We start from the raw sequence: 72089 nt of genomic DNA on the forward strand, positions 1-72089 counted from the left end.
GCCCATCCATTTCAAGGTTCGATGTGTTATGCATTCAGCGATGCTCTTTTGCACACCACTGTTGTAACGCATGGTTACCTGAGTTACTGTCCCCTTCCTGTCAGCTTGAACCATTCTCCTCTGACCTCTCTCATTAACAAACTGTTTTCTCCAATAGAACAACCGCTCACTGGATATCTTTTGGCTTTTCGCATCATTTTCTGTAAACTCTAGAGACTGCTGTGCTTGAAAATCCCAGGAAATCATCAGTTTCTGAGATACTCGAACCACCCTGTCTGGCACCAATACTAACAAAGCAACAAAACACATTTTTAGATCACAGTTTTTGCCCATTCTGATGCTTTGTCTGCACCACAACAGAACCTCCTGATGATGTCTCCTTGCTTTTATGCATTTGTGTTGCTGCCACATTGTTGTGGCTGATTAGATATTTGCATTAACGAGCAGGTGTACAGGTGTACCTAATAAAGTGGCGACTGAGTGTATAAAGTCCAAGTAACAACAGGGTAGTAAAATCTGTGATGATAACCACTGTATATAAACATTGATGTATAATTAACATGGAGAATTATAAAAGACAATATTGGAAACTCTTTATGTAGCTTACATAATAAGAGAGGTGAGTTTGAGTCATGAGTCACAAAAGCAGGCCCTTTGGACTGTCATGTCCATATTGATCATGAGGAACCTATTAATTTCATTCCGTTTACCGACACTTAATCTGTAGCATGAAGACAGAGTGGCACTAATAGAATCAGATTTAATATCACCAGCATGTCATGAAATTTGTTGTCTTTGCGGCATCAGCACAATGCATAATAGAAAAACACTGAACTACAGTAAAAAATATATAATGTAGTTAAATGAAACAGGTATGTAACAATAGAAATTTATTGTTTTGTGGCAGCAATACATTGCAAACATAATAATAAAAAATGTAAATTACAGTAAGTATACTGTATATACGTAATAGTTAAATATAAGAGTTGACGTGGATAGGCTTTTTCCATTGAGAGTGGGGGAGATTCAAACAAGAGGACATGAGTTCAGAGTTAAAGGGCAAAAGTTTAGGGGTAACATGAGGGGGAACTTCTTTAGTCAGAGAGTGGTAGTTGTGTGGAACGAGCTTCCAGTAGAAGTGGTTGAGGCAGGTTCGATGTTGTCATTTAAAGTTAAATTGGATAGATATATGGACAGGAAAGGAATGGAGGGTTATGGGCTGAGTGCAGGTCGGTGGGACTAGGTTAGAGTAAGAGTTCGGCACGGACTAGAAGGGCCGAGATGGCCTGTTTCCGTGCTGTAATTGTTATATGGTTAAATTAAATAAGTAGTGCAAAAACAGAAATAAAAAAGCAGTGAGGTAGTGGTCAGGGGTTCAATGTGCACAATGCCTATTCAGAAATCAGATGGCAGAGGGGAAGAAGCTGTCCCTGAATCATTGAGTGTGGGCCTTCAGGCTTCTGTACCTCCTTCCTGATGGTAGCGATGAGAAGAGGGCATGACCTGGGTGATGGGGTCCTTAATGATGGATGAGGGAGAAAGGATGGAAACTTAGAATCATGGAACGCTACAGCACAGGCCCTTTGTTGCAAAAAGTCTTTGCAAAGCTGTTTTTATGCCCAGACTCATCTACACCTCCCAGACCACAGAGCTTCCTACCTCTTCATCCAAACTTCTCTTAAATGTTGCCATTGAACCCACACTTCTGCTGACAGCTCATCGCACACTCGCACCAGCCACTGATAGAAGTTCCTCATCAAGTTGCCCTTACCTCTCATGCCAAACCGATAATCTCTAGTTTTTGTCTCACCAAACCTCGGAAAAATGCATACATGTATTTACCTGATGTTTATCCCGTTCAACTTTGTACAGTACTGCGCAAAAGTCTCAGGCACATACATATAGCTAGAGTGCTTAAGACTTTTGCACCGTACTGTCAGAATTTTATGCATTGCACTGTACTGCTGCCACAGAAAAAATCAAGTTGTATGACCCATGTGAGTGATGATAAACTTGATTCTGATATGGGTCTCTAATGTGGACTGGGAGTAGAAAAGGGGAAGGGGAGGGAGCTGGAAGCACCAGAGAGTCATTCTGTAATGACTAATAAACTAATTGTTTGGAATCAAATTACCTTGCCTGGTGTCTCAGGGCTGTATGTGTCCGCAGCCACACCACCCCTTGACCCTGACATTCCTTCTCTGCCACCTGTCCCACACCCTTCCTGCGGTGCTCCACCATCACCATTCCCAACATCCTTTGCTCTTGCAAGATTTACAAACTCACTCTTCGCTCCACATTGAAAAATAGAACACTGTGCAAAAGTCTTAGGCATCCTAGCTATGCATTTAGCCTAAGAGCTTTGCACAGTACTACATACCTCTTTAATATCCACCTTGATTCTCCCATGCTCCAGGAAATAGTCCTAATCTGTTCAACTCTCACCATAACTCAGGTCATCAAGTTCCGGCAACATCCTTGTAAATTTTCTCTGCACTCTTCCAATCTTATTGATATCTTTCCTGTGGGGAAGTGAGCAGAACTGCACAAAATATTCAAATTAGACCCTGCCAATACATTATGAAACTTCAACATAACGTCCCAACTCCTGTACTCAATACTTTGATTTATGAAGGTGAAAGTACCAAAGCTCCCTTTATGATATTAACTACTTATGATGCTACTTTCAAGTAATTATGGATCTGTACACCCAGATCTCTCTGTTCTATCGCAAACCTCAGTGCACAACTGTTCGCTGTGTAAGTCCTAGGTTGGTATGATTTCCCAAAGTGTATCAGCTCACACTTGCCTGCATCAACATCCATCCACTGTTTCTCAGCCCATTTTTCCAGCTGGTCCAGATCTTCTCTCAGAAAACCAAGAATTAAAATTAGATGAAACTAAAACATAGCACGGCACAGAGAACCTTGATACGAGTTGTCTATCAATCCTTAAACAGCAGCAGCGGTACAGGTCAAGTAGAAATAAGTAAATCAGCATTGTGTATAAAAAGATCAATACAAAATCGAATGAGGCTTTCGTACACTTTCGTAATCAAGTTAACGGTAATAATAAGACCATAAGATATAGTAGCAGAGTTAGACCATTTGGCCCATCGAGTTTGCTCCATCATTTCATCATGGTCCAATCTCCTGCCTTCTCCCCATATCCCTCCATGCCCTGACCAATCAAGAAGCTGTCAAACTCTGCCTTAAATATACATAAAGACTTAGACTCCACAGCTACCTGTGGCAATGAATTTCACAGATTCACCTTTCTCTGGCAAAAGAAATTCCTCTTCACCTCCATTCTAAATGGATGTCCTTCTGTTCTGAGGTTATGACGGACGGATGCATTGCTGGAGTGTCTTCTTCATGGATTGTCACCTTGTCGCGGTGGAGAAGCTTGTGTGGTCCTGTGATCCTGACAGCAATGCCGTCTGGAGCTATGCTCCTGGTAGGGTCACCCATGGCGGTAAGGTCAAGGGTGAGGTCCCTGACAAAGAACAATCCAACTAAGACCTCAACGGTGGAACAGGTGGATGAAGTTACTTCGAACTCAACGGCTGTGAAGGCGGATGAAGTTGCAACAAATCCATCAGCTCCAATCATCGTGGTTTCCATGCCATAGGAATCAGTTGGTTGATTTGTGAAGAATTGTGTGCTTCTTGGAGTGCAACATCAAGTACACGTTAAACAAATACACGCACTGGCGTCTTCGTCTTCACTGGAGTGTATTTGAGATGGTTCTTTAGGACAACATGTTAAGGAAGTAGTGAGGCAATTTTAAAATTAGTACATATTCTTAATAAAAAGCAAGTAATTTAGTTAATAATGTTTGACAGATTGGATGCAGAAATGACATTTTTCTTGGGGCTGTGGTTTTAAGAATCAGGGGTCACAGTTTCAAAATAAGAAGTTGCCTCTCAGAACTAACATGCAAGGTCAAAGACAAAGTAAATTTATTGTTAAACTATGTATATGTCATCACATACTACCTTGAGATTCACTTTCTTGCAGGCATTTGCAGGAAAATAAAAATGCGAATGATCCTTTGGAATACTCTATTCAAATAAGTGATGGTATCTCAGTCCCTGAGCATATTCAAGATCACCAGTTGCATTCTAATTGGCTGCATTGCCATCTGGTATCTCCATACACGGTACAGGATCGGAAAGAGCAGCAGCTCTTTCTCTCTCGGCTAGTTCCATCTTGGGCACTAGCCTCCCCAGCACTGAGAACACCTTCAAAGAGCAATGCCTCAAAAAGGTGGCATCCGTCATTAGGGATCCCCATCACTAAGGACATGCCCTCTTCTCATCGCTACCATCAAGGAGGGGGTACTGGAGTGTGAAGACACACACTCAACGATTCAAGAACAGCTTCTTCCCCTCCGCTGTCAGACTTCTGAATGGACACTGAACCCATGTGCACCATCTCAGTCTTAGTTTTTCCTCTCTTTTCACACTACTTATTTAATTTAATTTTCTTTTTTAATATTTACTTATCAGAATTAATAGTTTTAATTATTTTATTAGGTATTAATTATTATTACTTTTTATTTTAATTATTAAATTGTATTGCAATGTACTGCTGCCACAAGACGACAAATTTCACGACATATACAAATGATAGTAAGCCTGATTCTGATTCTCTAGAGAGGGAGAGAATTTTTTTTCGACATTAAGGAGATGAAGGAATACATCGTGAGTGCAGGGAAGTAGTACAAAGATCAAGTTTAATCTTATTGAATGCTGGAGAAGGCAGGGGAAAGCAGAACGGCCAGCTTCAGCTCCTGTTTCTTTTGTTCGCTCGTTCTAATGGTACCACAAGCTAGGGTACAAGCTCTTTCTGCAAGAGCTACAGAAAGCACATCGTCTTCATTCATCCCGCTGCTGACAGATCACTGGAACTTGAGCAGGTATGACTGCTGAAAATGATGTGCAAATTATATGTCATTTGAAATGTTGTAACCATTGGTAACTGTTCCATCTCACAGATTTCTCTCCGGTTTTAAGTGCAGGAAGTAATTCTTTATTATATTGTATTGGCTTCTGTCTATCTTTTATGGAAAAGACAGAAAAAGCAATGCAAGTTTGAAACTGGAACTAGCTTTTTCTTTGATGTGATTTTTCACGAGTGCAAGAAATCTGCTGAAATCCCACCCACAGGCACAATATTCATTATCAATTCTTGGCTTGCAAGCTTTTCATTTCTATTGGGCAAAATCATATTCTTTCAAATAACAAGATCGTTATTAAGACCTCAGAGAAACTGCATTTCATTACAAATTTGAAAGCATAAGGGGATATGTTATGATGCACACTGTGTTGGACTTTGAATTAAATATTCAGAAATCATTCAATGTTTGTGGCGTTTACGAGCTGCTAACTTTTTTATTCCATGCTGAAGGGAGGCAGTCACTTGGAATGCACGTATGTGACTGATGCCAGGTAATTTTAAACAGGAGATGGGTAGAATTTTGTTAACTGCGAAGAACATGAGGCACAGGTGGGTGTGTCAGAACCAGGAAGGTATCATCTGTTGGCACCTCAAGGCTGTTATGTAGATTACAAGAATCATGGCAATCATTTGCTGGCTGTTTGTCCATCCTTGCCATGCACTGCACTAACTTCATGGCCATTGTCTGGGTACCTGCCGCATGAATGAAGAACACTGGAAGAGCTACAATTACTGCTCATATTCCCACATTAGTGAAGAATTCAAGAACTGGACAGGAGATGGTAGAGGAAGAGGAATATAGATTTATTCAAGAAAAGAAAATTATTTGGTGAAATATGATGTGACTGCATTAAGTGAATATAGACTGGCAAAATCATTTTATGAATCTGCCTTTATTAGTTGCATATTCATAGGCAGATCTCAATAAGCTATTCTCATCTCCTTGCTCCCGATTCTCCCTAGTTTCGTCAGTTCATCCTGTTCCTCCTCCAGCTCAAGACAGGAAGCTGATGAAGTAATGCTCTTAGGAGCTGACCTCGAAGAGGATCACAGCTTTGCCGTAGTTTGGACGGTTGTGTGCCTCAATGACCCAGAGAGCTGTGTTGGGTGGAGTCAGGGCTTTACGCTCTTGCTCTTGGTTGGGTCACCCATGCCAGACAGGTCAAAGGGTGAAGGCCAGACTAAGGGTGGTCCACCGGTCCTCCAGGTTCAGGGGTCCATCTGAGGGCTAACAACCCTGATTAGTCAAAAAAATTGTTGCAGAAACACCATTAAAGAATCCTTCTATATAGACAGAGACAGAAGACCTTCATCACTGCCCTAAATGCCAGTGGTGTACAGGCAGTAAGTAAGTATGTAAGGAACTGAAGAGAATCGTGAACGTTATGTATCACATAATGCAACGTTGGCATCTGGGGTAGGAGAACATAAGAAGTGAACTTTATAGAATGCTGACATACATTTCAAGTTTGAATTTCATTAGGATCACTTCATTAGCAATATGTATCAAGGACATGAGATGAAAAGTCCTTGAAAGTGAGTCCGCAGGTTTTTGGAACAGTTCAAAGGTGGGACAGGTAAAGGTGTCCCCTCTGGTCCAATTGTTTTATTACATAATATGGAGTAATAAGTTCCTAGGAAGAAATATGAGCATGATATCTGCAGATTGTTCTAAAAACATTAATGGTCATTAATGTTCTTCAGTGCTGGAAAACTGCCATCCTTACTGGAACAACAAATAGTCTACTGGAGGATCTTAGCATGGTCTAGAGGTGGACAGGAATGGTTGATGTTTTGGGCTGAAACCCTGCATCAGTCCCGTGTTCCTCCAGCAGATTGTTTGTTGCTCCAGATTCCAGCATTTGCAGTCTCTTGTTTCTGCCATCCTTACTGGTCTGGCACAGACGTAACCAGGGCCACAGCACTGTGGATGCTAACTCCTTCCTGCCTTCTGAGCAGGCATAGCAAACCAATAATAATACCTTATTAATAATCGACACACAGGGGCAATTAGAGATGCCCAATAAATGCAGGCTTTGCCAGCACCACACACCTTGAATTCAAAAATTGATCCCCTCTAATTACTCTTGAACTACAGGGATCACTGTGTCACTTCAATGGCTACCATATTGTTATGCAAATGGAGTTGCACTTAGTTATGACTAAGTATATCCTGATCTAAACATATGGCTAAGAAAGCTCACCAGCATCTCTACTTAAAGAAATTTGGCATTTTGCTTTGATCCTTATTGAGTTTTATTGATGCCCTTAGTCTCCCCTCCACAGTCTCCCCTCTGTGGACTTTATCTACACTTCTCACTGCCTCAGTAAAACACCCAAGGAAGACTTTAACCACCCTGGGCATTCTCTTTTCTCCCCTCTCCATTGGGCAGAAGATACAGAAGTCTGAAAGCATGTGCCACCAAGCTTAAGGACAGCTTTGATCCTGCTGTTATAAGACGATTGTATGGTTTCCTAATACATTAAGATGGACCATTGACCTCACAATCATGATGACCTTGCCCTTCATTGTCTGCCTGCATTGCACTTTCTCTGTAACTGTAACACCTTACTGTGTTCTCTGAAATTGTTTTCCCTTTCACCGCCTCAATGAAATGTAGTAATTAATTGACCTGTATGGATGGTACGCAAGACAAAACTTTTCACTGTACCTCAGTACACATGACAATAATACACCAATTTGCCAAATTATCAAGCTTAACTTCTCTAATGGAGGTCAGAAAACCATATGGGTGCCTACAAATTTCAGGTAGTTAAATGTTACCCATCATTGAATGCCCTGAAGATAAATTCCTTGGTTACCATGGTGGAAGCTGATCATTCAACTGTACATCGGGATTACTAGTCTGGTGTCTTAACCACAGTCCTACTGGGTTATATTATTTATTTTTTATACAGTATGGAATAAGCCCCTCTGGCCCAACAAGCCATGCCGCTGATCAACCCACCTATTTATCTACAGCCTAATTACAGGACTATTTGTAATGACCAATTAACCTACTTTTAGATTGTAATATCCTTTGTCTAGACTGTGTTATTTTTCACAAGAAGAAATGTTGAAATTAATCCATATTTTACACATACTTATATAGATCTTTATATGGACATATTTTTATAATCACTCTAATGTTGAATCTTTTCAAAATAAATGAACCTAAAAATCACAACAGCATGATTTGTCCATCATTATATTGAATGTTAATGAGTCTGACTGCTTTGTTGGCAGCAGTGCTCCCATGACATTGATTTTTTTGTGAATACCAAATAATCCTGCTACTTGTGTGATCTTCAAATTATAGCATAATCATATGGAAACACGATGGAGTAGAAGGACTTTTAAAGTAATTTCTTTTGCATTGATCTAGGGGCGATTAAAGTGGTGTTTGAAACAGGGCATTCAGCTGACAATTGAATCGGCTAATGGGTACTGATCGTACTACCTGCTTTGAATCACCATACCAGTTTAACTGGTATAGATGCACTCTGACTCCAGCCATGTGTTCTGAATGATGGCTGGGCATCCTACAGAATGATGAAGAGATCCTGATTGTGAAGAGTTCTGACAGCCTTTAACAGCTGGTAAAGCTTAGCTATCAGCATTATTGGCTTATAAGACCATAAGACATAGGAGCCGAATTAGGCTATTTGGCCTATCGAGTTTGCTCTGCTTTTCGATCATGGCTGATCCTTTTTTTCCCCTCAGCCCCACTCCTTGGCCTTCTCCCCATAACCTTTGATGCCATGGCCAATCAAGAACCTATCAATCTCTGCCTTAAATACACATAGCACATAGGACATAGAATAGTACAGCACAGTACAGGCCCTTTGGCCCACAATGTTGTGCCGACCCTCAAACCCTGCCTCCCATATAAGCCCCCACCTTAAATTCCTCCATATACCTGTCTAGTAGTCTCTTAAACTTCACTAGTGCATCTGCCTCCACCACTGACTCAGGCAGTGCATTCTACGCACCAACTACTCTCTGAGTAAAAAACCTTCCTCTAATATCCCCCTTGAACTTCCCACCCCTTACCTTAAAGCCATGTCCTCTTGTATTAAGCAGTTGTATTAAGAGGCGCTGGCTATTCACTCTATCTATTCCTCTTATTATCTTGTACACCTCTATCATGTCTCCTCTCATCCTCCTTCTCTCCAAAAAGTAAAGCCCTACCTCCCTTAATCTCTGATCAAAATGCATACTCTCTAAACCAGGCAGCATCCTGGTAAATCTCCGCTGTACCCTTTCCAATGCTTCCACATCCTTACTATAGTGAGGCGACCAGAACTGGACACAGTACTCCAAGTGTGGCCTAACCAGAGTTTTATAGAGCTGCATCCAACACCCAACAACCTGGCCTCCACAGCTGCCTGTGGTAAGAAATTCCAAAAATTCACCACTCTCTGGCTAAAGAAATCTCTTTGCATCTCTGTTTTAAATGCATCCCCCACTATCGTGAGGCTGTACCCTTTTGTCCTAGACTCCCCCACCACGGGAAACATCCTTTCCACATCTACTCTGTCTAGGCCTTTCAACATTTGAAAGGTTTCAATGAGATCACCCCTTATCCTTCTAATTTCCAGCAGGTACAGACCCAGAGCCATTAAATGTTCCTCATATGATAACCCTTTCATTTCCTGAATCATCCATGTGAACCTATTCTGAACCCTCTCCAATGCCAGCACATCTTTTCTTAGGTGAGGAGCCCAAAATGGTTCACAATACTCAAGATGAGGCCTTTTTCAGTGCCTTACAAAGCCGTGACATCACATTCCTGCTCTTGTATTCTAGACCTCTTGAAAGGGATGCTAACATTGCATTTGCCTTCCTCACCACCGACTTAACCTGCAGGTTAACCTTTAGGGTGCTCTGCATAAGGACTCCCAAATCCCTTTGCATCTCAGATTTTTGGGTTTTTCTCCACGTTTAGAAAATAGACTGCACAGTTATTTCTTCGACTAAAGTGCATGACCATGCATTTTCGAAAATTGTATTTCATTTATTATTTTCTTGCCCTTTCTCCTAATCTGTCTAAGTCCTTCTACACCCTTCAAGTTTCCTCAACACTGCCTGCCCCTCCATGAATCTTCGTATCATCTGCAAACTTAAAAGCCATCTATTCCATCATCTAAATCAATGATATACAGCATAAAAAGAAGAGGTTCCGACATCAGCCCTGTGGAACACCACTAGTCTCTGGCAGCCAACCAGAAAAAGATCCTTTTATTCCCATTCACTGTCCCCTGCTAATCAACCAATGCTCTAAACATGCTCGTAACTTTCCTGTAATACCATGGGCTCGTGACTTGGTAAGCAACCTCATGTGTGGCACCTTGTCAAATGTTTTCTGAAAATCCAAATATACAACATCCACTGCATCCCCTTATCTATCCTACTTGTAATCTTTTCAAAGAATCCCAACAGGTTCTTCAAGCAAGATTTTGCCTTAAGGAAACCATGCTGACTTTTCCTATCTTGTCTTGTGTCACCAAGTAGTCCATAACCTCATCTTTAACAATTGACTCCAACATTTTCCCAACCACTGAGGTCAAGCTAAATGGTCTATAATTTCCTTTCTGTTGCCTCCCTCCTTTCTTAAAGAGTGGAGTGACATTTGCAATTTTCCAGTCCTCCAGAACCATGCCAGAGTCCAATGATTCTTGAAAGATCATTACTAATGCCTCCACAAATTCTTCCGCTACCTCTTTCAGAACCCTATGGCGCAGTTCATCTCATCTGGGTGACTTTCATACCTTCAGGTCTTTCAACTTTTAGAGCACCCTCTCTCTTGTAATAGTAACCGCACTCACTTCTCTTCCCTCACACCCTTCAAAAGTTGGCACACTGCTAGTGTCTTCCCAAGTGAAAACTGATGCGAGATACTCATTTAGTTCTTCTGTCATCTCCTTGTCCCCTGTTATTGTCTTACCAATCTCACTTTCTAGCGGTCCTATGTCCATTCTCATCCCTCTTTCTTTATATATATTTATAAAAGCTTTTTCTATCTACCTTGATATTGTTTGCTAACTTGCTATCATATTTCATCTTTTCTTTTCAAAAGCCTCCCAATCCTCTGAGTTCTAAGTTGGGAGGGATTTTAACTGTATTTACATGACTAATAATCAAGAGTTATTTAAAAAATGCTAAATGCTAACAAAATGCATAAAATATTTACAAATAGTTACGCTAATTTGAAATAATTAAGAAAGAGATCATAGCACCCTCTTCCAAAGACCTACAGTCTCCATTAGTGTCAATGGGATCTTGGATTCCATGCCTAGTCATAGAGTCATAGAGCACTACCACACAGAAACAAGACCTTTAGCCCATCTAGTCCATGCTAAACCATTATTCTGTCTCGTTCCATCGACTTGCACTTGGACCATAGACCTCCATACCTCTCCCATCCATGTGCTTATCCGAACATCTCTTAAATGTTGAAATCGAACCAGCATCCACCACTTCCACTGGCAGCTCATTCCACACTCTCACCACCCTCAGAGTGAAGAAATTCCCTCTTATGTTCCCCTTAGACACTTCATCTTTTACCCTTAAACCATGACCTCTAGTTCTAGTCTCACCCAACATCTGTGGAAAAAGCTCTCTTTCTTGCATTTACCCTATCTATATCACTCATAATTTTATATACTTCTATCAAATCTTCCATCATGCTTCTATGCTCCAGGGAATAAACTAACCTATCTGACCTTTCTATAACTCAAGTGTAAAATTTCTCTGAACTCTTTCAATCTTATTGATATCCTTCCTGTATGTAGATGACCGGAACTGCATACAATACTCCAAATTAGACCTCACCAATATCTTATGCAACTTTAACATAACATTTCAACTCCTGTACTCAGTTCTTTGATTTATGAAGGCCAATGTGCCATTAAGTGCCTGCCACATTCCGAGTGGGAATTTCTCAACACTGCAGCATAATCACACAGAGGAACAAATGAAAAGAAGGATTTTAAAAGTTGCAGCAACACACATAAAAGTTGCTGGTGAACGCAGCAGGCCAGGCAGCGTCTCTAGGAAGAGGTGCAGTCGACGTTTCAGGCCGAGACCCTTCATCAGGACTAACTGAAGGAAGAGTGAGTAAGGGATTTGAAAGTTGGAGGGGGAGGGGTAGATCCAAAATGATAGGAGAAGACAGGAGGGGGAGGGATGGAGCCAAGAGCTGGACAGGTGATAGGCAAAAGGAATACGAGACGATCATGGGACAGGAGGTCCGGGAAGAAAGACAAGGGCGGGGGGACCCAGAGGGTGGGCAAGGGGTATATTCAAGGGACAGAGGGAGAAAAAGGAGAGTGAGAGAAAGAATGCGTGTATAAAAATAAGTAACAGATGGGGTACGAGGGGCAGGTGGGGCATTAGCGGAAGTTAGAGAAGTCGATGTTCATGCCATAAGGTTGGAGGCTACCCAGACGGAATAAAAATTGATTCACTTTGCTTTGATCCAGAAGATTTTACTTTGTTACATGACTGTTAAGTCAATACAGTGATGTGTAGCTGAATCACGTAAGGAGACAGATCATGAGCAACACACACAAAAAGCTGGAGGAACTTGGCAGGCCAGATAGCATCTATGGAAATGAATAGATTGTCAATGTTTCAGGCTAAGACCCTTCATCAGCACTGGATAAGAAGGGGGTAAATGCCTGAATAAGAAGGTGGGGGGGCTGGGGTGGGGAAGGTGTACAAGCTAGAAGCTGATAGGTGAAGCCAGAATGGTGGGGGATGGAGTACGAAATCAAAAGCTGGGAGGTGATAGGAGGAAAAGATAAAGGGCTGAAGAAGAAGAAATCTGATTGGAGAGGAGGATGACCTTGGGAGAAAGGAAGGAGGATGGGCACCAATGTGAGGTGATAGGCAGGTGAGAAGAGAAGAGGTAAGTGGGGACCAGAGTGGGGGGCCATATTGGAGAAGAGGGAGGTGGAAGGCAAACAATTACTGGAAGTTGGAGCAATTGATGTTCATACCTTCATGTTGCGCCCTCCCCAGGTGGAACATGATGTGTTGCTCCTCCAATCCGAGAGCGGCCTTGTCGTGGCGGTAGAGCAGGCTACTCTCAGGAATGGGAATGGGGATAGGAATTAAAATGGTTGGCCACGGGGAAATGTTGCTTTTGTGGATGGAACCAACGTGCCTGACAGATCTTGCTGTTGAATCTCAGCAAACCTACACTCCACAGAAAATGCAACAGCACAACATCCGGTATGCCAGCAAGTTATGAATTCTGCATTTGATAGTGTGTTCAGGGATGTCAGGGATTTAGTGCAGTTTAAACAGCTGTGGATCCATTCTTCATTGCTACCAATTGAGATCCATCTCGTAGACCTCATTTAGTAGAGGTGGGAGGTTCGCCTAATTAAATGTAATCAGAAAATTGGTTGGATTTTTATGATTTGTTCTTGCGATTTGTTAATTGAAGTTGTCAGCCTCTACACTACCCACCTCAGAAATTCTCTCATCTCCTTCCTCCCAATAGGAAGAAGATACAAAAACCTGAAAGCACATACAACCAGGCTCACGGAAAGCTTCTATTCATTCCACTGTTATCAGATTTGTACCATAGATGGAGTTCTGGCCTCACAAACTTACCTCATTATAATCTTGCAGATTATCATTTGCCACCACTGCATTCTCTTGGTAGCTCTTACCCATTATTCAAAGGTTCAAAGGTCGAATTTAATGTCAGAGACATGTATACAGTATACATCCTGAAATGCTTTTTCTTCGCAAACATCCACGAAAACAGAGAAGTGCCCCAAAGAATGAACAACAGTTAAATGTGAGAACCCCAAAGTACCCCCCCCCAGTTCCCCCTCCCACGTGTAAGCAGCAGCAACCAACGATCCCTTCTCCCCCTCACCAGCAAAAGAAAGGCACATCGGTACCGTCTCTGAGCCCAAGCCTGTGCTAAGCAATAGCAAAGACACAGATCAAAGTTACCCCAAAGGCTTCGCATTTCATCCAACATTCGACAAACCATAGGTTCTCTCTCCCCCTGGCAAGAGAGAGGGAGATGTCCCCCATTTTCACAGCGGGCAGGAGACATAACAACAACCCACTGGTTTACAATGTTATAAGTCCGCTTCATCGCTTTTTCCGAGCTCTGTGTCCGAAGATCACAAAGACCTCGTGTCTTCGGGCCCACAGCAAAAGATTTTCCGGCCTCCCCGACACAAGTCTCCTGCCGTGACACCGACCCTCGATCCGCCCGTCTCCAGAGCCCTGAGATCTCAGGCTTCCAAACATGATCGAGACTTTCAGACCAAACCCTTGGCATGTCGAATAACGGCCAGTCTTGGAACCCTGAGAACAGGTCCCATTCCCATCCCCGCTAAGAACAGAAGCCTGCGTGTAACTCCAGGTCAGGGTCTTCAAAAGAACACTGAAAGGGAAAAATAAGGATATTAAAGGTGGATATAGAGCTGTTTCCGAAGATGCAAGGAAAGGAGTACATGTTTGACTTTATTCTGCATTGTTATTGTTTTAGCTTGTTCTAGTTCAATGCACTGTGTAATGATTTGATCTGTACAATAAAACCATAAGATATAAGAGCAGAATTAGGCCATTCGGCCCGTCGAGTCTACTCCAACATTTCATCATGGCTGATCCATTTCCCTCTCAGCCTCAATCTCCTGTCTTCTCCCCGTATCCCTTTATGCCATGACTAAGCAAGAATCTATCAACCTCTGCCTTAAATAAAACAACAACTTGGCCACCAGTATGCAAGCTAAGTTTTGCACTGTATTTGGTAGGTGTGACCAAACCAAAGGGGACAGAAGGGGAGTTCGGAATCATGATAGGTTTAGATTTAGGGACAGGGATGTGGAGGGGTTAAAGGTCAAGTATTCAAAATTCAGTGACGTGGATGCATTGACGAGGACATTAGGAGCTTTGGCTTAAGCTTCATGTTCGAAGGCCAGCAAAGTGAATGGCTGGTGAAGATCACCTCTCATCCTCCTTGGAGTGACAGAGATTGAGAGGTGTCCTGACAGAGATTGAAAGGTGTCCTGATAAAAGATGATGAGAGGCATTGACTGTGTGGATAATCAGAGGCTTTTTCCCAGGGCTGAAATGACTAACATGAGAGGGCATAGTTTTAAGGTGCTTGGAAGTAGGTACAGAGGAGATGTCAGGGGTAAGTTTTTTACACATAGTGGTGAGTGCGTGGAATGGGCTGCTGGTGACTGTGGTGGAGGCAGATACAATAGGGTCTTTTAAGGGGCTCCTGGATTGATACATGGAGCTCAGAAAAATAGAAGGCTATGGCTAACCCAGGGTAATTTCTAAAGTAAGTACATGTCCGACACAGCATTGTGAGCCGAAAGGCCTGTTTCGTGCTGTAGGTTTCTATGTTTCTATGATATCTCTGGATATCAGACTATCCCAGTTTGATGCGTCCTGGGATCGGATATTCCTGCGAACAGGGAGCATGAGGGCTGGCCTGGTGTCCGAGTGTGGAGCTTCGGGTCCTGTCATCAGCTGGTCCAAGGGATAAGATAGATCGATGGATAGTCCAAAATTTGAAGCCCGATGGCCAAAGCCTGGAGACTGGAGACTGGAGACTGGAGTCCTGGAGTTGAAGGATTGTCCATGTGTGTGGATGGGTAAGTGGGAGGGAGGAAAGGGGTTTGATTTTGCTGTTGACTTTTTGTTGCTTGTTGTGTTCCGTTTTGTTATGTTCTGCGCTATTTGCCGGGCAGTGTGGGCATGCTGTGTGAGGCGACACTTGTGGACTGCCCCAGCACATCACAAGCTGGCTTGGTTGTTAACACAAATGACTCACCTCACTGTAGGTTTGCATCTACTTTATTAATAAACCTGAATCTGAATCAATGGCTTAATTAATGATTTGGCTCCGATATGCTTTGAAGATTCCATTTATTAATAGAGCCACTGAAGAACATTCAACCATCAAATGCTGTATTTTTTCCTACTTAGCCTTTCTCTGACTGAATTCACAAAACCACTTATTAAGAGTATGACCTCTTTTATTATCATCCTGTAAAATATTTTATTAAGACAGTGCTTCAAGATCTAAGCATAACTACACTTCTAACCATTCAGACTGTTTGTCTTTCACTAATCTGAGGCCTGGATAGGAGGTTTGGCCTGAGTAAAGACATTACGTTAATTGGGACAACATTCTTTTGAGTTTAGAAGAATGGAACATGGAAAGTTCATGCCCGGAGTGCTCAGAATGACAAATGGTTGTCTCAGGATAAAGGGTTGGCCCTTCCTAACTGAGATGAAAAGAAATCTCTCCATCCGTATGGATGATTCATGTATGAAATTCTCTACTCAAAATGGCTGCTGTTGCTCAATAGCCAATTTAATTGAAATCTGAGAGTCAAAGAATTTTAGATCTTAAAGGAAGCAAGGGACATGGGGATAGAGAAGGAGAGAGATGCTGAGGTACAAGATCAACCATGATCTTACTGAATTGAGGTGTGAGGACAGTGAGAGAAATGACCCACTGTGACCCTCCTTCCTTTGAGATAATAATTTCTGCTTTGAATATAAGTAGACAAGTTGTAGGAACAGGAAGATTGTGAGGTCCAAGTCCATGGATCCCTCAAAATCGCCGAACAAAGTGGTTAAGATGGTGTATGCTGAGTTAGCCTTCATTAGACAGGGGATTGTGTTCAAGAGCTACAAGGATATATTGCAGCTCTGTAATACTCTGGTTAGATCACACTTGGAGTATTGTGTTCACCTCATTACAGGATGGATGTGGAAGCTTTAGTGAGAGTGCAGAGGAGATTTACCAGGATGCTTCCTGGAATAGAGAACATATCTTACAAAGAAAGTTTAAGCAAACTTGGGCTTTTCTCTTTGAAGCAACAGAGGATAACAGACAACTTGACAGAGGGGTATATGGTTATGAGAGGCATTGACAGAAGGAAGAACTTGTACATTTTCTTCTTAGAAGCAATTGCCAGTACTAGAGGACATACATTTAATATGAGTAGAAGAAAGTTTAGGGGTGATGTCAGAAATAGGGTTTTTTACACAAAGAATGGTTAGTGCATGGAATGAACTGCTAGGGGAGCTAGTAAAGGATGATACATCAGGGACATTTAAGAGACTCTTAGATAGGCACATTATTGTAAGAAAAATGAAGGTTTATTGGCTGTGTAGGAAGGAAGAGTTAGATCAGGGGTTCCCAAGCATTTTATGTCATAGACCCATACCATTAACTAAGGGGTCCATGGACTCCAGGTTGGAAATCCCTGGGTTAGATTGATTGTGGAGTAGGTTTATATATGTCAGTACAATAACATGGGCGGAGGGGTCCATAGTTTGCTGTGATGTTCTATGTTCTAAGTTAAACTGGCTAGAAAAATAGAGTATGAATGGAGATGTTCTCTGATCTTGGCAATTTACTTGCAAATGTTTTGTCACCATACGAGGAGACATCATCAGTGCGCTGTTAATTGTGGTGCATCCTCCGAATGCTTGGCCTGGAATACTTATCAATCAGCTGATTGGGTGTCATTTCAGAAACTCAGTTTTGACATAGGGAGGAAATCTTGTCGCTCATTGGATGGGTGGTGAACTTTGCACATTATAGTCTGGAATCTTGTCCGCATTGGCTCACAAATAGGATTGCGCTCTACATGTTTGTTTACAGAATTGTTCATTGAAAACCATACTTCTAGGGATTCTCTTGCATGCTGCATATTTTCTTGTACCATGACTTTCACTGATGCCCAGTTGAATTTGTGCCCCTCTCGGTCTTCATGGGTAGAACCTTGGGAGAGTTGGTCATGCTGCTATTCAGCCAATTGATCCTTGTGGATAGTTTCCTTCCAGTCTGGCCAACTCAATATTTGCTGAAGTCCCCACTTTGGATTTTGTGGACTGCATTGGTCTTGACCAATAGCTTGGTTCGTTCTTCTGGTCTGGACAGTACTCTCCTCAACGTTGCTGTTGGCTTATGCACAACCAAAATTCTATGTTTTTGAAGCAGTCAGGCCAGCATTTCCAAGATATTCATAAAGGCCAAGCATTCGGGAGACACACCACAATTAACAGCGCACTGATGGTGTCTCCTCGTATGGTGATGAAACCTTTGCAAGGAAATTGCCAAGGTCGGAGAACAATTCAACTTAACCATCAAACACCTGAGCTACACATATTCCAAGATATTTGCAGTAGTGTATAAGCTTAATAATAGCGAAGAAAATCAGAAAAAAAGAGGAAATTAAGAAGACCAGATTAGAAGTAATACAGGAAATGGACCTGGTACAAATAATGCTAGATGATCATGACCTCGGTGGGCTGAAGGGCTGGTACTGTATTCCACTATTGTTTGACCTTACAGAGATACAGTATGTAAAATGTGAGGACGGTCACAGTGCTTTCCCCAGAGTAGGGCAGTCTAAAACTGGACGGCATAGATTTTAGATGCGAGGGGAAAGATTTTAAAGGGGACCCAAGGGGTAACCATCTCATGCAGGTGGCGATGAATATATGGAATAAGCCGCAAGAGGTAGATGTGGAATAGAATGACAATGTTTAAGAGACATCTAGACAGGTACCTGGTTAGTAAAGGCTGAACAGGATACAGACTAAATGCAGGGAAATGGGACTAACTCAGACAGATGCTTGACAAACAAAAGAAAGTCTACAGAAGCTGGAAATCAAATCAATACATGGATGCTCAATAATCAGACAGATGCTTGGTTGTCATGGGTAGCTCTGATAGACATCTTAGTTGGCATAGACAAGTTGGGCAGAAGAGACTGTCTCTGTGCAGTATAACTAAATGAAACCTGAACTTTATGCTTAACTGTAATGATCAGGCACAGTCAGCATGGTTTAATGCACTCAATTGCATACAAAGTGGCTTAATCACAAGCTAGGAAATGCCAACCCAATATACCAAAGTAGTGGCTTTTCATTCCTTGCCTTGTGAGTGAGGTTGATACCATGCGAAATTGGAGAGTATCTTCATTCATGGTACTGAATGTAGGAAAAGAATTGAGCCCAATTAAAATGTAGTTATTTTCATTTATCAGGGTGCTTGATTGTTATAAGAAGGGGGAAGTAATTATTTGGGTAGAAGAGGGAGTTGGACACTGCAATGAAGCATGTCAAGTTTCATTTCTTAACCCACGGTCTTTCTCTTTCATACTACCTGAACTGAGCAGTCCGAATCAATTCTGCTTTATCACAATTCTGCTTTTGTAACAAATAGCCTGCCTGTAATTCTCACCGCAAACACTCTAATATATGTAAGTCATTTCCCAAAGGACATTTTTACATCAACTTGAATGTTCTTATTTTTAAGTAAATAATGGCTGGCACCTGAAGGCTCTCCTATTAACTTGCTTTTCCTATTAATTTCATACTATTTTTCTGCCCATTAGGATAGCTTATATGTGTCCCAGCTTGCTCTTCTAGGCAACAACTTGTATTTGTACGATAGATTTAAGGAAAGAATTGTAGAGCTTAAGGCATCCTAAACTAGATCTTCAGCACATTTTTCCAGGCTGGATAGCCACGGAGTTTCGCAACCCAAAAAGACATTATTTGGCCCGCAGAGTTTTCACCAACTGTCAATCACCTATTTACACCAATCCCATTTTATTCTTCACACATTCCCATCGACTCCCTACAGATTCCACCATTTACCAAGGCACCAGCTCTGATTAACCTCCCAAACAGAGATCCTTAGCACGTGGGAGGGAACAGGAAGACCCCGAGGAAATTGACGCACTTACAGACAGATGAGTGTGAGGTGTTGCACTTTGGTAGGACTAGCCAGGGTCGGTCTTACACAGTAGGAGACTGAGGTACAAAGGGATTTGGGAATATAGGTCAACAATTCATTGAAAACAGCGTCACAGGTAGATAGGGTCGAAAAGAAAGCTTTTGGCACACTGGCTTTCATAAGTCGAAGCACTGAGTACAGGAGACACACACAAAATGCGGGAGGAACTCAGCAGGTCAGGCAGCATCTATTGAAAGGAATAAAGAGTTGATGTTACTGGCTGGGACTCAGGACTGGGTTTCGGCTGGAAATGTTGACTCTTTACTCCTTACCATAGGTGCTGCCTGACCTGCTGAATTTCTCCAGCATTTTGTGTGTGTTGCTCTGGATTTCAGCATCTGCAGAAACTCTTGTGTTTAAGATATTTAGGGGCAAAACATTGCACAGATATAATTTAACAGCACAGTTTATATGTCTTTAAAAAAGCCTGTAAAGTAGTAGTTTTAAGCTATAGTTCTCAGCAGGAATGAATTTGCTGACTGATTTTCTTTTCAAATTACTCTAATAATAAATGCAAGTATTAACTTTTCGACAATGTTTTCTGAATTGTCAGTCAATATTTTTGAAACTTGTCCCACTGTCTACAGAGACCAGTAATTTGGAGAATTCAGTGCTTCTCGGATCCTGTCTGACTTTTTTGCCGAACCCATTCAGCTGTTACATATTGCATTTACTGAGTGCAGCATTATGTGTCTTATGTATTAGAGAATTTAGTGGAAATACTGTATGTTCATTTTAACAGTACCTTCCACATTTTTATGGTGTGACGTGTTTAAGCCTGTTTACTTCAACATCATTGCTTTTTAATCGGAAGTCCATAAAATTTTAAAAGCTAGAAATCCATCAGCAAAACAAAATATGGTTTTGGAGCATAGAAATTTGCATTAAGACAAGTAATGTACTTTCAAGCAAGAGCCATTAACTTTGCCTGTACACTTTAGGTGAGGTTCTCATACCTGTTTGGGCATGATTGTATTGGGTTTGCTGACTGCGAAGGTTCTAAACTCAAACAATGACCTGAAGCCCTATCGGATACAAATAGCCATGAGTACTCTGACTAAAGGGAGATCATACTGTAACTACTGAATCTTCAAAGACTAGTTCACTTCCCTGTTTACTCTGCACAGTGAGTTTTAGCTGCCATTATTTGAATGGTGGGTCCCTCATCCCTACTGATGAGAAGATAATTTCCGCAAATAAAGTAGTTTAAAATACTGTTCATTTATTTACAATGATACACATTTGAATCCACAATTTTTAAACACATTAAAAACTCAGAAGATTTGTATCTTAAAAGTTTATTTCTGAATTGCAAACCGTTTCTAAAATACAAAGCATAGGATTTCCAAAATACTGGTACAATTCCTATCAGCTAAAAAGGCATAGCATGATGTGGATGAGCAAGAAGTCCATCACAGAAACTGAAGCTAGAGGAATAGATTCTATTCATCCTGTCTTCCTATCATTCTTCTTGATGTTCTTCAAATACTCCTAATAAGAGAACTGCTCTCTATTTTATACTCTTTTTTACCACTTGGATGACTTCACAAACATATGATACTTCCTCAGATTCACTCTTAACATCAACTGTCTAAAAGCATTCTTTGGAGATATAGGTCGTAGCTAGCTACCATTAACGCTGTAAAGCTGCAAAGCTAACTTCCTTGAGCACATAAAAACTTCCAAATGTAAACATGTCATAGTTATCAATAAGCTAAATAATGTTATCCATCCATTCTGCAAGATTCCTTAAACCAAGCAAGTTAAGAGTCAGCTTATCTGTTTGAAACAACTCAAAGCAAACAACCCATTGTCTTATACTGCATCTTGAGCAGTAATAAAGCAGGTGTGGTGAGATAAATCTTTCTTCTCTCAGATGGAATGCCTACTATCCACAAGGCTTATTTGCAAATCTGGTATTTAGACAATACTTGTTTTAAACTCAAGATGTTTGTGCTTGCCATTTACATTTCATGAACTGAAGACTAACTTCCCTTTATAACCAGAAATCAAACAACTGTTAGATGGAAGTTTTCTTACATCTGTTTGTGATCTTATACGTGGTAGGTGCTGTGTTTAGAAAGTAAAATTAACAAACAACCAAAAAAGAGAAAGAGGCCTGCAGGCCAAGAAGTGAATATCCATCACATAACTGTTTCTCTGGCAATAAGCTGTCCTTAAAAATGCTCTGCCCAAAGTTTGCCATCAGTGAGATTTTGCATTACACTGGTCTGCATAGTGGCAGTGGCTGTTCATTCACAAAAGAACCAGCTGATGCCCAAGAAAGGTCTTGAAAAGGGCCAGTGATGCTAACTCTGCATTCATGGCCAGACAGTTACACACAAGTTCAGAGTCAGTTTATTCTGTGTACTGCTCACAATGAAGACTGGTCCTTCTTTGGCTTAAATAGCCCGAAACAGACTTATAATGTCCATTTGTCTCAACCTAGCTCTCTTCTTATACTATGGCTACAGGCCCTTGGGCCTACTCTCTCCATACTGACCAAGTTACCTCCCTGAGATGGTCCCATTTGCCTGAACCTGGCACATAAATTTCTCCCATCCAAATATCTATTTAAGTGCAACATCAGAACCACGCATTGCTGGTCTCCATTTCTCATTGTTGAAGGAGCGGTCTTTTTCCCCTTTCTGGAGAGACTGAATCTCTCTGAGATACCAAAGTCTGGGTTACAGACCGTAGCTTTTGATGGATTCTAGGTCAAGGTCTCTTTGAGGGGTTTTTGTTATTGCTTGCATGGCGGGGGGTGGGGGGAGGGTTCGGTGCTTCTGTTGGCACAAGTGGGGGTAGGGGGAGGGTTGATGCTGCTGCTGTTTTTGCGTGGAGGATGGAGGGCTTTGGGCTTTTGATGTTTCTGCCATTTTGTTTCGTGGATGTCTGCAAAGAGTAAGAATGTCAGGTTGTGTACTGTGCATCCTCTGAAAATTGAACCATTTGAAATGTTGTAATTGTAAGACTATTAGACAGGTACGTGAATCAGAAAGTTTTCTTGAGAATGCTAATTTGTAAAATAGTTCTTCAAAAGTTAGCTCATATTTTTAAAGGTTTTAAAGACAGAATTATGGAGAACAAAAGTGTTTACTAATGAAAATTGCCACAAACAGATATTTAGCCCTCAATTCATAATTTTACCCTTTCCACCCATAATTCAGTGAACAGAAATGTAGAACAGTACAGCACAGCAACAGGCCATTCAGCCCACTATGTTGTGCTAAACCAATTCAATTAGTTATCTTTTATATATAGGCATCCGTTAGTCTCGTGAGACCATGGATATGCACCTTGGAAAGTTCCCAGGGTGCAGGCCTGGGCAAGGTTGTATGGAAGACCAGCAGTTGCCCATGCTGTAAGTCTCCCCTCTCCACACCACCGATGTTGTCCAAGGGATGGGCATTAGGACCCATACAGCTTGGCACCGGTGTCGTCGCAGAGCAATGTGTGGTTAAGTACCTTGCTCAAGGACACACACGCTGCCTAAGCCAAGGCTCGAACCAGCGACCTTTAAATCACCAGACGAATGCCTTAAACACTTGGCCAAGCGCCACACCATTAGATTAGTCATCAAATGGCCAACTATACTAATCTCTTCGACCTACACAATGTCCTTATCTTCCCATTTTCTTCACATTCACATACTAATCTAAACATCTCTTAAAAGCCCCTCTATGTTTCTGGTATTAGCCATCTGGTAGTAGAATGTCCTAGATAATGAACTTTAATTCGAGCAGTCTCATCTCTGTCTGCCTTACTCCAGAGACTGGAGAGCAAAGGCACAGTGAGGGAAGAAGACCTGTCAGATCAGATGTTAAATCAAGCCTGTTTCTGCCTTTTTAGTGGATGCAGAAGATTCCACAGCACTCTTAAAAATGAGCAGGGTTGGTCAGAATATGATGATCAACAATTGTCCCAAAACAAAATCATATACAAACGATCTTGGCAATTTTTCCATAATGTTTGCTGGGTTTACCACAACAATGCATTATGTTCAGAACCAGAATCAGGTTTGATATCACTGGCATATTCTTTGTTGTTACGTGGCAGCAGTACATTGCAATACATAATAAAAACTGTGAATTACCATAAATATATATAAATAAAAAAGTTACATTAAATAAATCGTCTGATGGCAGAGGGGAAGAAGCTGTTCCCGAAACATTGAGTGTGTGCCTTTAGGCTTCTGCACCTCCTCCCTGATGATAACAATGAGAACAAGGCATGTCCTGTGTGATAGGGTCCTTAATAATGGATGCAGCCTTTTTGTGACATCGCTCACTGAAGATTCTGTGGTTGCTGGGGAGGCTAATGGCCACGATGGAGCTGACTGAGTTCACAACTTCCTCTAGCTTATTTCAATCCTGTGCAGTAGCTGCCCCCCAACCCTGACCCTGTACCAGATAGTGATGCAGCCAGTTAGAATGGTCTCTACAATACATCCATAAAATAGTGCTATTGTCTTTGGTGACGTACTAATTCTCCTGAAACTCCAAATGAGATATAGCCCCTGTTGTGCCTTCTTGCTATCAATATGCTGGGTCCAGGAAAGCTCCTCAGAGATGTTGACACCCAGGAACTTGAAATTGCTCACTCTTTTCACTACTGGTCCCTTGATGAGGACTGGAGTGTGTATCCTTGTCCTACCTTTTTTGAGTCCACAATTCTTTGGTCTTACTGACATTGAGTGCTCGGTTGTTGCTGCAGTACTACTCAACCAGCTGAGATATCTTGTTCCTGTATGCCATCTCGTCTCTCGTCACCATCTGAAATTTTGCTAATAATAGCCGTGTCATCAGGAAATTTATAGATGGCGTTTGAACTGCACGTAACCACACAGTCACGGGCGTAGAGAGAGTAGAGCAGTGGGTTAAACACACATCCTTGAGGTGTGCCTTCAAAAGAACCTCACTGCTTGCAAAGCGCATTGGGACTTGATAATGTACTAATCAATGCGAATTCTTCCACAGGTTCTAATCTGTAATGTGTACTAAAACTGAGGCTAGCACAGCTGCTGTAGAAGAGAATATTTTGAGAAATTATAAAAGACATGTTTGAAAGCAGGGCCATCATCTCTCGTGTCTGTGACTGTAGTCTTTCATTTTGTGGCGCCTGACTCTTTCAGGCTGATGTAAATGGCCATTGTTGTCAGTGGTTACATGATCCTTGTTCTGCAAAAGGATTACATTGAAAAGATTCAGTTAATCAATGGAGATTTCTAAAAGATTAACCATCATCAACAAATTCCTGGCTGGAACAAACAGGCTTTTCAATCAAAGCAATGTTGGAAAGTAAAATTTTCTTCTAACAATTGTGAGGAGCTCAGTTGAAGGGTCTTGACCTGAAATGTCAAGTGTTCATTTTCCACCACAGATGTTGCCTGACCTGCTGGGTCCCTCCAGCACTTTGTGATGTAATGAGAGAGCTATGCATGATGCTGGGCAAGGTCTAGACTTGACTCAGACTCAAAATAAACAGGATGACACAAATGAAATCCAAAGACAAAATCACAAACAGTAGTACTCCTGAAGCATGCTGTCAGATCTGCGTGCAGTTGCTCCCTGGATCACAGGCATTCATTCTCCGCTGGGCTCGTGATGGCTCAACTGTGATGTAATGCGAGAGCTACAGATGGTGGTGAACCCGTGTAAAGTCTAAGGTCTAGAATTAACTCAGGCTCAAAATAAACAAGATAACACAAACAAAATCAGAAAGCAAAATCACAAACAGCAATTCCAGAAATGAAACATCTATGAGTGAGCAAACATGAGGAATTCTGCAGATGCTGGAAATTCAAACAACACACATCAAAGTTGTCGGTGAACGCAGCAGGCCAGGCAGCATCTCTAGGAAGAGGTACAGTCGACGTTTCGGGCCGAGACTCTCCCTCAGGACTAACAAGGAAGAGCTAGTAAAAGATTTGAAAGTGGGAGGGGGAGGGGGAGAGGGAGATCCAAAATGATAGGAGAAGACAGGAGGGGGAGGGATGGAGCCAAGAGCTGGACAGGTGATTGGCAAAAGGGATACGAGAGGATCATGGGACAGAAGGTCCAGGGAGAAGGAAAGGGGGGGGGAACCCAGAGGATGGGCAAGGGGTATAGTGAGAGGGACAGAGGGAGAAAAAGGAGAGAGAGAGAAAAAGAATGTGTGTATATAAATAAATAATGGATGGGGTACAAGGGGGAGGTGGGGCATTAGCAGAAGTTTGAGAAGTCAATGTTCATGCCATCAGGTTGGAGGCTACCCAGACAGAATATAAGGTGCATGCCATCAGGTTGGAGGCTACCCAGACGGAGTATAAGGTGATCTATGAGTGAGCACTAGGTACTCAGCACGAGCCCTTTAAGTACAGACTCACCATGAAGGAATGTGGCAGGCAATGATTGGCAGTCTGAGTCTTAAAGGGACAGCTGGGGAACTGAAGTGCCAAAAATTGGATGGCTGCCGCTCTGCTGCTCCGTCAGGACCACGACAGTGTGTTGCTGATGTCATACGTGCTTGATATGCAGGAAGGAAGATTTAATTAGAGGTAGTCATTGGACAAATGGTCAAACGGCTCAGAGTAGGTGAGGAAGGGAATGTTTTAGATTGGAAATGTGTGTTCAACGTGGATATGGATTTACTTTGGAGCTATTAGTATCATTATATGCACATATAAATGACTTAAATGGGCTTGCAGGAAGAATAATGGCTATTTCCAGTGTGGGCGAATTGGTAGACACACTAATTGTGATGTGGATTTTGAAGGATGGCAGGCTGGGTGGCCAAATGGATGGCAAATTTAGATTAATGTGGAAATGTGTGACTTTAATACTCTTCAGAACTAAAAGCAAAAGGAATGAAATCTGAAAGTTAGGAAAACGCAAATTATAAATAGCTGAGTTTGCATGTGAAGATAAGCATATCATTAAAAGTAAGTACACGAAACTCAAAAACTTCTACAATGCACTGTGGCGAGAATTCTGACTGCCTGCATCACTGTCTGGTATTGGGGAGGGGGCGGCTACTGTTGGAGATCAAAGTAAGTGGCAAAAACTTGTAAAATTAGTTGGGTACTAACCCACGTAGCATTCAAGACATCTTTAAGGAATAGTGCTTTAGGAAGACGGCGTCCATCATTAAGGATCCTCACCAACCAGGACATGCCCTCTTCTCATTGTTACCATTAGGGAGGAGGTACAGAAGTCAGAAGGCACACACTCAATGATTCAGGAACAGCTTCTTCCCCTCTGCCGTCAGATTTCTGAATGGACATTGAACCCATGAACACCACCTCATTTTTTATTTCTATCTTTTTTGTACTACTTATTTTAAATTAACCATTTTAGAGTTACAAAATACACATGGACTAAGATGTTAACTGTCCTGTGCTATCACCAGTGGGATCATCAGTTGATCTGCCACCTGTCTTCAGGAGTTTCGGCCCGCTTGTGATCAAGACTCCCTCGAGGTGGTGGGCCAGCAGTGCTAAAGCACCACCTCCCACTGGTGAGCTTAAAAACTTGGCACCTGCCTCTATCAGAGTTGTTGGTCACTTCCACCCAACAGATAGCCTGCTCTTCAGGTGTCTATGCAACTACTGAAGGGTTTGCAAGATATGTATACACTGTCTGACTATCTGCCCCTCTGGACATACTTGGTCCACACCCATGCTGATCCTTTCTCTGCTGCCTCAGCTACAGCCCTGCTGGTTGACTTGATCTCCCTTCTAGTGAAGCCAAGGTCATGCAGCCACTTCTGGAGAGTGAACGCAATAAACCCACGGCAGCCTACTTCGAATGGATAGCATGAGACCTTCCACCCTCTGTCTCTGCACTCTGATCTTAATTCTGCATACTTGGTTAACTTGCACTCATGGGCTTCATCGATGCTGTCTTCCCAGGGGACTGTGAGTTCACCAATAACCACTTCTCTACTGGTGTCAGACCATACGATTATATTTGGACGCAATGTGGTGAAAGTTATTTGCTCCGGGAAACTACCTTTCCCGTCCAGGTCAGCCTTGACACACCAATCATTGGCTGAAGAAAGTATGCTTGAACGTGAGCCTGTGCTGTACACCCTTGACTTGGAGCCTTCTTTTTATATATACTTAATGTAACTCAGCAGTTTTTTCTCTATATTTATTTATCATGCATTTCATTGTATTGCTGCTGTAAAGTTTCACAACATTTGCCAGTGATATTAACTCTGGTTCTTATTCTGAGATAAGGCCATTAAAAATAAGGCTAAAGAAATGATTTTTTTGAAAACCTAGAGCCTGGGCTTTCTACAGAGGGAGATTATATTGGACTTCTGTAAGATTTATACCAGGCGATTTGCATGCATGATTATCGATTATATAAGCAGTTATAAATTTGCACTATTCATACATTTGGATTATATAGTGCATATCGATGGTGGTTGGTAGTTGCTTGATTATTGCCACATGTACCGAGATGTAGCGAAAGACTTTGTTTTGCATGCCATCTAGCCCAGTCGTTCAAAGCGTAAGTAGACCAAGCTTGCATGAAAGGAAAAACAATAGCAGAAGACCGAATATATTATTACATTTACAGAGGAAGTGTAGCACTGGTAATCGAATAAAATCCAGGAGTTACGATAAGGCAGAATACAAGAGCTCATCTTTATTCTAGTAGAGGTCCATTCAAAAGTCTTATAACAGGAAGATAGGTGATGTCCTTGAGCCTGGTGGTACCTGTTTTCAAGCTTTGGTATCAAAGTTCAAAGTTCAAATTATATTTATTATTAAGGTATGAATACTATATACAATCTTGAGATTTGTCCCCTTACAAGCAGCCACAGAACAAAGAACCCTAATGGAACCCATTTAAAAAAGACTATCAAACACCCAATCTGCAGAAAGAATAAAACAAATCTTGCAAACAATAAAAGTAAGCAAATGACATTTGGAACTGAAGTTCACGGAAGTCAGTCCACAGCCACGAAGCCACCAGCGGACAACAGCTGCAGTTCAGCACAGAGACAAGTGAATCTCACGGAGTATCGAGCTGAACTGGCCAGTCCCTCACCTCTGGCCTCAACACACTAAACTTTTCAATATGGTCCGGCCCTTAAATCATCCAAACCCCGGGTCGTTCCTCGCCCTCGGACCTGGGTCCTGCAGCTTCGATACACTCCCGGGCCCAGGCCCCGCCATTTTGATTTGGCCTGTAACCAACCTTCTTAATTCAGTGTGGCACTTAAATCGATCAAACTTCAGGTCTTTTCTCACTCCTGGACCCGCGATTTTCTTCTGTCTGATGGAATTTTAAAAGACGCTTGAAAGTTTAGGGCAGAGAACGTTAAGGGGACCTTCAAGGTTTTGAATGTCTGATCTCATATTTTGGAACTAAGTTTTCTCCCTGTAATGAGAATATCTCAACATCTACCCTGTCACACCACCTTGGAAGTTTGTACCTTTCAACAAGAATAGGAAAGATACAAATAATCAGAAGTTAACCAGCAGATTATAACTCGGAATCTTGCAGCCTTCAACCTATTGTATTGTGTCCTGTGTTGATAACACAGAGCTCCCATCTTCTACTGATACTACATCGCATAATCAGCAAAAGAAATCATCAGGGCACACCTGTACCAACAAAGACCGCTGTCAATTAGCATGGCAGCTGTACAATGTTTACATAGACCACAACTTCTTGTCGTAATCAGTTCTTAGAACTAACCACAAAACTTAGACAGATTCCAGCTGATGTTCCAACGAAAGAAATCCCAATCTTCATCTTATTTGTGTATATCAGAATGCATTAACTCAGGATTGGTGAAAACAGCAAAAGTGAGAAGGACTTTAAGTCAGGGAACATTGCCGGGCATGTTGGGATATCTAAGTTAACAGGGACCTACATTAACATTTTAAGAGATGTGTCAAAGCTCCAAGCAAGGACATACAGATGTGATAGGATAAAGGGGTCAATGATTGGGTCTACTGGAAATAGTTGTGAAATGCACTATAATAAAAATAGAAAACTCTGGAAAAACTCAACACCTCAAATTTTGGTCAGATGCAGGGAGTTAAAATCATAATTAGACAAGTTCAATTTCATTTCCAGTTTATTGTCTTTGCAACCATATACATATACACTGCCAAATGAAACAATGTTCCTCCGGACCAAAGTGTAACTCACACACAGCCCACAAAGTAATATTACCTCAAATAACTTAACACATAATAAACACGAGGAAATCTGCAGATGCTGGAATTTCAAGCAACACATATAAAAGTTGCTGGCGAACGCAGCAGGTCAAGCAGCATCTCTAGGAAGAGGTACAGTCGATGTTTCGGGCCGAGACCCTTCGTCAGGACTAACAGAAGAGCTAGTAAGAGATTTCTCCCTTTCAAATCTCTTACTAGCTCTTCTTTTAGTTAGTTCTGACGAAGGGTCTCGGCCTGAAACGTTGACTGTACCTCTTCCTAGAGATGCTGCTTGACCTGCTGCGTTCACCAGCAACTTTTATGTGTGTTGCTTAACAAATAGTAAGCTGCATTTATGTCACAAGTTAAAAGTAATCAGAATAATACTACTGGCGCTTCTTATGTGCTGAGATCAGGGTGGTGGCAGGATGTTTCGTAGTTTCACAGCCCAAGGGGAAGAAACTACACCTGTAGGACCATAAGACATAGGAGCAGAACTAGGCCATTCAGCCCATCAAGTCTGCTCCTCCATTTGATCATAGCTGATCCATTTCCCTCTCAACCCCGTTCACCTGGCTTCTCTGTGTGACTTTTCATGCCCTGACTTATCAAGAATCTATCAACCTCCACTTTAAATGCACCCAGTGACCTGGCCTCCACAGCTGCCTGTGACAATTTCCCATCCAGACAGTCCTTGTCCTCATGCTATGGTACACCCTGCCTGATGACAGGGGGTCACAGAGCTTGCTGGACAGGTGGGAGGGATCATTGACAATGCTAAAGGCCCCGTGAACACGTGCTCCTGGTAAGTATCTCAGATGGGTGGAAGAGAGACCCTAATTGATCCTCTCAGCAGTCTTCACAAATGTATTGTCACAGAGCTGAAGGATTTGCTCAGATTGTTTGTGAAATCTGGGAGTCTAGCCTAAGCGAGCAGACACCGTGTAAGTAGGTAGAGATATGCAGATTTGAACATATGCAAAGCCAGACTAGAAATGTCAGATGGCCAACATTAGGAAGTGAATGTGGTGGTGAGGCAGAAGTTGCAAGTACTGTGAGCGACAAGGTGAAAAGCTGAGAGAAAATGCTCCATGTTGTGAGAAAGGTGCTCCAGGAAAATCTCAGAATCGGAATCAGGTTTATTATCCCTGGCATATGTTGTGAAATTCTAGCTTTGTGTCAGCATTACAGTGCAAGACTTAAAAAAAATACTATAACTGCAAATAAATAAATAGTGCAAATGAAAAAAATAGCAAGCTAATGCTGGTAGTTAATGAACCATTCAGAAATATGACTGCAGAGAGGAGGAAGGTGTTTCTAAAACAATCAGTGCTGGTCTCCAGGCTCCTGTACTTGAATGGGCATTGAATCCATGAACACCACCTCACTACTATTTTTGCACGACTTACGATTGGAACAGGCTGAGACTACCACCATTTGTAGCCTCTTTCAGTCCTAAAGAATCAACACTTCCCTACCAGGAAGAATACACAGCTATAGAAATTTTCTTGAGATTTTGGGACATACTAAATACAGTATTTGCTGTAAATAGCCTGCTGCTGCAAAACAGCCTATAAAACAGTGATAATAAACCAGATTCTGATTCTAATTCCAAAAAGGAAGTTTAAAGTGCATGGAGAGTGCAAATGTGTCAAGCAGGACTGACAGAGACAGAGCCAGCTTCAGAGCACCAGTTGTAAATAAAGTATCTAAGAATAACCAAGGCCAATTGTGCCAGGACTACTTGTCACATCTATCTCCACCATAATACCGTTACAAAGTCAACCATAACATTTCAAACTGAGTCAGGAGCAAGGTGTAATGGCCCTCCAGTGCAAGATATTAACCTTGAGATTGCACAGATAAATGTAATGGGTCAAGTCCTAGTGACAAACAATAAGACCACACTGGGTGGTCTTCTCAGAAGGTAGGAACTTTGAAGCATCAGTAGAGTGATAATTCAGATTTTATCATAGTAGAAAGGTGTCATATCCTTCCTTGGAAGTAGTACAGCAAAGCAGATGGGACTGGTAAGGACACATCATGACAGGATCACGAAGTCCATTTCAAAACAGGCACTCACATCAACCATACTACTGACAGATGCAGGTACAGATGTTCTTTTACGGAACAGGGAAACTGGAAGGCAAAATTGCTCACAGACCACGTAGCCTTGGACTACATCCAACAAGATCATGTTCCAGTGCCTCTCAACGAGAAGCTTAAGGCAGGGTGGAAGAGGTTAACCAAGGAAATAATAGTATCTCCAGAAGAGATATCAAGTGGCTGAGAACCCAGCCTGATATGGATTGAGGAATCTCAAGCAATTCTTTGCCTGGATCTGAATGGAGCTCAGAAGAGGAACCACAACTCCATGAACAGAATAGATATCTTCATGTTCTCCCAGTGACCATATGGATTTAGTTTGGACTCTGCTTTTTCTCCTATGTTGCAAAGATGGTTGTTCACTAGGTCAATTGACCTAGCATAACTTAGTCTGGACTATGGTTGCCAACTGTCCCGTATTAGCCGGGACATCCCGTATATTGGGCTAAATTGGTTTGTCCCATACAGGACCGCCCTTGTCCCATATTCCCCCTGCTAAGGTAGAGCGTTCCTATGAAACCGTTCGTAAGCCGAAATGGCGTAATGCAAAGAAGCAATTACCATTAATTTATATGGGAAAAAATTTTGAGCGTTCCCAGACCAAAAAATAACCTGCCAAATCATACCAAATAACACATAAAACCTAAAATAACACTAACATCTAGTAAAAGTGGGTATGATATGATAAATACACAGCCTATATAATGTAGAAATAATGTATGTACAGTGTAGTTTCACTTAATAGAATCGGGAAGATTAGGCCAAAACCGATTTGTAGAAAAAAATAGGCAAGTACACGCATGCGCACGTCACGTATGTGCACGTCACACATGCGCACACAGGTGCCCACGCAAGGCTTCATGGTCATGGTAGTCTTTCTCGGATTAAACACAAGTGTCCTGTATTTGACTGCTACTTTTGTCCCTTATTTGGGAGTGAGAATGTTGGCAACCCTAGTCTGGACTCAGTGGGCCAAAAAGGCCTATTTCCACACGCTCTGGTTTAATGACCAGCATGTCACTTTGAGATCATCTGTGGAGTAGTTGCTCTGCCCTCGCTGGTTGCTATGTTAGAGACTGGTGTTAATGTTTGCTTTGCCACTCTGGATTCAGGCCTGTGAGTAATACCCTCATGCCATGCGAGCTGGCTGAACCCAGAGCTTTGGCACAGTAGATGTAGCCTGGTAAAATATGCAAAGGAAGTGGAGGATTCTGCAGAACTAGCACTGGTGGCCCCTCCCTAGTAGGTTTGCTGAGCTTTCTGTTGGTAATCCATATCTCTGAATCGTACAGGAGAACAGGGCTTACAGGCCACGGGGCCTTACCTTCAGTTGGTTGAAAATTATGTTAGTGCAGTGGGGGCCAGTGGCAAATTTCATCACTGATGTTTGACATCCTTTATGCCAACATTCTCGACACACTCTCTCTCTATCTCTTATCTCACATATCCATTCACAGTCACACTCATATAAGCTTCAAGCAGCTAAGCAGGGGCCTAGAAACATGCCTACTCAAATGCAACCAGAAATCACCTGCTCCCGTGTGTGCGCGCGCGCGCACACACACACACACACACACACACACACACACACACACACACTCACACTTTCACACTTGTGCACGAAACAGCCATAGCTACACATGTTCCCGCACACACCCAGACACAGACTCTCACAGGAGAATAACAAACCAGTCCCATGAAGTTTGCCAAACACAAGAGATTCTGCAGATGTTGGAAATCCAGAGCAAAACACTTTAAATGTTAGAGGAGCTCAGCAGGTCAGGCAGCAGTTATAGGAAATGGATAAACAGTTGACGTTTCAGGCAGAGGCCTTTCCTCAGGATCCTTCACCATATAGTTTGTTGCTACTTTAATTCTTGTTTTTTTTATTTCGCTTATTTTTTATTGATGGTATTTTTATTATGAGCGATAGCATAGGGAAGGAAAGACATAAAGAGAGTCAGAATAATTCTGGAAGAACGCGCAAGATGCTGCTCAGCTCATAGAGAAACAGCTTTAAATGCACACACAGCATATAAAGTAAATGGATACATTTATATGCCTGCACTAAAAATGCGCCTGACGTGGTCATTCTGTCAGAAACCTCCAAGCAGGTGGTCATGGTGGAACTGACTGTTCCTTGGGAAGGCCGGATTGAAGAGGAGTTTGAGTGTAAGAAAGCCAAATACCAGGAGTTGGTGCCAGAGACTGAGGTGAAGGGCACGATGCGAGCCTATAGAGGTGGTGTGTAGAGGTTCTTCCAGCTTCTCATTGTGCAGACATACCCTCTCCTTGGCATTGCAGGGACTGCAAAGAAAAGAGCCATCAGGACCACAACAGTGGCTGCTGAGCGAGCCTCCAGACGGCTATGGATCGAGAGATGTCATCTGTGGATCAATACTGATGGGACACAAGCCAGGGCCTGATCAGTCCTTTCTGGGTCACCTGGGTGAGAGCTTATGGTGCCGAAAGACCCAAAACCACCCAATGGCCCCAGTTACATTACTGATGATGTGTCCCAGGGCATCCTAGGATGTTGCACAGCATCAAGGATGGAATTGTATTTTCCCTTTATTTACAAATGGACCACAAGAGCAACTATAAATTGAAATGCAGGGGGAAAAAAGGAGAATTAATTGGATTATCACTGACAAGCATTGGATGCCCTGGTTCCTCTTGCAAAACAATTTATTCCAGCTTTGATGAGGGGAGCCTTGTGCCAGCAGCCAGTATACCGATGAATCTGTCAACTTTGCTGGGTGGCTGTCAGTCAAATGCGGAGCTTGCTGTGGTTTGTGGTGCAGTCTGCATTAGCTCCCTGCTGAGATAATCCCTTTCTATCTTCTAGCCACTGAGAGGGCTTGCCACTACACTGCTATACTTTATGCTGTTAATTGAGTCGTTTTAGTTTAAATGTACTCTCCTTCGGTGTTCTGCTCAAAATACTTTTACGATAATTATTTGCTAGAGTTGTTTTTTTCTTCTGCAAACTGATGCAGAAAGTGTTGAGTCTTTTTTTACTAAGGTAATGAACCGTGCTGTGTTTTGATCGCTGTGGTTTTCCTGTTTGCGACTGTGGTTGCTATGCAGCCTGTTCTTTAACTCCACCTAATAAAGAGAAAGAAAAAAAAGGAAGATATCCTTTCTTTTACACTGTTTTAGAATGACGAAACTGCTTCTGAAGTTGAACCCAATGCAGTTTCTGCATGGTTTAAATGTCTAGATTGTTCAAGGATGTGTCTTCTACGTAGAAGAGACTTCACTCACAGAGAGCGCTTCAGAGACTTAGTTTTTAATGGGAATTTTTTCTTGTCCTGTGTGTCTTCCTCTACCTTACCTCCTTTCGAACATGGCTAGGCATCGGCAGCCTCACTGTTCTGAGGCTCATCCCAAATGGCTTGCAAGATGCTCCCTCTTTAGACTAGTTAAGGTAGCCAGGCTGTTTCCCCAGCAACCCCCACCTCTCCACACTTCAGTCAAACCTCTCCACCCTTGTTGTTCTTCACTGATTGAAGAAAGTAGAAACTGATCGAGGAAGACGCCAAGCGCTTCACCACGAAGGCATATGAAACAAGAGGAAGTGGCCATCAGATGGGTTCCTGCACCATTTCATTAATGTCTGCCTCAGCATCTTCTTGCTGTTCTGTCCTTTGGTTCCAAAAAAGCAAATAACACATAATCAAGGGCATCCGCCCACAACTAAGCCAAAACCAATAGCACATCACTGACCGATGGAGACGGTCATAGAGCAGCCCAGCAGACTCCAGCAGAGATCAGCATGCCACAGGCATTGTCCAGTGGAGACCTGCATGGACCAACGTAAAAGAGGACCTCATGATACAGAGCAAGTTAGCAGAGACTGATTGGTATTGCTCAACAGAGCCAGCATGTTTCAAGATTATTTAATGTTCTTTTCCAGTACATAAGTGTAAAGGAGAACAAAATAATTGTTACTCCAGATCCAATTATCCACAATACGATAAAGAACACAATAATAATCAAAAATATAATAATACAACCCCAATAAATATAAATAAACAGACAACCTGTTTGTCTATAAAGTGACACCGGGCAGATGAGGGTCTGCACATAGAAACATTGAAACATAGAAAATAGGTGCAGGAGTAGGCCATTCGGCCCTTCGAGCCTGCACTGCCATTCAGTATGATCATGGCTGATCATCCAACTCAGAACCCTGTACCAGCCTTCCCTCCATACCCCCTGATCCCTTTAGCCCCAAGGGCCATATCTAACTCCCTCTTAAATATAGCCAATGAACTTCCCTCAACTGTTTCCTGTGGCAGAGAATTCCACAGATTCACCACTCTCTGTGTGAAGAAGTTTTTCCTAATCTCGGTCCTAAAAGACTTCCCCTTTATTCTCAAACTGTGACCCCTCGTTCTGGACTTCCCCAACATCAGGAACAATCTTCCTGCATCTAGCCTGTCCAATCCCTTTAGGATTTTATACGTTTCAATCAGATCCCCCCTCAATTTTCTAAATTCCAACGAATATAAGCCCAGTTCATTCAGTTTTTCATCATATGGAGGACATAGCCTCAGAAAAGAGGGACGCCCATTTAGAACAGAGATTAGGGAGAATTTCTTTAGCTGGAGAGTGGCAAACTGTGGAATTTGTTCCACAGGCAGCTGTGCAGGCCAAGTCATTTGGTGTATTTATGGCAGAAGTTGATGGGTTCTTAATTGATCAGGGCCAGGAGAAGGCAAGAAAATGAATCAGCCACGATGAAACGGCAGAGCAGACTCAATGGGCCGAATGACCTAATTCTGCTTCCATAACTCATGACCTATAGTCTTATAAGGTGACTAGCAAGAATGATCATGTAGCGGTGGAGGCACTCTGGAGTGGTGGGTTAGTGGGTGGGGGTGTTGATCAGCCTTACTGTTTGGGGGAAGTAACTCACTGGGACCATCATGATAGAAAAACTAACGGGATAAACATTCAACTACAAGTCAATGGATGCCATGTGGCATATGGATCAAAGAAAAGTGGAGGGCTATGTGGGAGGGAAGGTTTAGATAGATAGATAGATAGATACTTTATTGATCCCAAAGGAAATTACAGTGTCACAATAGCATTACAAGTGCAAAGATATACAAATATACAAATACTAGAAATGAAGTTAGAAAGAATAAAAAAATAAGTTACCACAAGGGGGTCATGACTTCCCCGGCTATAGGTTAACTCATTATAGAGCCTAATGGCCGAGGGTAAGAATGATCTCATGTAGCACTCTTTGGAGCAGCACAGTTGTCTTAGTCTATTACTAAAAGTGTTCCTCTGTTCAGCCAAGGTGGGTTGCAGAGGGTGAGAAACATTGTCCAGAATTGCCAGGATTTTCCGTAGGGTCCTTTGGTTTGCCACAGCCTCCACAGTGTCCATGTTGACTCCTATAACAGATCAGGGGTTACCAAACTTATTTTATGCCATGGGGCCTTACCATTAACTGAGAGGTCCGTGGAGCCCAGACTGGGAACTCCTGGTTTGGATTGATCTCGGTGTAGGTTGAAGGGCCAGTAGAACAAGATAGGCTGAAGGGCCTGTACCGTGTTGCAATGTTCTAGGTTCTATGTTCAATGCTTGCTTGTGGTACATGCATAATCCCTGCGTTTTCCACTTTAAGTGCATATAGTCTACCTGTAAATGTGCATCATCAAGATGAAGACAAACATTAGAGTTAATGAACAGTAATCAGTGTAATCAACATTCATTTACTTTGTGGACTTAAATAAATGGCTGATTTAGGTGATAACCTGCAGCAATTCTAAAGTTAATGAGTATGCAAACCAACTCTTTAGCATTTTAACTGCCTATTTTTGTGGGGAGACTGAAGAACAAGACAATAGAAACAGTGTTCTGACTGGGAGAAGAGGATGCCATTTAAAACATGGGATTATAATTCAGACCAAGCACTACTGTCAAAATCACACGAATCCAGAGAACACTCATTGCTTGAGTGTACTGACTGATAGTTTAGACGGATACTTATGCCTATCAGTCCAGTACCGACATTAATAAGATTCTTTGTAAGTTGGAAGGAAGGAAAATCTCCCCTCTCACCAGAGTCTTCTGTTCCTTCCTTTTCTACATGATAGAAAGGAAAATGTCACTTTAGCTGGGAGACTGCATCATTGAGCACCTCCATTCTATTCACCAACACTGAAAATTACCAGTGTCTGAACATTTTATTTCCGATTCCCATTTCCTTTCTGACATGTCGTTCAATGGCCTTTTCTTGGCCACGATGAGGCCATCCTCAGGGTGGAGGAGCAACACCTTATATTCTGTTCGGCTAGCCTCCAAGCTGATGGCTTGAATATTGATTTCTCCTTCTGGTAAAAAAAAGTGTTTCCTTCCCCCTCCCCTCATCCTCTATTCTCCACTCTGGCCCCTTACCTCTTCTCACCAGCCTATCACCTTCTCCTGGGTTCCCTCTTCCTACCCTTTCTTCTCTGGTCCACTCTCCTTTCCTGTCAGATTCCTTCTTCTCCAGCCTTTTACCTTTCCTGCCCACCTTGCTTCCGTTATTACCTTTCAGCTGTTCTCCTTCCTCTTCTGCCACATTTTTATTCCAGCATCTTCCATAAGACCATAAGACATTGGAGCAGAATTGGGCCATTCAGCCCATTGAGTCTGCTCCGCCATTCCATCATGGCTGATCCTGGATCCCAGTCAATCCCATACACCTGCCTTCTCACCATATCCTTTGATGCCCTGAGGAACCATGAAACTAGCAATTTTCACTTTAAATATACCTACGGTCTTGGTCCCCACAGCTGAGCATTCCACAGATTCACTACTCTCTGCCTAAAAAAAATTCCTCCTTACTCTGTTCTAGAGGCTGTGCCTTCTAGTTCAGGATACCCCACCATAAGAAACACCCTCTCCACATCCACCTTATCTAGTCCTTACAACATTTGGTATCTTTCAATGAAAGTCACACACATTCTTCTAAATTCCAGTGAGTAGAGACCCAAAGCTGCCAAATGCTCCTCATACATTAACCCCTTCATTCCCAGAATCATCCTCGTGAACCACCTCTGAACTCTCTCCAATGCCACCATATCCTTTCTGAGATATGGGGCCCAAAACTGTTGACAATGTGAGGCCTGACCAGTGTCTTATAAAGCCTCAGTATTATCTCCTTGTTTTTATGTTCTATTCCCCTTGAAATAAATGCCAACATTACATTTGTCTTCTTTACCACAGACGGAACCTGCAAATTAACCTTTTCTTTAAAGATTAGATTAGATTATGAGGACACTCAGTCCTCGTTTATTGTCATTTAGAAATGCATGCATTAAAAAATGATACAATGTTCCTCCGGTATGATATCACAGAAACACAAGACAGACCAAGACTAAAACTGACGAAAACCACATAATTATAACATATAGTTACAACAGTGCAAAGCAATACAGTAATTTGATAAAAGCAGACCATGGCACAGTTAAAAAAAAGTCTCAAAGTCCCAATAGCCCATCATCTCACACGGACGGTAGAAGGAAGAAACTCTCCCTGCCATGAGCTTCCAGCGCCGCAAACTTGCCGATGCAGCATCCTGGAAGCACCCGACCACGCTAGAATCTTGACGAGGACTCCTAAGTCCCCTTGCATCTATGATGTTTGAATTTTCTCTCCATTTAGATAATACTCTGCACTATTGTTCCTTTTACCAAAATGCATTATCATACATTTCCCAACACTGTATTCCATCTGCCACTTTTTACCTATGCTTCCAATTTGTCTAAGTCCTTTGCAATCACATTGCTTCCTCAGCCCTACCTTCCCCTCCACCTATCTTCCTATCTTCTGCAAACTTTGTCACAATGCCATCAATTCCATTATCCAGATCATTGACAAGTAGCGGTCCCAATACTGACCCCTGAGGAGCGCCACTAGTCACTGGCAGCCAACCAGAAAAGGCCCCTTTTATTCCCACTCACTGCCTCCTGCACTGACGAACCAATGCTGACAGCATTTACTAAACTGGGATATGTGCCAGTGGAGATCACACAGCTATCCTGTTGGCTGGGACCTAGTGAAGACTAGCAAACAGTATCTGCAGATTCTCTCGTGTTGATGATTTGAACCACTTGTTACCCTAAGCAAGTTTTGTGCATTGACTTTTTCTGTTCCCATAACTGACCTTGAAAGCTCCTATTACGTCCATTTACAAATCTTTTTCTTCTAATCACACAGCTCTTCCTAGCTATTTTTTCCCATTCTATACCTCTAATTATTTCTAATGTCTTGTATCCTATGGGATGAAGTCTCTTTATAAGTCTTATCATGTTCAAAGGTTTAAAAGGTTTCAAAGGTATATTTAATGTCAGAGAAATCTATACAATATACATCCCAAAATGCTTTATCTTCGCAACCATCCACAAAAACAGGGGAGTGCCCCAAAGAATGAATGACCATTAAATGTTAGAACCCCAAAGCCCCCCTCAGCTCCCCCACGCGTAAGCAGCAGCAAAGCAACGATCTCCTTCCCCCACCAGCAAAAAGCATCAGCATCTTCCACTAAGCACTCATGCACGCAGCAAAGCACCATTAAAGACAAAGACTTGCAGTACCCCAAAGACTACTCGTTCACCCAGTAATTCGACATACCACAGTCTCTCTCTCTCCCTAATAAGGGGAAAAGAGGTGTCTCTGTTTCACTATGAGAGGGGAGACATAAACAACTCACTGATTTACGATGTTAAAAGTCTGTAGCGTTGCTTTTTCCGAGCTCTGTAACCAAAGAACTCGGGTCTTTGGGCACACAGCCAGCAGCCAGCTCGTTGCTTTCGACCTTCCATCACCCATGACACACCAGTTTCCTGCAGAGGCACCGACCTCAAGTCTGCCCATCTCCAGAGCCAAGATATCCTGAAACTCCGAGGACGTGCTAATCTTCTAGGCTGCGTCCTTGGTATAAAGAACAAAGATCAGTCGTGAGATCCCGGGAGTGGGTCCCATTCCCGCAAAGAACCGAAGTCAGCACATAACTTCAGCTCAGGGTCTTCAGAAAAACCCTGAAAGGGAAAAATAGAGATACTAAAAATAGAAATGAAGCTGTTTCTGAAGATGTAAGCAAAGGAGTCGCCGTTAGGTGCCATTGTCGCCTAAACTCTGTAGGGTTGTTTGCCGAGCCTAGAGTTTAGTTTGCAAATATTTCATCACCAGTCAAGGTGACATTATCAGTACGCAGTTGAGTGTTGTTTCTGCTAATGCCTGCATTTATATTGGTCTGACTCATTGTTCTGATTGGTGAGCTGTCGCGCTGGTTGCTAGTCTTCACTCGGTCCCAGCCAACCGGATAGCTCAGTGCCCACAGCTCACCCCTCGGCCCCAATCCCCAGGGGCATAGGGTTGAAAATTGCGCTCAGTTCAACATGCCTGTTATTGAAATTGAGCTTGCGTGCACCACATGTGCTGGCAGCTCGTTCCACACTCTCACCTCTCTCTGAGTGAGGGAGTTTCCCCTCATGTTCCCCTTAAACATTTCACCTTTCACCCTTAACCAATGACCTCTGGTTGTCATCCCATCTAACCTCAGTGAAAAAAAACCTGCCTGCATTTACCCTATCTATAACTCCTCATAATTTTGTATACATCTATTAAATCTCCTCTCAATCCTCTATGTTCCAAGGAAAGGGAAAGGAAAAGGGAGATAATGTTTCGGGATGATGGTATACTATGTTGGCATCACTTGCAGACTGCCCTCACCCCGGCACATCCCAAACACAAATGATGCACTTCACTGTATGTTTTGATGTTTCGACGTACATGTGACAAATAAATCTAATCTCATTTAATTTTATTCCGGAAATGCTGTGTGGATCAGACCCTCCTGGCCCAATAAACTGCACCACCCATCAATCGACCTGTTTAACCCTAGCTTAATCACAGGACAGTTTACATTGACCAATTCAACTATTAACTAGTACATCTTTGGACTGTGGGATGAAACCAGAGTACCCAGGGAAAACCCACACGGTCACGGAGGGAACATACAACTCCTTACAGATGGCACTGGAATTTGAACCCTAAACTCTGGAAATCTCTGATCGGTATGTAACGCGCTGTAAGGTTTCACTGCCAATGTGATAGCTTCCCTGTAGCAGCAATGTTTGGATTATGACTAGAGATAACGGGGGTTTGGAATGTGCGCCCTCCAATGAGAGGCATGTTGTTCTTTCTTGTGGGTCTGAGAGCAGGGATTTCGTGGCCTTTTGTTGGCAAGAGATGAAGAGAGAAAATGCAAAAGGAAAGGGTTGGTAGACCGGTGGACAGAGTAGGCTTGGAGCAAGGGTCCTACAGTCAGCGATGCCCGAAGGAGGAACTCAATGGGGAATGAGTGGACAGAACCGTGAGCTCTAACATGGCTGTTTCATAAAAACAGGCTCTTTTTCTTATTATTTTCTTTACTAACCCTATAGCCAGATTAAGATTTATGAAGTTCAATCGTTTAATTGCATACATTGTACTGTCTGATATTTTGCAGTTCAGATTTGTAACCGGGCAACACATCACGCAGCATCCACACAAACGAGATTTCTCCGTTTGGCTGGGCCAGAGGCTGTCTTCCCCTAGACAAATACATGCAGGCCGAACCTGAGGGTTACATGTAATAGTGTTGCCCTAACCACTGCGCTACTGTGGCATGGAGCTCCTCTGGATTTCTTGCCTCCCAGTGCTGCATCATCTGCTGCTTTACTGCCAATTCCTTCGACGTATCAACAACAGCCTACATCTTTCTCCGGCCTTTACACCAATAGACAATAGACAATCGGTGCAGGAGTAGGCCATTCGGCCCTTCAAGCCAGCACCATCATACGCTGTGATCATGGCCGATCATCCACAATCAGTACCCCTTTCCTGCCTTCTCCCCATATCCCTTGACTCCACTATCATTAAAAGCTCTATCTAACTCTTTCTTGAAAGCATCCAGAGAATTGGCCTCCACTGCCTTCTGAGGCATCAAACCAAATGGCATCACACCCTATTTGGAGACACAAGAGACTGTGGATGCAAAAAAGAAAAGATAAACTGCTGAAGGAACTCAATGGATCTGGCAGCATCTGTGGAGGGAAGAGAATGGCGGTCATTTTGGGTGTGGCCCTGCATCAGGGCTAAGGGCATTAGGTAGAATAGCTGGTATAAACGGGAGAGCAGGAAGGTAAGGAACGAAAACCAATTTCCCCTGGGATCAATAAAGTATGACTATGACTATGTAAGTGAGTAGCAGAGGTGACTGCTAGATTGTCTCCTAGTTTGATATTGTCTTAATATCATACTTCAAATTTCATTCACTGTATTAAAACTGCAATTTCAGTTCACTATAGTGTTTACTGTTTACCCATTCTGCACACAACTTGCATTCTGAATTATATTTTATTCACTTATTTGAGGTCATATTTTGTTTTATGTGCTGTATATGATATATGTTTTGTGACTGCACTGTTATCTGCAGGAACGTTGTTTCGTTTGGTTGGATACATGCACAGTCAGATGACAATGAACTTGAACTTCAATGCAAATGATCAATAAACACTGACAACTAAAGCAAAGCCGAAAGAAAATCCTGTGGGCCTCTGCCACCCTTTTTCAAACAGTCCCAGTCCAATCCATGTGAGAACACAGTCACTGCTTGTGCAGGAGCCATTTCACAGCCAGCCAAGTCCTGTTTCCCAGTGGAGGCACAAGACATTGCAGATGTTGGAACTGGATGCTACTCATAAATACAGTGAAATTGATGACCACTGCTGTATTGCATATTTGCATGCATTAGTTATTAAAGGCAGCCAGGTGGAGAATGAGGGGAGGTTTGATAGAGGTATACAAAATCATGAGGCCTCTAGATAGAGTAAATGCAAGCAGGTGTTTTCTACTGAGGTTGGGTGAGACTGGAACTAGAGGTCATAGGTTAAAGGTGAAAAGTGAACTGTTCAAGTGGGAGCTGAGGGGGAGCTTCTTCACTCAGAGGGTGATGAGAGTGTGGAGCAAGCTGCCAGAAGAAGTGGTGGATGCAGGTTTGATTGCAACAGTTAAGAGAAGTTTGGATAGGTATACGGATGGGGAGGATGTGGAGGACTATTGTCCAGGTTCTGGTTGATGGGACGAGGTAGAATAACGGTTTGGTGTGAACAAGATGGCCAAAGGTCCTGCTTCTGTGCTACAGCGCTCTACGACTCTAAAAATATTTCTCCTGCTCTCTTTCAGATTCAATTACTCAAGCCCACAAGAAACTACAATCAAAATGTTTCTTTAGAAACTCTTTTGAATGATTGGAATACGGGTGTTGGAGTGGAGATACTCTCAACCAAAGTCTTTGCTTTCCTACACCAGCCTGTAGGTCACCCTTGGGCAAGGTGTAGCACCGGCTTAGCCCCTTCGACCAGGATCATGCGAAGCCATGGGAGCAGGTGGTGGATGGTCGCGTGAGCAGCTGATGCATATCACAAGTCCTGGTTATGTGACCACCATCGCCAGGCGGACAGTCTCTGAAGAGTATTGATAATGAATGGGGTCATCTCTCTTGTAAAGACACTGTCCAGAAGAAGGCAATGGCAAACCGGATGTCATGGCACATAATTTCTATGATGATTATTGAAATAGCGGGAGATTGTAATCATAAATTCAGACAGTTGTCATGTTAAGATTTACTAAGTAGTATGAGTAAGACCGAGCTCATAGCCTTGGCATGACAATGAGATTCAGTAAATATTATGGTCCCTGGTCATAGGTTAATGTTCAGTAAAGTGGAGGGCTTCCATTACAAACCAACATTCAATGCAATCTCTAACATACAGTAGCTCCAGTCTATACCCGCTGCCTCCCTTTAGAGCGGCCCCAAATACTAACAATATATTCTGCATTATTAGTAACATTAATTTCAGAAGGTGAAATATGCCCACTGATGCCATTATTTCTTTTTGCAAAGTTGGAATATGAATTTAAAGAGGCAGAGGTTTGTTCAGGAGCACCTTATACAGCAAGCCAACTATTACTTTTGAGAATAGCACACCATTTTAAGCCTATTTATCTCGGATATGAATGACACGAATTGCACCATTTGCATCATTCTGTCTACCACAATCCAAGTGCGAAGAATAACAGAATATCATTTACATACAGCTTAATAGAAGCTGTAAAATTCTGAGTGATTTTTCTTTGATAAAACTCATTAGTACTGAGCATAAAATTGTTACAGCCGAATCAGTAAATTGAAATTGGTACAAGTTTCTTTTCCTCTTCTTGCTGCTGCTTATTAAGGTGAGGGATGATGCTGAACACATTTTATTGCTGCTTTTACTGAAGACCGGTCTGATAGCCCGTTTACACAGCAAATCACTAACGCACTCCAGGCAGCTGAACCAAATGAGATTAGCTGCAGCGATGTGAACACAGTGAATGTGCCTAGTATGATTTTGTGAGATCAGTTTAATAACTTCCGCTTTCAGGATGTAGCTTTAATTTGTGTGGGTGTGTGTGTGTGCGTGTGTGTGTGCATGTGTGCGTGTGTGTGTGCGCGCGTATGTGTAGGTGCATATAGCATTATTTGTGCAAATGTGTCTGCAAGCGTTTCCATGTCTATGTGGCTATATTAGAATCAGAATCAGAATCAGGTTTAAAATCACTGGCATATGTCGTGAAATTTGCTGTTATGCGGCTGCAATACATTGCAATAAATAATAATAAAAACTCTCAATTACAGTAAGAAGTATCTCTCTCTCTCTCTTTCTCTCTCTCTCTCTCTCTCTCCCTCTCTCTCTCTATATATATAAGTTTTAACTCAGTAGATCAGTTAGTCTACATTTCTACATTTCGGGTCGAATCGCTTCACCTGGACTGATCAAGCAGATGAAGAGTCTCCACCCAGAAACAGTGAATGTCCTTTTCCCTCTGCAGATGCTCCTGATCTGCTGAGATCTTCAGCTTACCGAGTATTGCCTCTGAAGCAATTATAACCAGTTCTGGAGATAATCAGAACCAGGATCAGAATCAGGTTTAATATCACTGGTGTATGTCGCAAAATTTGTTGTTATGCGGTAGCAGTACATTGCAATACATAATAATAAAAGTTGTGTATTACAGTATAAATATGTGTTAAATTAAATAAGTAGTGCAAAAAAAGTTACGAGGTAGTGTTCATGGGATCATTGTCCATTCAGGAACCTGATGGTGGAGGGAAAGAATCTGTTCCTGAATGGTAGAGTGTGTGCCTTTACATTCCTCTGTCTCCTCTCTGATGATGGTAATGAAAAGACGGCATGTCCCAGGTAGCGGGAATCCTTAATGATGGATACTGCCTTTTTGAGCTATCCCTGTGTGTATGTGTGATTGTGTATTTGTGAGAAAGACCCTCCCTCTTCTGCAGTAAACTTAAAGGGGATCTCTAATTTTGCGAGCAGGCTGGTGTCACAGAATTGCCAGCCTCCTCAGATACTTACACCTCCAAATCTCACAAAGTAAATGATTGCAGGGTTCTTTTATTTTAAAAAAAACTTGGATTTAAAGCTGACGACAGACTGACAAGGCTAACTAAATCAGCTTTCACCCAAATTAGAGATCGATTTCACATTCGTCAATTTGGTAAGAGAAGTTGTGCGGTACTCTCTTATTTTGAATGGCAGGTCTCATAAAACGGAGTCCCTTTTAATCACCTACATAAACTTCCTTTAAAAGGAGTTATTAGTGCTGGGGGGCTTGTAGAGCGGAGACTAAGCAAGTAATGAACCCTAGGTGGAGGGCCGTGAACTGCCAGCCAGGCCTCCCCTCTGAGAAGGTAAGTTGTATTTCCTTTTCTCCAAGGGAAAACAGATGAAATGTTAGAGGTCTTCAAGATTATGAAGGGTTATGATGAAGTAAACAACTGCTCGATTGTCTCTCCTGATTGGCAAGAGGTTAATGAGAGCGAGCACAGATGTGGCACGGTCCCACAAAGAATTAAAGGGAGATTATTATGCAGACAGGTGGTGGGTGGGTCAGGACTGCGGGGGCTTGGGAAATTACAACTTATAAATGTTTGCTGTGAGCAGTTGTGGAGGCATTGTCCATAAATTCTTCAAGGAAAGAATTAGGTGGTGCTTGAAAAGGAGACAGACTAAAAGAGTGGTGAGAAGACGAGTGGATTTAAAGGGGGTAGGTGCCTGCAGAAGTGCAGGGTCAATCCTAGGCAAAGCTGATCGTCTGGTTTCTGTCATGTTACATTCCACTCTTCTAGACACACTTGTGGGTTTTAATTTCCCAAGGTGACACCCTTCCTGTAAACCTGCACCTTGTCTTAACTTTGGAAGACAAGCTGCTCTTGCAAGAGCCAGGAATTTCACCCCTGCCAGGTTGCACTGAGAATGTCATATTGTCACATCAGTACATTGCTCTCTGCCTCTGAACTTCATCCCACTGAATTTTCCTTGAAATTCAAATAGATGATAAGCAGTGTGCTGACGTGACTATTTAATGTGACTGACTGGAGATAAATTTGAAGGCAATAGTGCTGTCCAAAAAGATTTGGAAATAACTTGGTGCTTATCCATCATTGGTTGTTGGAGTCATAGAAATATAGAAAGCAATGCTGTTGCAAAATAAAGAAAATTACCTTGTTGATAACTTATAGCACTGGGCGCTCATAGTGGAGACAGAAAGAAGCAATTTTTGAACACTGGTTACTATTTGGCAATTTAGTGAACAGACACAAACTTAAGTTTCCCACTGCTTTTATCCCAAAGTTACACATGCTCACTCCTTGTGTGCAAACTCTCTATACTGCATATTATGTTGGCAGAGTAAATTAATGTCTGCACTGCCATTTGGAAATTTAGCCGCTGTCAGAATAAATTAGATTAATCTATGTCACTTGGTCTCATCCTATCATAGGTATCCCTATGTCCTAATAATTCTGCCTGGTTCCTTCCTCACAACTTAGAATGACCTTCTACGTTTTATTTTCCCAGTTCTATGACCTGAAGTGTTTCTCCTTCCACAGGTACAGTAGCGTAGTGGTTAGTATAACACTATTTCAACAGTAAACTGTAAGAAGGGAGTTCAATTCCTACTGCAGTCTGTAAGGAGTTTGTATGATCTTCCTGTGACTTCCTTGGTTTTCTCCAGCAGCACCGATTTTCTCCCACATTCCAAAGATATATGGTTGGGATCGGTGAGCTGTGGATAAGCTATTTTGGCACCAGAAGCATGGCGGTACGTGAAGGCTGCCCAGGACAATTCTCACTGATTTGATTTGATGCAAGTAATGCATTTTTCTGTATGTTTTGATGCAGGTTCAAAGTTCAAAGTACAAAGTAAATTTTATTATCAAAATTCATATATGTCGCCCTGAAAATCATTTTCTAGTGGGCGTACTCAACAAATCTGTAGAATATTAACTATAACAGAATGAAAGAAAGCCTAACTAGGGTGTTCAACCAAAGTACAGATGACAACAATCTGTGCCATGAAAACATAAATAAATAGCAATAAATATTGAGAACATGAAATGAAGAATCCTTGAAAGTGAGCCTATTGGTTATGGGAACATTCCAATTTTTTTTAAGGTCCAAGGTCCTGATGGTTGAAGGGTAATAACTGTTTCTGAATCTGGTGGTGTGAGTCCTGAGGCTCCTGTACATGTGACAAGTAAAGCTAATCTTTACACCATTAATCTTTAGGTGCTTGTGTCTTGCCTAGTGTTTCCAGCACTTTATTGTCTTTTTTTTAACTTTAAGGACAGGGACATACACCCCCTTCCCTCTCCAGCAGTGGCTTTCTTCTGCTGATATGCAAGTGGAATTCTGTACTGAAAGGATAGACTAGTAGGATTTCCCTTGAATGAAGGTTCCTTTAATGTGATGTTACTGTATGTAAGTTTTTCACTGCGCCAGTGAATGCACGCACTTGTATATAGTATATGACTATCAACTTGACTTTGATTGTGACAGTGGCTTTTGACTTTGGAATAATTAACGTTTTGCTTTTAAAAATGTAAAAAGGCCAATCAACTGTTTGCCTGTTATTCAGAATCAGACCGCCTCTTTCATTATGTTCCTGATTAAGTAAGCCTATTTGTTTGTTATTGAGGGATAGAGCAGAGCACACCAGGCTGCCAGTATACAGGATTCTCAACTGAACTTCATCGATAACCCTGCTTGTACAGCATGTGAACTTCTCCCATGTCGGAGCGGCTTAGGAGTAACACTATTAACTACCATGATAAAGGCGAATTATGGCAATGAAAACTGGTTATTCCATAGCACAGTCCAGATCTAAGAAAGGAATAAATAAAATAAAATGAGATCCTTTTCCACTTCCCATCTGCCTATTACTTCCCCTGGGTCCTCTCCCCCATCTCTTTCTCCTATAGTCCACTCCCCTTTCCTATCAGATTCCTTGTTCTCCAGCCCTTGACCTTTCCTACTTACCTGGATTCACCAATCACCTTCCAGCTAGCTGGCTCCCCCTCCCCCCACCCTTTTATTCTCGCATCTTTTCCCTTTCTTCTTAGTCCTTAAGAAGGGTCTCAACCCAAAACGTCAACTATCCATTCATTCCCACAGATGCTTGACCTGCTGAGTTCCTCCAGCATTTTGTGTGTGTTTTGTTTTGGATTTCTAGCATCTGCAGACTTTCTTGTGTTAATAATTGCTTGCACTTAAATATCATCTTTCATTTTACAAATGAGACTCTTCTCCAGTGACACCGTGTACATTTCCATGTACCTCAAGGAAGCAGCTAAGAAAACCAAGGACCCCTACCATCCTGGCCACTCTCTCGTCTTCCACCTTCTGTCAGATCGAAGATGTAAGAGCATGAAAGCCTGTATCAGCAGACTGAAAGGGAGCTTCTACCATGCTTTATCAGAACCTTGAATGGACCTCTCATAATCGAATGTGAACCCTCGATCATCCAAGCTACATCATCAGGGCTCTAGCACTTTATTTGTTTACCTGCACTGCACTTCCTCAGAAGTTGCAACAATATATTCTGCATTCTGCTTATCTTTTTACTGCCTCGATGTACTTAATGACCTTAATGGATGACACATAAACAAAGGCTTTTCTCTCTATCTTGGTATGTGTGACATCAATAACAAAATAAACAAAAAGAAGAACAACTTCAGGACAAACAAAGGATGCTTCAGAACCAATTACGTATTTTCGAGGTAATTTCACCACTTTAATGTTGGAAATGTACTGGGCCAGTTGACAACGGCAAGATCTCATAAACAACGATATGAAAATTACAGATTCCATAGAACATAGAACATAGAATAGTACAGCACAGTACAGGCCCTTCGGCCCACAATATTGTGCTGACCCTTAAACCCTGCTTCCCATATAACCCCCCACCTTAAATTCCTCCAGTAGTCTTTTAAATTTCACTAGTGTACCTGCCTCCACCACCGACTCAGGCAGTGCATTCCACGCACCAACCACTCTCTGAGTAAAAAACCTTCCTCTAATACCCCCCTGGAACTTCCCATCCCTTACCTTAAAGCCATGTCCTCTTGTATTGAGCAGTGGTGCCCTGGGGAAGAGGCGCTGGCTGTCCACTCTATTCATTCCTCTTAATATCTTGTATACCTCTATCATGTCTCCTCTCATCTTCCTTCTCTCCAGAGAGTAAAGCCCTAGCTCCCTTAATCTCTGATCGTAATGCATACTTTCTAAACCAGGCAGCATCCGGGTAAATCTCCTCTTGAAACACCTTCAATAACTCCGAAAGACTGAGGTTGGGTAAAATACTGAAAGGCTTTTATTCGCTGTACAATACGACCTCCACGGTGAGTGTCTGCCCCCGGACTGAGGGGGAGGTGCAAGGCGAAACACCTTTATACAGGAATCTGTGGGAGGAGACACAGGGGCAGTCAGCAGAGCGGCGTGTCCAAACAGTTAACCCAGTTACAACATATATATGGTTTACCATACCTCTGTACCCTTTCCAATGCTTCCACATCCTTCCTATAGTGAGGCGACCAGGAATGGACACAGTACTCCAAGTGTGGCCTAACCAGAGTTTTATAGAGCTGCATCATTACCCCGCGACTCTTAATCTCTATCACTCGACTTATGAAAGCTAACACCCCATAAGCTTTCTTAACGATCGGAGTCATATTAGCTGAAGGGTAAATATTGGCCCCAGTTTACTAGGGGAGCAAAAATCATCTCTTAAATACAACTACATTAAATTTGTATTATGTTTGCACCTGAGTGTATATGATTTTAAAATGTCACGCCTATCCAGATGAAGATACAGCACTGTAACAAAAGTTTTAGGCTTATCTACAGTATATAACTAGGGTGTCTAAGACTTTTGCACAGTACTGTATTTGTCAACATGGATTGGAAAGCGAGTTTGTAAATCTGGTGGAACAAAGGGCGTTGGGAATGGTGAGGGTGGAGCATTGCAGGAGGGGTGTGGGACAGGTGGCAGAGAAGAAGTGCCAGGGTCAGGCGTTGGCACAGGTGCGGACACATCCAGCCCTGAGACACCAGGCAGTGTTACTTGATTTCAGACAATTAGATTTTTGATCATTACAGAATGTCTCTGATGCTTCCTACTCCCTCCCCTCTCCCTTCTCCTTTTCCCAATCATGACACCCCTCTCCCTGCTCCTTCCCACTCTTGGTCCACAATAGAGACTCATATCAGAATCAAGTATATCATCACTTACATATGTCATGAAATTTGTTTTGTTTTTGTGTGGCAGCAGTACAGTGCAATACATAAAAGTGTTACTGTACCGCCAAAAGTCTTCGGCACTGGAGTTATAGGTAGGGTATGCGCTGAAGACTTTTGCACAGTACTCTATATCTAGCAGTGCAGCTCTCTCTCATCACTGCATCGGAGCCTTACTGGTCTCTCCATGTCTCTGCAGCGGAGACCAGCACGGCAGTCTACTGACCAATGTGCATAAAGGCTAGTCACTGGGTCAAAGATGTGGATGAATTAACACCATAAGACATAAGAGCAGAATTAGGCAATTTGGCCCATTGACTCTGGTCCTCCATTCAATCATTGCTGATTTATTATCCTTCTCAACCCCATTCTCCTGCACTCTTTCCATCACCTTTGACACCCTACTAATCAAGAACCTATCAAACCCTGCTTTAAGTATACCTAATGAAGCTGCCTCCACAGCCATTTGTAGCAATGATTGCACAGATTCACCACCCTCTCGGTAAAGAAATTCTGACTCATCTCCATTCTAAAGGGATGTCCTTGTATTCTGAGGCTGTCTATGAGACTACTTGCTGTGAAGTTCATGCCAATTTATGCTGATGGATTGTGCAAACTGATATGAGCTACTGTATCTGTGCTTGCTGGATAAGCAGTGGCGTTGTCACAACTAGGCTAGAGTTCTCTAGCTCATCGCCATCCTGCCAATGTTTACTGGTGCTAACTGGATTTTTCCAACAGGCTAAAGTAGATGTAATGAAATCCTCTTATCTAGAAAGGCTTGGGAGCTATAAATGACTTGCCGGGATTCAAATTTGCATATTAAGCTGATGAAACAATGTAACCCCATTTAAAGGCTGCACACACATATGTTCAGGTGCATTGTAACCAGCCTGTGACTATTAAATGTTTATCAGGGTCTCCAAAACATTAAACCAACGTTGATGACTGGACGATTCTAAGGCACAGCCTCGGTTTGGAATATTTAACATAAAAAGGGATAATTAGACTCACTTGCACCAACTTTGAAATGTTCCCACAACCAATGATCTCACTTTAAGGACACTTTATCTTATGTTCTTGTTATTTATTACTATTTATTTATATTTGCATTTGCACAGTGTGTTGTCTTCTGCACTCTGGTTGATCTTTCTTTGAATCTGTTATGGTTACACTTCTATAGATTTGCTGAATATGCCCGCAGGAAAATGAAACTCAAGGTTGTATGTGGTGACATATGTGTACCTTGATAATAAAATTTACTTTGAACTTTGAACTTTGAATATCAGGCTGTGATCCCTGAGTGAAGTAAGGCGTAAATAACTAGCTTGAGTTCTTTATTCTGCTAGTACTTCTCTCCCTCCACTCTAGGGCTGCCAAGATGCTGCTGGAGTCTCCAGGAATTAAAGATTAATCAGTCAGCAACCCAGGAGAAAAATCATAGGGGCATTAGAAAGACTTCTCGTTTTCTTTGAACATTCTTGTTAATGAATTATAGACAAATTATGGATGGTGAAAGCAGGTCTGCTTCACTGGGAGTCAGGAACTACCCAATCCAGTAGCAGAGAGAACCTGCTTTTTTACTGGATGAAGTGTCAGATGCCGATGGTGGAGAGGTGTGGGGCAGATGTAATTGAAAGGTCATGTAACAAAAGGATCAACTTCATTCACTATATACATTTACATGAATCAGGAAACGGTATGTTGGTGTGACATGCGACAAAAAGCAACAACAATAAGAATAAGAATTATATAAAAAATAAATTTAAAGTACAGAAATGCAATAAAATGTGCATAAATACATAAACACCAGCATGTACTTACAATGCAAACATTAGAAAAAAAAGTTTGCAGTGCAGTGCAGTGACTGAAGTAATTCATAAGAGGAGGTGGTGGTGGGTCACTAGAATGGCTGATCAGATTATCTGCCTGGGGGCTAAGAAACTTTCAAGATGATGTAAACAGCTGCTGGAAATCCAAAGCAACTCACACAAAATGCTGATCAGGCAACATTTTGTGGAAATACATAAATAGTCGACGTTTCAGGACTGACGTGAAGATGAAGTGAAGTTTTTGTTTTAATAACTCTATAGCATTTTCCAGAAGGGAACTTTTGGAAAAGGCAGTTTACTGGGCGGGTAGTGCCCCTGATAATTTTCCTGCCCGCTTCTTCGAGCTGGGCACATACAAGTCCTGCAGTGATGGCAGACTGCGGCCAATAATCTTTTCAGTTGATGTAACAGTTGGCTTTAGTTTTTGTATATTGGGTGTGGGAGCTGCACCAAACCAGACAGTCCTGGCTGAGGTGTACCAAATAGCTCTTGTACCAAAAGCTACAGGAGTTCATCATGAAATAGATACACAGCTTCAGTACTTCCACACAGCGGATGATGGTGGCACAACCTGGATTTGGTTCCCAGTCCACTATCAAGAGTTAAAAGATGATGATAACTTGTGATATGATCACAAAGGACAAACAGAATGGAGCATTATTCCCAACAATTTTCTCTCCTGGAGAACAAATCAAGCCTCTCCTCATTTTTGGTTTTAAGACCATAAGGCTTTGGAAGAGAATTAGGCCATTCAGCCCATTGAGTCTGCTCCACCATTCGGTCATGAATGGCTTATTATTCCCCTCACCTGCCTTTTCCTCATAACCTTTGACACTCTTACTAATCAAGATTCTATCAACCTCCACATTAAGTACACCCAATGTCATGGACTCCACAGCCATCTGCTGTAATGAATTCCATAGAGTCACTACCCTCCAGCTCGAGAAATTCCTCCAAACTTCCTGACATATTGACAACTTCTGTTCTAAAGAGATGTCATTCTATTCTAAGGCTGTATCCTTCGGTTCTAGGTTCCCCCACTATAGGAAACATTTTCTCCACATCCACTCTTTCTGGGCCTTTTAATATTCGATAGGTTTCAATGAGATCTCCCCTTATTCTTCTAAACTCCAGCAAGTACAGGTCCAGAGCCACGAAACACTCCTTATATGCTAACACTTTCATTCCCGAGGTAATTCTTGTGACTTCCTCTGGACCCTTGCTTCTCCAATGCCAGCATAATTGGGTGAGAAGCCCAATGCAGCCCTATAGTCAAAGGTGTCACAGTTCTGTACTGTGCAGGTACTACAGTGATATATGGGCCACAACGTTTTACAGTACCAGCAACTGAGGCCTAATTCCTGCTGCTGCCTGTAAGGCGTTTGTACATTCTCCCTATGACTATGTGGGTTTCCTCTCACAGTCCAAAGATATACTGGTTGGTAGGTTAATTGGTCATTGTAAATTACCCTGTGATTAAGCAAGGGTTATATTGGGGTAGCTGGGTGGCATGGTTCAAAGGGCCGGAAGGGGCCGATTCCACAATGTTTCTCAGTTAATAAATCAAATAAATAAAATTGAGGCCTCATATCTGTCTTCACCTGGATGTGAATGATGCTGTGGCACTATTAGGAAGCTGAGAGCACTGGCCTAAATTTATCATTGGATTTGCTGAGTAATTTGTCTTCATCATGTTGCAGCTAGTGGGAGCTTGCATTATAAAAATTAGCTGGCATATTTCGAAGTTTAAAATAACTCAAAAGTTATTTCAAAGTCTAGTGAAAATGAAAAACATCCTATAAAAATGCTATTACTTTTTCTTTTCTTCAAACATTGGCTTGTTTCTCAAATTAAATTTGAACATATCTATATACGTAAAGTCAGGGAGAAGCAGGAAGGTGCTCAGATGCTCCTAAGAGAAAAGGGGATTGGAGACTTCTCCCAACTGGGAACCTCTCCGACATCATTTATCCCTAAACAACTTTTAGGTGATGCCTCAAAAAAGCGGCATCATCACTAATGACTTCCAATACCAGGATATGCTCTCGTCTCTTTTTTTTTGGCGTGTGCGTCTGCATGTGCGTGCGTGCGTCCGTGCGTGCGTATGTGCGTGTGCGATGTTGACAGGACGATGACTTTTTTCATGCCTTTTTTTTAAACAAGGCGCGGAGCCAGAGAGAGAGACCTTGTGGCGCACCACTCCTCACACAGACGTTTCGCAGTATTTTTCCCTTTTATTTTACGAGGTCGAGTTGTGAACTTGACACTCAACCCAGCATGGATGGAAAGCGTACTCGGGAGTGGCTCTGACCGGATTTGAAACCGGGAATCTTCATTCCAGAGTCCGGCGCTGATGTCATTGCGCCACCGGCCAGCCCGATATGCTCTCTTCTCATTGTTAGCAACGAGGAGGAGGTACTGGAGCATGAAGACACACACTCAACATTTTAGAAACAGCTTCTGTTTCTGAGCGGACAATGAAATAAATGTTCACTAACTTGCTCTCTTGTTTCACTGCTTACTTTATTCAATTACATAGTAAAGGCATCCGTTAGTCTTGTGAAACCATGGATCTGCACCTGGAAAGTCTTCACTCTCCAGGGCACAGGCCTGGGCAAGGTTGTATGGAAGACCAGCAGTTGCCCATGCTGCAAGTCTCCCCTCTCCACGACACCGATGTTGTCCAAGGGAAGGGCATTAGGGCCCATACAGCTTGGCGCCAGTGTCATCGCAGAGCAATGTGTGATTAAGTGCCTTGCTCAAGGACACAACACGTTGCCTCGGCTGGGGCTCGAACTCACGACCTTCAGGTCGCTAGTCCAATGCCTTAACCACTTGGCCACGTGCCCACACATCAAATATATATGTGTGTGTGTGTGTGTGTGTGTGTGTGTAATCCTTATTATACTTTATAGTATTTTTTATGCATTTTTCTGTAATGCTGCCGCCAAACAGCAAATTGCGTGACGAATGTCAGTGACATGAGATCCGATTCTGATCCTGGTTCCTTTCTTAGTTGTCACTTTCCCAATGTAGTATCTGTTTTCCATCAGCCCCTCTTGACATCTCCTTTCCCCAACAACCTCAATGTCTTTCAATCAGGCTGAGTTATTCTACTTTGAGGAACACATGCTTTGGGAATCCAGGTGTTCCAGTGTTTCCTTGTGTATAGGACCCTGACTGTAGTTTGCCACAAGCAATGAAAACCACTATCAGCCTTGGTAGAAAAGTTGAAAACTCACCAGTTAGGAATTTTTCTGCTGAAGCATTAATAACAAAATGATTATAGGTCATCTGTTTTAGTTGGCTTCTCACAATTCCTTAACTGCTATAATTAGATGATTAAGTGATGCTATAAGATAAGATAAGAAAGGAAGATCATTATTTATACGGGCACCTTTCACAACCTTCGGATATCCTAATGCACCCAGAGTAGATGCAGGATATTTGGAACATATTCACTGTTGTAAAGTTATAGACTCATAGAGAGATACAGCAACAAAAAGGTTTCGTAATGTTGTTATGGCTGCGGGTGGTAGTGGGGATTACGTCTCACTACCTATTCAATGCTCCCAACCATAGCACCTCAAAAAGCCTCTGATAACCAAGTCCAGGTCCTGGCCTTCATGTCGTATCTGAGCTACTAAAGGCTGATTTATACTTGTGTGTCAAATGTACACTGTAGGTACGGCATAGCAGCGTGCCCTACGCTGTACTCTATGCAAACCTAATGCGCACCTCTCCCAAAATGTAACTACGTGTCGCGGTGTCGCAGACCGCAACAACTGTGATTGGTCCGCTTGGTAGCATCACATTTCCTCCTACGCTGCAATAGCTTCCCATTGGGCAACTGAAGGGCAGGGAAGGAACTCTGGCTGCAATGCTTTCCATAAAGCTTTAAAGACCTCCGAAATCATGGAGGATCCTGTGCTTGACGCCAGTTTGTAGCTAGCTGCTACAGCCTGTTGACTTCCACCTGAAGCTAAAACTCGAATGGTGATTGACAGTCTCTGAGTATACTGTGCGTACACTGATGCAAAATGAATGGTTGGAGACGATGAACCAAATTGTCAAATCTTCCTGCCGACATCCAAAAATATTTGAAATGCATTTCCTCGTCCATGTCTCTCAGTGGCCGGACAAGCGCAGAAAATTCACCCTCCTTCAGTTTCAGTCGTCATTGTTTGAAGTTTGAGTTTCTTCGTGTTGAGTTTCAACACGAAGAAGCTCAACCCAGTGGCATAGAAACCCCACCACCAACTAGCGTTTTGGCGGTGAATTGCAGAGTGACGCAGACACTCCAATGCACAAGTATGAGTGCTCACAACGGCGTAGCCCACTTGCAAAGGCTGCGGTGTAAGCTAGCACGCACAAGTATAAATCAGCCTTAAACCTGGTGGAACCATTTCTACTAACAGGAGAAGGAGAAGGGGCAATGGCAGGTTACTGTCACCTTAAAACCAGTTGCTCTGGGCAGATGATGTTGATCAGCCGTGGTTGGCAGCTTATCTAGGAGAAGGAAGACTCTGATTTCAAACCTCCACCACCTTGTGGCTATACTCATTCATGGAGTAAAACCCGAGGGACAAATCTGAAGCTGAAGTCCCTAAGGCAATCCTATGCTAAGTTCAATGGCGTCCGACAACTCCTGCAATGCTGCTGGTGCCAAATTGTATCAATCTCTGCCATTCCTTTGGGTTCATCAGATGCGTGGAGAGGGGAAGCTTGCTACATGGGCAACAGCCTGCCCTCCATATCGTACTGCCCAGGCTTGTGTATCTAGACAGTTAGTTCTGAGCTAGTTCTGTTTGTCTGCATTTGCCTCATATCCCTTCCTGTCCATGTACCTTTCCAAATGGTTTTTAAAGTTGCTCTTTGTACATGTCTCAGCTACTTCAACTGGCAGTTAATTCCACATACACATCACATCACCTCTGCATGAAGAAATTGCCGCTCTGGTCCCTTTAAATCTCTCCCCTTGCACTTCACACCTGTGCCCTCTGGTTTTTGATTCCCTTAACTGGGAAAAAAAAGACCAGGACCATTTGTAAAGTTGGAATGAAGTGGGCAATTTTTGCATAGAACATACCAACAATCAAAACCATCCATTAACTTGCATTGATTTCAGTACATCATGAACAAATCGAATTCAGAATTGGCAGAAAATGCCTCTGTCCCTGCAGCATATGTCAAATCCATCTCACCAGTTTCCTAAAGCTTCCGCATACACTCAGTGGCTACTTTATTAATTTCTTGTCCTTATAAAGACAGAATTGAGTGTGTGCTCGTGGCCTTCTGCCCCGTCCACTTCAGGGTTGAACATATGCATTCAGGCATGCTCTTCTGCACACCACTTAGATCACATTTCTTCCCCTTTCTGATGTTTGGTCTGAGCAACAAATGAACCTTTTGACCATGTCTGCGTGCTTTTATGCATTGAGTTGCGGTCACATGATTGTCCCATTAGATAATTGTATTGTCGAGCAGGTACACAGGTGTACCTAACAGAGTGGTCACTGAGTGCATGTACGGCCTGTCAGGTAATTGTAACCTGAGTACTCATGGGGCAGACTTGGGGAAGAGGCAACAGGGAAGTTGATGAAAGCAGGACAATGGATATCGTCTATGTTGACCTTAGCAAGGCCTCTCACAAAGTCCTGCATGGTAGGCTGGTTTGGATCCAGATTGGGCAGACCAATTGTATACAAAATTGACTTGATGGTAGGAGCTCATAAGATATAGGAGCTGAATTAGGCTATATGGCCCTTCAACTCTGGTCCAATATTCAATCATAGCCAATTATCTTTAAAACCCCGTTCTCACAGCGCACGCAGCTCTCCAGTGAAATGATATCGTATTTGTTAAATAGGGGCCGTGCACAATTCTGATTTGATGGAGACGGACGTGAGAAGCACAGGGGAACATCTGGAGAAATTTCTGAGTTGCCTGGTTCACTGCCGCTGCTACTGTGCGATCAAGAATGTTCTCGACGGAAGGCCCCAAAATCCTCGGCTTTGCCTGCTGCTGGCGACCGAGGCTGAGGTCGAAGCGTTCAGATAGAGATGGTGCTCGGTACTCGGTGTTGGAGGACTGATCAGAGCTCGAAGTTTTCTGATGACTCAGAGTCGGACTGTGGTTGGGCATGTCAGGGAGAGTTTTCTTCCTTCTCCTGTCTGCGTGAGATGTGGGACTTTCCAGAGACTTTGAACTTTTTTACTGTGTCGTGGCCTGTTCTTCATCAAGTTATGGTATTGCTTTGCACTGTTGTAACTATATGTTATAATTATGCGGGTTTTGTTAGTTTTTCAGTCTTGGTCTGTCCTGTGTTTCTGTGATATCACACTGGAGGAATATTATATCATTTCTTAATGCATGCATTACTAAATGACAATAAAAGAGGACTGCGTGTCCTCATAATCTAATCTAATCCTGTGCGATGGGAATCCTTGATGAGGATGGTTTGGACCCAATTACTGGAGTATCCGAAACAAGCATCGAGACATGGTATCAAACTAGATCGAAAACTGAGCACAAAACAAACACTGGACAACATTACTAGTAGGCTTATGACTGAGCACCAAACCTCAGGTCAGGTGTTCGATTCTTGGTGCCCAAAACGTGACTGCCAAATAGTGGGATTGTTCTGGCCCTTAAAGGGGTTACACCAGCTCGTCATACCCTGGAGAATTAGAGTGTCTAAATCCCGGAAGGTGAAGCAGTTGGGAGCATCTCGTAACACTCCTGCCTTCTCAGTGTAATCCTGCATCTTGGTAGGGGCAAATACACTGGATGCTTTTAAGAGACATTTGGATAGGATATAAGGAAAATGGAGGGATATGGACATTGTGTAGGTAGGAGGGACTCGTTAGTGGGGTTTTTTTGATTTACCTTTCAGCTGGTTTGGCACAACATTGTGGGCCGAACAGCCTGCTCCTGTGCTGCACAGTTCTATGTCCTATATTCTATGCTAAAAAGCTGAGTTTAGCTAAAAGCCTCTTGAGCTTGGCCATCACAACAATGCCCAAGATTAGGGTCGATCCTTGGGTGTTGTCTGAGTAACATGGAACAGCTTAGGGAGAGACAGAAATCAGTGAGTGTACCATGCCTGTTAAACTTTAAACATTTGCCCTGAACAGATTTAACAGTTTGTGCCACTGAGATATTTAATAGAGTAGCAGTTTTCATCTGAATAAACACATAAAGTACATAAAAATGAGACATTGTAAACCTACCACAGTACTTGGTACAAACTTTCTTACGGAAGGTGCTGGAATTGAACTCTGAACTCTAACTAACACCCTGAGTTGTAATAGCATTGTACTAACTGTTATGTCCTCCAAGAGGACCACAACTTTGTCTTTGGGTTTGGAGGCTTGCGTGCCTCAATGACCTAGAGTTCTGTGTTGGCTGGAGTCAGGGCTTTTTACTTTGGCTCTTGGAAGGGTCACCCATGCCAAACAATTGAAAGGATAGAGGCCAGGCTAAGAGAGGTTCACTGGTCCTCCAGATCTTGTAGTGAAGGGGCGGGGAAGGTTAGTTCAAGGTTAACAACCCTGACTTATATAACAAAACTATTATAGAAGCAATAATGAAAAAAACTTCATTGCTGTCCTAAACACCAAAATGCATAATGGGCAGTAAATAAGTGGTTTAGAGTCCCTGCATTTGTATGGCTAATAACTGCTCTGAACCAATTGAAGTAACAATTCATTTTCCTTTGGATACAGTTGCTGTTTTCATTGTGCTAAAGATGATGCTGCACCATATCTGTATTTGTGTGTCTATATGTATTGGATTTTCAATTAACTAGTAGATGGATGTACTGTCTCGGGCAGGAAGATGCAGATTCCAATTGGGATTTAATGTAGCTGGATCAATAGTCAGACTATTTAAAACAACTGTGGATAACGACAGCATTCCCTTGAAAGCAAACTCAACCCTGATTATCATCATGGGTAAGCTGAAAGGCTTTTCACTATTATACAGGGTCTGTACTACTGGAATCCATTGCCTTCACTTTGCAGTGAGACTAGACAAGACCAGGCTAAAGGACAGCTTCTACCCTGCTGTTATCAGACCTCTTACATGAGAAATATGAACTCAATTATGGTGCCACCTGTAAGAAATTTTGTACGCTCTTTCCGTGTATGTGTGGGTTTCCTCGGGGTGCTGCAATTTCCTCCCACAGTGCAAAGATGTACTGGTTAGGAGGTTAATTGGTCATTATAGATGGTCCTGTGATTAGGCTTTGGGTTAAATCAATGGGCTGCTGGGTGGTGTGGCTTGTTGGGCTGGAAGGACTTGTTCCGCGCTGTATCTCGGAATAGAACATCGAATATAAAACTGTACAGCACAGGAACTGGCCCTTCAGCCCGCAATGTTGTGCTGAACCAGCTAAAAAGTAAATCAAAAAACCCCCACAAACGAAAAAGAAACTTTCCCGCACAGGTTTCCTGTCATCGTTGGACACCACTACAAATTGGCATCACAATTCGCAGCCCTCCGGTGAAAAGTGATATAGTGTCTGTTAAATAGGGGCCGTGGACAATTCTGATTTGATGGAGAATGGACGTGAAAGCACAGAGGAACATCTGGAGAAATTTCTGAAACGCCCGTTCGCTGCTGTCGTTACTGTGTGGTCGGGAATCTTTCGGAGGGAAGGCCTCAAAATCCCTGGCCTTGCCTGCTTTTGGCGACCGAGAAGGAGGTCAAGTCGTTCGGACAGAGATGGTGCTCAGTACTCGGTGTCGGAGAGCTGATCAGAGCTCGAAGTTTTCGGATGACTCAGAGTCGGATTGTGGTCGGCATGGCAGGGAGAGTTTTTCTTCCTTCTCCCGTCTGCGTGAGATGTGGGACATTTGAGAAACTTTGAACTTTACTGTGCTCATGGACTTCTTCATCAAGTTATGGTATTGTTACACTGTTCGTAACTATATGTTCTAATTATGTGGTTTTGTCAGTTCTTTCAGTCTTGGTCTGTCCTGTGTTTTGTGATATCACACCGGAGGAATAATGTATCATTTCTTAATGCATGCATTACTAAATGACAATAAAAGAGGACTGCGTGTCCTCATAATCTAATAAAAAAGTTAAATGAGACAGAAACTGCTGAGAAAAATGGTTGGACAGAGTTTTTGTACCCTGAAGCCTTTAGCACCTGACATCCATCTCCCAAGTCTTTCACAATAATGAATGCAAAATTGACCAGGTCTAGTTTGAAACGATGTTAGTGCACTTGATATACAGAATCAGGATCTGGGCAGCTCTTGATTGAACAGATTCAACTGAAAGCAGCTGTTCACCATTCACACCTGCACTAACACATACTGACACACTGTTACTCCATCGACACCCCCACACCACCCACCAGCCCATTCTTCCTGCAGTCCACAACAAGCTGCCTATTGAGGGAGTGAGAACCTTTGCTGCTCATACAAAGCTGTCCTGATTGTTGCCGGGATTCCTTCTGGGCATATGAACACGTTCAGCAGCTGCCTGCATGTGTGGGGAGCCAGAGGCACCAGCATATCCCAATCTTTGTGATGTCTTTTCCTCAGTAATATCAAAGAGAATGAGAGAATATCTCTGTGAATGCATTTCCTAAAGTCATGGTGTCATACAGCATGGAAATAGGCCCTTTGGCCTAAATGGTCCACGCTGGCCAACATGGTCATCCAAGCTGGTCCCATTAGCCAGTGTTTGGCCTATAACCTTCTCAACTTTTCCAAACCATATACCTGTCCAACTGTCTTCTAAAAGTTGCCTCACCCATTTCCTGTAGCAGTTCATTCCATGCACATATCATTCTCTGCTTAAAAAATTTGTTGCCATCAAGTTCTTATTAAGTTTTTCCCCTTTTACTTAAACCTATGTCCTCTAATGTCTCTGGGAAAAATCTATTTGTATTCACCCTTCTATCTTCCTCATGATTTTCTCTGCGTCCTTAAGGTCATTCCTCAGTTTGCTATGCTCCAAGAACAAGGTTCTAGCCTATCCAACCTCCTCTTTTTACTCAGTCCTGGTGTCCTGGCAAGTTTTTTGGAAGTCTTCTCTGTACTTTTTCTAGCCTAATAACCAAAATGATCACATTACTCCCAAATGTGTCCTTACCAGGGTCCTTTACAACTGTGTCTTGAGTTGCCTTTCTGAGGCAGTAACCAAATGGAAAATGAGGCAGGGATCTACTCCAACTGATTTGGGAAGATTGTGTGCTGAGGACATTAAAGGTCAATGTGTCACCTCCATGGAGGGAGAAGTCCAGGAACAGGAGAGCAGCAAATGCCCTCCTAAAGCATTTGACAGAGTTCAGTGATGGTGGCCACAGAATATAAAAACCTGTGGAGAATTGTTCATAGGAGAGCTCCAGGTTGGGTGTGGTATCTGGGAAGGCTTCACAGAAGTGGCTCTTCACTGCCGAACATTGCTTTGTCTCTTGCCCTGTGGGTGCTGACCCACCCAGCGAGGTCAGTCAACGCCATCCTTATGCCTCTACTCATGGAACCCTGCCAACGACACCATGCCTGAGTCATCCACTGACTGCCTCAGCAACTGAAAGCTTAAAGGGCTACACCCATCAGCAGAGGCATGCTCTGTGGGCTGTGCAGACCTGGGAAATGTTGGATCAGGATCTGAAACTGCTCAGCCAGTTTTCCTGATGCTAGCAGAGTGGTCCCCTTAAAGCGAACAAAACAGCCAAGTGGCTCATTCTGTTGGGACGGTTCCATAATGGCTGCTGGTTGTAGCTTTCTACTTTAATTCATGTTGGTAAAGGGATAAGAAATGGATATTACACAATGATAAAGAGAAAAGATTAGCTTTATTTGTCTCATATACAAGGAAGCATACAGTGAAATGTGTCGTTGCGTCAATGACCAACATGTCAGAGGATGCACTGGGGTGGGGGGGGGGGGGTGGCAGCCTGCAAGTGTTGCTATGCTTCCGGTGCCAATTTAGCAGACCCACAGTTTACCAGCCATATGTCTTTGGAATGTGGGATGAAACCGGAGCACCCAGAAGAAACCAACAAGGTCATGGGAAGAACATACAACTTCCTTGCAGTCAGTGGAGGGTTATTGTCCCTGGCCGCTGGTGCTGTAAGGTGTTATGCCAACCGCTGTGCTAACGTTCTACCTCCTACAGCAGTGGTCCCCAACCTCTGGGCCGCGGACCGATACCGATCCGCGAAGCATGCAGCGGTGCAGCGGTAGCTGGAACGCGCCCGGCACATCTTTAAGAAAAAAAGCTGAAATAAACAAGCCAATTAATTAGGCGCCAACCGGCACGTAAATGTCGGCCCAGATCAGAGGTGACGCAATCAGCAATTTATTGTAGTTCAATTATTAATCTGACTTTCCATTTTTTACTCATTTACAGGAGGTAACCCAGCTAAGCCGGCATTTATTGCCCACCCCTAGTTGCCCTTGAGAAGGTGTTGATGAGCTGCCTTCTTGAACTGCTGCAGTCCCTGAGGTGCAGGTACACCCACAGAGCTGTTTCTAGAAATAATGTGGGCAACCTATCTTTTATCAGTGTTCAACTGCACATGCCATATACTTGTCAACTCATCTAACTGGTCTCAATCAACTTGGAGCCACTTTACACCCACATCACTTTTGACATTCCTTCCATTCTTGTGCCTTCTGCTTCTTTGGTGACGTGTCATTCAGCTCCTTTATCTAAATCATTGCTCCATATTGTGAAATGTTGAGGTCCAACTATTGATCCAAGAAAAGCCCATTTATCCCTACACTCTGCTCCCCTTCAGCAAGTAACTCTCAATTTTGTCAATACAGTATATTATTTCCAATTCCATGTGCTTTAATTTTGCACACTAAACCCTTGTGTATGATTTTATCCAAAGCCAACACTGAGTCCAAAAAAAAACACATGCCCATTGTCTTCTACCTACATCATCAATAAATCTTCTGAACCAAATCAATAGATTTGTAAATACCATAAGACCATGAGAAATAGGAGTAGAATTAGGGCACTTGACCCATTGAAACTTCTCTGCCATTCCATCAAGGCTGATTTATTATCTCTCTCAACCCCATTCTCCTGCCTTCTCCTTGTAGCCCTGACTAAACAAGAACCTATCGACCTCCACTTTAAATATACATAATGACTTGGCCTTCACAGACAACTGTGGCAATAAATTCCACATATTCACTACCCTCTGGCTAAAGAAATTCCTCGCCATCTCTGTTCTAAGTTAGTATCCTTCTATTCTGAGGCTTTGCCCTTTGGTCCTGGACTCCCCCACTATCAGAAACATCTTTTCTAAACCCGCTCTGTCTAGCCCTTTCAAAATTTGATAGGTTTCAATGAGATTCACTCTCCCACCTCCCCCCCCCCCCCCATATTCTTCTAAACCCCTGTGAGTATGGGCCCAGAGCTATCAAATGATCCTCATACATTAACCTTTTGTTCCTGGAATTATTCTTGTGAACCTCCTCTGGGCCCTCTCCAATGCTAGCACATCTTTTCTTAGATAACAGGCCCAAGAGCATGCTTTCCCTTTCCTAAACCCACGCCGACTTTCTTCAATTCCACTGATGATTTCCTTAATGTATCTGGTATAATAGCTTCTAACATTTTCCCTGTCATTGATGTTAGGCTTAATGGTCCGTTAATTCCTAGATATCTTGTTTCCTCCTTTCCCACATGGTAGGGTTACAATTTGCCATTCACCAATTTGGAGGAACTGCATCTGAGCCTAAAACACTTTGGAAGATGGCCACCAATGCATTCACTATTTCCAGGGCTTTTGAGACTCTGGGATATCGATAATCAGATGCTAAGGATTTCTCAGCCTTTTGCCTCATTAATTTCTTTAAACTTTACACTGATTTCTTTCAGTTCTTCCCTCTCTCTTGACCCTTGCACAAGATAAATGGTTCAGATGGCTTTGACTATCTTAAAATTAAGAACAAAGATGAAAGATTAAAAGATCCAAAGTACATTTATTATCTAGTATGTATGCAGTATACAACCCTAAGATTCGTCTTACCCACAGACAGCCACAAAAGAAGAAACACCACGGAACCTGTTCAAGGAAAATATCAAACACCCAACGGGCAAAAAAAAAGAACAAATCATGCAAATGGCAAAAAAGAGCACAAAACCTACAGAATATAAAACATCAAACCACAGAGTCCTTGAAACAGTCTAGGAAGGTCCAGTTTATCTCAGTTCAGTTCAGTTCAATTTAGCGCTGTTTGAAGAACAAATTTAACATTGTGCCTTGCAGTTCAAACAACAGCTTGTTTAATGTTCCTTTGTCGCTTATTTTACGAGGAGTGACACAGATTGGCTGATTGAGTGATGTTGCAAAAACAACCTTGAACTCAACAGCAACAAAACCAAGGAACTGACTGTGGAGTCAGGAAGAGGAAGGCAGGTGAATACCCATCAGTCCTTATTGAGGGATCAGTGCTGAAAGGGCGAGCAACATCAAGTTCCTCAGTGTCTATATCTCTGAACATCTATCCGGGGCCCAAACTTTCATGAAGAAGGCATGCCAGCGGCTCTACTTCATTAAGAGTTAGAGGAGATTTGGGAAATTTTATGTCTTGCACTGTGCTGCTCCTGCAAAACAACATATTACGCGACATGTCTCAGTGATAATAAACCTGATTCTCACTCCACCTCCATTGTTGTTAAATAAAAGAAGAGAGGATATAAAGAGCCCTCACAGCCTAAATGCATGCGCAAGATCTTTCCAATCAGTTCTGGCTCTATGCATTAGCTTGGAGTGTGATTAAGCCATTCATACCTGTTCAGCAGAGGACAAGCATAGAAACATAGAAAATAAATGCAGGAGTAGGCCCTTCGGCCCTTCGAGCCTGCACCGCCATTTATTATGATCATGGCTGATCATCCAACTCAGAACCCCGTCCCAGCCTTCCCTCCATACCCCCTGATCCCCGTAGCCACAAGGGCCATATCTAACTCCCTCTTAAATATAGCCAATGAACTGGCCTCAACTGTTTCCTGTGGCAGAGAATTCCACAGATTCACCACTATCTGTGTGAAGAAGTTTTTCCTAATCTCGGTCCTAAAAGGCTCCCCCTCTATCCTCAAGCTGTGGCCCCTCGTTCTGGACTTCCCCAACATCGGGAACAATCTTTCTGCATCTAGCCTGTCCAATCCCTTTAGGATCTTATACGTTTCAATCAGATCCCCCCTCAATCTTCTAAATTCCAACGAGTACAAGCCCAGTTCATCCAGTCTTTCTTCATATGAAAGTCCTGCCATCCCAGGAATCAATCTGGTGAACCTTCTTTGTACTCCCTCTATGGCAAGGATGTCTTTCATACGGGGGAACAGGGGAATAAGGAGGGAGGAACGGGACTGACTGCTCCACCGGAATCTGGCATAGGCCCAATGTAGCCTACTCATTCTCTCCTTATAAAGCAGCCATGTCACTGTTTACATGGTGAACCTTCACTGTATGCTCTCTATAGCACTCTATGCTTTCTGGGGGTAAGAAAAGTTCAAAGTTCAAAGTAAATTTATTATCAAAGTACATGCATGCCACCATATACAACCCTGGCATTCATTTTCTTGTAGACATGCTCAATAAATCTAATAACCATAACACAATCAATGAAGGACCGCCCAACTGGCGCTTTCAACCAGAGTGCAGAAGACAAAAAACTGTGCAAGTACAAAATAAGAAATAATAATAATAAATAAATAAGCAATAAATATTAAAAACATGAGTCCTTGAAAGTGGGTCCATTGATCAAGCTGAACATAATATTCAGGTCTCAGTAAGGACCCATACAACTTTAATAACACTTTCTTACTCTATTTTGAACTTGTCTCATAATAAAGACACCACAGTAGCGTGGTGGTTAGCACGAGTCTATTATAGCTTGGGGAGTCGGAGTTTGGAGTTCAATTCCAGTGTCCTCTGTAAGATGTTTGCACGCTCTTTGCATGAGCGTCTGGGTTTCTTCCGGGTGCCCTGGTTTCCCCCCACATTCCAAAGACATACTGGCTGGTAGGTTCCTTGATCATTGCAACTTGCCCTGTGCTTAGGCTAGGGTTAAATTGTCCGATGATTAGGCTGTGATTGGGTGGGGCGGCTTGTTGGGCTGGAAGGACCTGTTCCACACAGTATTTCTCAAATAAAACCACCTTTCACCATCGTCATTGACACCTGACCATTTGTACAGACAAATGAGGACATTAGCTTCAGGCATCTGAGAGGTGTCTTTGATTTGTGGCAGGGATATTTGACAAGAATCTTTTGGTCATATGATAACTGATTGCATAAAATGCAGCACATACAGAGCTCACAAAAAATTTCCAGCTCTTTGAGTTATCTGAATATGCAGCAGCTTGGTAAAATTCTGCATTCAATTCTGTTCAACTCAGTACACTGTCGGAAGCGTGTGGAGATTTTGGAGAGGGGCAAGATGCAAAGACTGAGGGGAAACCTGATAGAAGCTACTAAAATTATGAGATGCATAGATGGAGACACAGCTGACATTTTTTTCCCAGAATTGGGGCGGAACAATAGAGTAGTGGTTAGCACAATGCTTTACAGTACCAGCAACTTGGGTTCAATTCCTGGCACTACCTGTACGGAGTTTGTATGTTCTCCCCGTGATGGTTTCCTCTGGGTGCTCTGGGTTCCTCCCACAGTCCAAAGGCGTACCGGTTGGTAGGCCAATTGGTCATTGTAAATTGTCCCGTGATCAGGCTAGGATTAAATCTGGGATGGCTGGGCAGTGCAGCTCGAAGATCTGGAAGGGCCGATTCCACACTGTATCTCAATAAATTAAAAAATACATCAAAATGTCTAATGCTAGAGGGCATGCATTTGAGGTGAGGGAGAGAGTTCGAAGATGTGTGAGGCAAGTATTTTTATATGAAGGGTGGTGGGTGCTGGAATGGCTGCCACAGGTGGTGATGGGAGGTAGATAAGACAAAGGCATTTAAGAGACTTATGAATATTCAGAGAATGGAGGGATATGAATCACGCGGAGGCTAAGGAATTAGTGCAATTATTAGCGTAATTGCTTTGGCACAACATCATGTGTTTTATGTTCTAAATAGCCACACTTCCAAGACTTTTTGCATAGCCTAGTAAGTATTTCCTTTAAAGTATACACATTCAATTCTCTGTTGAAAGTACTTCTACCTTCCTTTCATGCAGTGCATTCCAAATTAAAATGATTAATTCTCCATCCCTTCCCTTTGGAGCTTATCTTCTGTCGCTTTTTCTGGTCTTTTCATTTATTCCTGGGATTGACTCTGGATTCCTGGTTTCCTCCGAAGCAGCAGCTTTTAGGTGGTATGCCAGCACAGTGGCAGGTGTTGAGGCCTCACAGCCCTAGGGACCAGGATAGGCCCTGATCTAAGCACTGTTGTGACAGCCACCCAAGGTCAGGAGGCTCTTTGCTCTACTCAGCCTTTTAGCTCAGCAAACAAGAACCGTTCAAGTTTCAAGATGTTTACTGTTAATTCTTAGCCAGTATTGTTCAGCCACCCTCTTAAGAAACAACATTGTCCAGGCTCAGGAAGCCTATTGTCGACAGCTGAGGCTGCAATCTAGTCAGAAGAAACAACATTGTCTGTAAACCTAAGGCTTCAGTCATCTGACCTGATCAATGCTGATGTGAGAACGTAACATACAGATGAGGTCATCACTAGATGACTGGCAAATGATGTCGACTGTACTCTTCCCAGATGGTGCCTGGCCTGCTGAGTTCTTCCAGCATTTTGTGTGTGTTGCTCAGATTTCCAGCGCCTGCAGATTTTCTCTTGTTTGTGAAAAAAAAAACAAAGTTCAAAGTACAAGGTAAGGTTATTATTTAAGTATGTATATGCCAGCTGAGATTCATTTTCTTGTGGGCATTCACAGAAGATCAAAGAAACACAACAGAATTTAATGAAGATCTACACGTACACAAACTGACAAATACCAAGATGCAAAGGAGAAACTGTGGAGATACAAAAAACCTAAACAATCAAATAAGTAAATAGGTGAATAGGTAAGTTCAAATATGAGAAATTCTGCAGATGCTGGAGATCTGGAGCGGCACGCGCTGGATGCTGGAGGAACTCAGCAGGTCAGGCAGCATCTATGAAAATGAATAGAACAGTCAATGTTTTGGGCCAAGTCCCTTCTTCAGGACTTGAAAGAAGGGGGGAGATACCAGAATAAAAAGGTGGGGGGGAGAGGGAAGAAAGGTAGCTAGAAGGTAAAGGGTGAAGCCAGGAGGCTGGAGAGGAAGGAATCTGATAGGAGAGGAGAGTACACCATAGGAGAAAGGGAAGGAGGAGGGGACCAGGAGTGGCAGTGGTAGGCAGGTGATAAGAGATTAGAGGCCAGTGTAGGTAATAGAAGAAGAGGGGAGGAGGTGGGAAAAATTATTTTATGAGAAGGAGAGTTTGATATTCATGACATCAGGTTGGAGACTATCCAGACAAAAAATAAGGTGTGGCTCCTCGAACCTGAGTGTGACTCATAAATAAACAATACTGAGATCGTGAGTTATAGAGTCCTTGAAAGTGAGTCTGTAGGTTGTGGAATCATTACTGTGTTGATTGGAGTTATCCACACTGGTTCAGGAGCCTGAAGGTTGAAGGGTAATAACTGTTCCTGAAACTGGTGGTGTGGGCCCTAAGGCTCCTGTATCTCCTTCACGATGGCAGCAGTGAGAAGAGAACTTGGTCTAGATGTGGGGGTTCTTGATGACTGGTTCTGCTTTTTTTTGTAGCAGCACTCCTTGTAGCTGTACTTGAATGTGAGTAGGAATGGAATGGGCTGGATCTTCTACTGTGATGGAATGGGTTGTATCCATTACCTTTTGTAGGCCTTTCCATTCTTAGGCATTGGTATTTCCATACCAGGCTGTGATGCAACCAGTCAGGATACTCTCCACTGTGAAGTTAGTCAAAGTTTTAGATGACGTGCTTGGTCCAGGACAGATCCTCTGAAATTGTAACACCAATGAATTTAAAGTTACTTAAATATTAGAAAGGTAGTAAGGGTGTGGAGGAGTTACAGATATAAAGAAATAGAGTTCACTCCCTGGTCTCAACCCAAGAAGAATGTCTTCCTCGAACTTTCTTTTCGTGACAAATTACATGTTCATCTGCGACTCATTGTTATGATTTGTAATTTTTGTGGTAGGAAATCCTTTGTAGAATTATAACCTGTGTTGGAATTATTCCTCAAATAAATATGTTACATTTAAATAAAATAATTATGTTTAATCTGCTCTATTAACTCTTTCATTAGGAGGGTGGGGGACTCACTGTTCAAAGTAATGTGTATTGAAAAGAATTCAGAAAAGAAACCAAAACAGTTAAATAAATGCCTTTGAATTATGGGCTGATATAGTATACGTAATCTCCCTGAACTGAGAGTACTTATAGACATCTACACTCAGTAACCACTTTATTAAGTTCTTTCTGTACCTAATATAGTGGCCACTGAGTGTACGTTCATGGTCTTCTGCTGCTGTAGCCCATCCACTTCAAGGTTCAGTGTGCTGTGCTTTCAGACATGC

This window comes from Mobula birostris, chromosome 1 (assembly GCF_030028105.1).
Source record: "Mobula birostris isolate sMobBir1 chromosome 1, sMobBir1.hap1, whole genome shotgun sequence".
NCBI classification, from domain to species: domain Eukaryota; kingdom Metazoa; phylum Chordata; class Chondrichthyes; order Myliobatiformes; family Myliobatidae; genus Mobula; species Mobula birostris.